This window comes from Molothrus ater, chromosome 3 (assembly GCF_012460135.2).
Source record: "Molothrus ater isolate BHLD 08-10-18 breed brown headed cowbird chromosome 3, BPBGC_Mater_1.1, whole genome shotgun sequence".
Classification (NCBI taxonomy): Eukaryota; Metazoa; Chordata; class Aves; order Passeriformes; family Icteridae; genus Molothrus; species Molothrus ater.
This window is the reverse complement of record NC_050480.2, coordinates 48331803-48403891: the sequence shown is the minus strand read 5'-3', so window position 1 is coordinate 48403891 and position 72089 is coordinate 48331803. Positions and strand designations below refer to the sequence as shown.

The 72089-nt window shown below is 39.2% G+C and overlaps 1 protein-coding gene and 1 long non-coding RNA gene across 6 annotated transcripts; both read right to left on the bottom strand.

Moving 5' to 3' along the window:
- Window positions 1-32636: 32636 nt before the first annotated feature.
- Window positions 32637-67689, bottom strand: EPM2A (EPM2A glucan phosphatase, laforin). Of its 5 annotated transcripts, none has more exons than XM_036380393.1 (4): window positions 67364-67689; window positions 55463-55637; window positions 35052-35293; window positions 32637-33647 (listed from the first exon to the last, which is right to left on the bottom strand). In XM_036380393.1, exons 1-4 carry the CDS (start codon window positions 67623-67625, stop codon window positions 33367-33369), a joined length of 960 nt encoding a protein of 319 aa, XP_036236286.1. In that variant the 5' UTR covers window positions 67626-67689; the 3' UTR covers window positions 32637-33366. The 5 variants fall into 5 exon arrangements, with proteins under 5 accessions (XP_036236286.1, XP_036236282.1, XP_036236283.1 ...); XM_036380389.1 differs by having other exon boundaries at window positions 55463-55798; window positions 67364-67448; XM_036380390.1 differs by lacking the exon at window positions 67364-67689 and adding an exon at window positions 67037-67355.
- Window positions 64396-67010, bottom strand: LOC129046638 (uncharacterized). Its single transcript, XR_008508274.1, has 2 exons — window positions 66095-67010; window positions 64396-64527 (listed from the first exon to the last, which is right to left on the bottom strand). It is a non-coding gene; the product is annotated as an uncharacterized LOC129046638 (long non-coding RNA).
- Window positions 67690-72089: the final 4400 nt, after the last annotated feature.

Genomic DNA, 72089 nt, shown 5'->3' with positions numbered 1-72089 from the left:
AAGGGCAGATGTTTGGTGGTTTTGGATGAATTTGCACGTAAGTGGAGGAGCTGCACTTTCAGGCTGGTGTGACTGTGACAGAGAGGTCTGATTCCATTTCAGAGAGAAACACTGCAGACTTTTGTTGCATTATGAGATAGCTGAATTTCCTAAATATTGGCTAAAAAATGACACTATCAATACCAGCACAATGGATATATTACCCAGCACATTTCTTCATCACAGTTACAAGCAGTCAATGAGATGTAACACTGTTGGATTTCTGCAAGTGTAAAGGACATTAAAAGAGAGACAGCTAATGGACAGAATAATAGAAAGTAACTGCAGAATGATCAAAAATTGATTCATTTTACATTTAAAATCAAAGAACAAATAGGAGTAGGTCTTTAGCTAAAGATTTGGATTTCAGAAAAGCAAATATAGAGAAGTTAAGGAAACTGATTAGCAAAATCTGTTGGACTGAGATGATACAGCAGCTTGACTGTGGAAGGAGAAAGGAATTGATTGCTGCCTAAAGAGCTGAAAGTAAGAGAAATCTTTAACCTCAGCCAAAATAAAATTTATGGAAGTGGATTCCACACACTAAATATCCACCTTTGGAAAGATATTTAAAAATATAATGTACTACCTACTATAAGGACAAAAACAAAAATCTTACAAGACCTAGAATGGCAAAAAAGACAGATATGTAAATAAAGCCAAATTTCACTGGTTAAGACATACAAGGATATAGAACAGTAAATGGCAAAAAGTAACCTGAGCTGGATCCTGTAAGGGGTAAAAATCTGAACCAAAAAAATTGCCATTTGGAAATCTGTAGCAGAAGGAAACAAGGAAAATAAAATTACCTGTGAGTCCTGAAGATTGGGTAACCTGTAGATTATAGATCAGTTAGGTATGATCCCAAAACAAATAAACAATTTACCCAGATTTCCAATAACCAAGGATGCAAAGACAGCAAAGGCAGTATATAGACTGGGAATGGCAATAGGGTAATTAAACTTAGTTCCCAGGAGAAGAGAGAAAATTTAAGGAGGATCACAAATGAGTGTAGGAGGGGAAGAAGTGGGACTAGTCTCCACACCAGAAATAGGTCTTGTACACCATGTAGGTGTGTTTGTGAGCTGCTTTTAGGAAATACTCCAAATCCCCAAATCTGGTACTTTCTACATTGAATCTACTTACAAAAAAAAAAAAAAAAAATAGAAAAAGAGAAGTGGGACATAAGATGAGAAAACTTCTCCACAAGGGATCCAAGCAATTATCTTTCTTTGACTTCAGTAATATGGCTTTGAAGAAAGACCTTTGGAAGGAAAGGAGAACACAGACATGGAGATAAGCACAAAGTGTCTTGCCCATACCCTAATCTCAAAAGGGAATACCTACTACACTTGTCTTCTTGCTGCTCCTGGCTCTGCTCAAGTCCAGCTAACTCAGTGAAAAACCCAAAAACAAGGAGAGCACAGGAAGCTAAAGCATTTAATCATGTAAAATACACATTTTCTATTGTATTTATACCATAAAAACACACACCACAATCAGCTTTTTTTTCTCCATTTCATTAATCATTTTCTGTTCTCCTAAAGAGTATCTTGCTCTTTGGCTAGCTGGCCAGAATTTTTTAACATCTTCTTGTTTCCATTCATTTTTCTTGAACTGATGACAAAACTCTCGACTGACGTATTTTGGAGGAGGGCTTGTCAGGACATTGCCCAGTGATATTTAAACTTCCTGAATTTAGAAATACCTTTCCTAAAGAATTCTAGGGGTATGTCTGTCTCTCTTATATGTGACAAGTGGTAAGACACCTGTCATTGACAAGCACATTCAGGTGTACCTTAGTCACTTCTCCCTGATCAGATTACAGTGGAAGTTTTTAATGGAGACTTTCTTGTCCTAAAGGTCTCTTTTAATGTCCTGTACTCAAACATTTTTCAGCCACATCCATCATCCTTCTCCTGTGCTGGTATACTCATTCTGTTCTGCAAGATGATGCTTCTCAAATCTGTCAATGCTGCAGTCATCCTGTTTGTGTGAAGGTCATTGATGGAAATGAACAGGCTCAGATCTTCTAGGAACATCCAACTACCTCATCTTTAAAGCTGACTGTTTCCTGTGCAGTGAGTTCCTGGGTGTGCTCTAGGTCCCTATAGAAATTTCCATATCTGAAATAGGCTGTGGTACTCAAATCTAAAATGAATAGCAATCGAAAGAGATATGGAGTATCTAAACTCCATTGAAACTATCAGATGAATTGTAGCCTTTATCAGGATTTGTCTCTTTATCTGTTTCCAGCCCACATGAAACATGTCATGTAAACTAATAGTGTTGTCACCATCAGAAGGGGAATGTCATCATAAAATGTGCTGTCACGCCGAAAGGGGAATAAGGAAGATGTTTAAAACAGAGATACCTGGCTGTTTTGTAAAGGAAATCTTCTACCTAAAGAGCAGTACACCTTAGTAAAGGCTGCAGAAATATACCATATGCAGGCAAGCATGTAAAGAATAGGAAGAAATGCAGGGCTTTTCACTATTTTTCTGTTGCTTTTTATGTCCCAGTTTCCTGAAAATATTACTGCTTTCAGGAAAAAAAAAAAAAAAAAAAACAAAAAACCAAAACCACAAGTGCCTGGAGAAGAGTTATGTGCAAGAGTCTCTCTGGCAATATGCCTGGATAGAGGCCTGAGCATCCTGGTCTGACCTTGGCTGACCCTGTTTTAAGCATGTGAACTCCTCTGATGCCTCTTCCGATCTGAATTATCCAATGATTCAGTGAGGCCAAGTTGCCTCTCTGCAGCCCTGTAGCACAAGCAGAAAGGCTGAGCTTGTACAGCAGGGTTGTGCTGGCTGCTCAAGGGCACAAAGTGTCTCAGGCACTCCTGTCTACTTTCCACCTCTCCAGGGAAGGATGCCTAGCAGGTTTTGAAGGAGCTCCATCACAGCCCTGTGAGACCCAACCATAATGCTCTGTGGGGGCCTAAATTACACAGAGTGAGCAGCAAGAGCCATGACACCAAACAAAGCCAACATCCATCACACTCCTGCCCTTTGAGCACAGTGCCCCAGGAAAAGCTACCTTCAGGCTATTCTGACTGCTATGCTGCCCCCTGGCAGGCCAAAATATAGACATGTAAAAGCAACTTGCAGTCATTCTCACTGCAGATGTGTGCTCCCACCCTAGCACAGAAAGGATGATGATGAACATTATACAGCCTGTCTCCTGCCTGAAACTACCTTGCTGGCCCTGCTTTAGAAACCAAGAAAAGAAAAGGAATCAAACCAACTTCAGATCAAAATCTTATTGACCCCTGGCAAACAAACCTGCAAGGACTGCAGCCATCCTTGCCTGCTGCTTTTCTAGGTTGGCTGCAAGTGACCTCATGAGACAATGAAAAGAGGAAACCTGTGCAACTCCCCTCCAGTGAGTAACCCTACATCTGAAGCATCCTCTAAAAATTCACCCTTGGATGATGAAAGAAAGCTGAAGAAATATTATGAATGAATTGAATACACTCAAAAGGTTTAAAAAACCTGTATTCTGAAAGAGACAGTAAATTCTGCCTCGTTCCTTAGAAAGCCTTCAGTGCATGCATTCAACGAGAGCTCTCTTGGCTGTATTTCCAAGAGTTGGGTGGTGTCAAAGATTTAGAAGTCCCAAGGCTGTGTCCAAGGAATCAGGAAAAAAACTAAGACTAAGAACTTTCTGATAACGTCCCTGACTGTCTGTTATGGGATCTGAGTCCTGGTACAGCAAGTGCTTGTTTGCCTTTTGAGGGTGGGCTGAAGCATGAGTGAGAATTTGTTCTCCTGGAGCATGACAAAGAAAAGGGTAACCTGCTTCTTAACTGAACAGGAAAAAAGATTCAAGCCAATTGCTTTTCCAATGTCACCTGGCTTTCACTGAGCTGAAAACTTCCTTAGGAAAATTCTGAGTTTGATTTACTATTTAAATTAAAAATAAAAATAGTACATTTTACTCTTCCTATACCAGAAGGTCCAAACTAAATAATTTGTCTGCATGGCTTCAGCATTAATTTCTTGGGGTTTTTTCAGCTGTTCTGTGCTTTGTGGTTGCTGTTGTCATCTACTTGAGATTCCCATGGTGTCTGGACATACTGCTCAGACTATATATCTGATGGCAGTGATAGCCCTCATTGCTCCAAAATGTTCAGTTTGTGTAATTTCATATGACCTTTGTGATAAAAGTTTCTATTTCACCTTTTAATATTCCCAAAGGTAAATACCAAACACCAAAATACTGGAAATTCCTTCCAGGTAAAAAAATCCATTTTCCCATCATCTCTATTTTTAGTTGGATAAACAGAAAATGAAAATATCTCTTGCTTTGGCACAAAGGCAGGATTGAAATCATGCTCATTTTGAGTTTATTTTATTCTTCTGTGTGAGACACTGTAGAACAACACAGGACTCGACTCTTCAGGTTCTATTCCTCAGTGGGGCTTCTCATTACCCTGTCAAGCAGCACCTCCAGCCCTCAGGACAGCAGGGTTAGCCATGACTGGTGGCAGCTCTTGGGAAGTCTGAAAGCAAACAAGCTGTATAAAAAAGAAGTATCAAGGAAAAAACCCCATAAATAAAAGAAATAGCTTGACACCATGCCAGCAGGCCAGAGCTCATCCCTACCCCTTTTGATTAAACTGTCAATACATATTTTCTGTGGTGTCCCAATGCCATAGTGTTTGTCTAGGGCTCAGTGACACTGGGAGGAAAGGATTTAGCTGTCTGCAAAACAAACACAGAAGCAAAATCACAAAGCTAGAGCAGGTGAGACCAAAGGCACAAACTCTCTTTTTCAATCAATAGCTCCACAGTGCTCACAGACCTGAGCCAGGAGCCCGGCTATAAAACAGATGATGCCTGTGTTACCAACACCCTGGCTACGAGAATCATTCCCCTCTTTTCAACAGAAGGGTAAATCAATCGCACTGATTTCCACAGAGGGTTATTCCTATTTATGCCTCTATTCATCAGGAGCCAGTTGGGCTCTTGATGTGTCCTGGACATCCTCTGTAGCCTGTACCTCTCACTGAGTGTACCATGGCTATTCTCACATGCAGGAGGGTTTTTGTTGTTGGTGAAAAATTACAAGAAATTGAATTATTGGTACACTTCTGACCCTTGGCATACCCCCACACTCTCTCCAGCCAGCAAACACCCTGATTTTGAGGCTGGCATTGGGAGGCACAGCAGTGCTGAGGGCAGTCTCACTATATCACACAGCCATGGGGACCAGGAAAGGGGCTGAAATTGTAGGTCAGGCTGGAGCAGCTGAAGTGGAGCCCAGCCAGAACACAAAGGCTAAAACTAAGCCCATAGGAAATGTCATCAGACCTTTAGTTATTGAAGTTGTGCAGCACCTTGATCCTTTGTTGTTCTGAAAAGCAGACAACACATATGCCTGCAGAAATTATGGATTTACCTCTCTGCACAGTCCAGTTGAATTCACAATAAATTTTAAAACACTGTCATCTCCTCACTACCATTTTCCTCCTACAGCCCCTAATTGTCTCAAGCTAAGAGATTTAGAGAGAGCATTGGGCAATTATATTCTAAATCCAAGCCTTATTTCTTTTTAAAATTTACAGGCTTGACTTAATATAAAAATATTCCCTTTAGGGTTTCTTGGCAGAATTTGAAACATATAAAATTATTTCATAGCTGCAGGAAGGCATGCTTTCTGAGATAATACTGGTTTATGTAAAGAGATTATTCAAATACAGTGGCAGTCTCTTTCAAAATATAGGAAGGTTACATTCAGGAAAGATCATAAGATTGCTTAACAAGAATTTTGGCAGAGTCATGCAGTAAAGACTGTGGCAAGTGGTGATTCTGATTTGGAAGAAATTTAGCTAAGAGGATAAAACTGTGGATGGGAGAAACTCACAGAAAAAAATCTCTGGATGGGGCAAAACCCACAGAAACTCTTGGAGAAAAAGCCTGAGGTGATTGTCGTGGAACCAGAGTTAACCTGGGAAGGCTATGCTCCACTAGTGTCAAACTGGTACAGCACACCATGAGCAGGATTTTAATCTTTAAAGCTCTTCACCAGGCCCACTCTCCTTACTCCACTTAGCAGAGCAGATCTGGGCATTTTTCAGATTCTTCCATTACTTCCAACAAAGAAGTAATGGGTCCATTTTCCCAAAGTTCTTGTTTTGTTGTCAGAAAACTACAGCATTTAAGGTAATGACATGAAGTCTTGTTTAGCAGAAAAGTAGAAAAAGTACAATTTCTCTCAATCGTGTCCTGAAAAGCTACCTTTTGTTTAAGCAGAAGGGACAATGCTTCAAGGGATGAAAGCTCACTAAATCATTCGTGTGCTCTGGCCTGCTCTGCCAATGGCTTTCTAAGTGATGTCTTTTAACTGGCCCAAAGATTTCCTCACCTGCTGACCTGGCAGACATGCAAGCAGATTGGTCTCCCACTCCTGGTTTTGGTGTGCATTATCCTTAAACTAAAGGATGCCTCAGTTTGCAGTTTAGCTGTGATTTTGCAGATGGTAAACAATGTGGATGAGACTGTAGAAAGCATTGCTTTACATCTTGGAGAGAATCATAATGGAAAGGACCAAAATACAGTACAGCAGGCACATCAACATAGTGTTTTTTCTGCAGGACCAGTTTGTCAACCTCTCTACATGAGCAAGTGCTGTTTGTTTAGAGGACATACCCAGAAATATTAGTTTCTGCATCCCTGTTTTAAAAACACTCTTACCTTTCTGCATTTAGCAGCCTCCTGTCCTGATGCTACAGCAAAAACATGCTCTTTCCAAGCTTTTTGAAATGGCTTTATGACACAATGCAGAGTGAGCAAGCATAATGCTGACAGTATATGTGAAAACCAGAAAGGAACAGCAGCAAATAGACTCATCATCATCCTTCAGCACTTTGCTTCCTTTTACTTAAGTGATGCCTTGTACACGTTAAGTATGGAAATGAAGGATTGCAGGTAGTCTGATTCAATTTTATTAAGTATTAAGTACATATTTAGGGCAAGCCCTTGGGATGTTAAAACATCTTTAGACAGAGATCCTCCAATAACTGAAAGCAGATTGATCAAGTCACTAAATGACTGAACTAAAAATTGTATGATTAAAAGGTAAAAGACATGGTCTTATGTCTCATTCTAATGAAATCATAGTACTTCTTGTGGGTGTCTCTATGCAAGCTTTTTTCTTCCTGATCATCTTGGTTTACCACTAAAATGTGACCCCTTCTTTTTATGTATGGGCTTCCAGCATGGGCATCCTCAGCAGCCTTAGTGGTATTCAGTGTTGTTGTCATGTATTCAAAACTAAGCTTGTGCAATTCAGGACATGAAGTGTTTTTGTGGTGCAACATGACTTTTAAATAAGTGATGCAATGTGTAAAAACAAACTTAGCTACACTGTCAAAAATATTTATTACACATTTGTCATTATTTTTAACAGATGTTAAGGTGCCTTTGTATTAATAACTGGGGGTTTAGAATTATGAGAACAGGACATTTAAATGATAAATAGTTGTGTCAGTTTATCTAGTACCTATATTTGCAATCTAAGCTTTCTTCCTGAGGGAATGAGAGGAATACAAATATTTTTGGTATGAACTTCCTCTATAATTTTTCTTTTACTTCTAGACCTTCCTGTTGCTATCATCATCTTCCAAATATAAATAGATACAGCAGTTAATATACCTGGAAGTAAGCAATTAACCTAAGGTGTTTTTTCTTAATTAGAGTTGTAAAGATTATATGTTTTAAAGTTTGATGCTAGTCATCCATATGACCTTAGAAAAGCAGATAACACTCTAATTCTTCATTTCTGTGAAGTCTCTCAGGAAAATGAACTTCATGATTGAGTGCCTAGATCAAAGCTTATCTGAAAGCATCTGAGTTACAAAGATGCTAAGTTCATCCACATCTTCCTTAAATCAGTTTCCACCAAATATCTGGCCCAGCATTCCCCTTTCTTGAAAGTATAGCCAAATGCTTAATTCCTGGAGTGAAAAATATTTCTATAGATTTAAACAGTATCAAGAAATATGACTATCTTGCTGCACTTCTGCTTGTCGGAGGCTGGTGTTGACTTTGGATGGATAATAATGTTGGTCTGCAAAGGAAAGCACAAGATATCTTCCTTGGCATACAGAAGAAACATGTTGAACTTGGAGAGACAACACCAAGGCTTCCATGTGGGGGTCAAATACATCCCAAGGAAGTTAAGGGAGGTGAGTCACCTGGAAATACTCAGGGATGCAGTCTCATTATAAACTGCTAAACACTATAAATCTCAGCAACATCCCTGCTTTATGTTGCCTTCAGGCCCTAATAAAATAGCTTTTCTTCTGCTCACATCCCTCTTCTTATTTACTCTTGCCAATCACTTTCTCAAAAGCAGTAGATTCTCTTTTCTGAGTTGCATGTTGAGCTGTTTACCTACCTACATTTGTTTTTTAAAATGGAGAATTATTATGTTTGAATGGAGTGCAAATTCCCAGGCTGTATGTATATGCTGTATGAAATACCACTGATTACATACAGTGCTCTTTATATAGGCAATAAAACATGAAAACAGTAGGTCTTTTTGGAGTTGTAAGTGTGGGAAGAAAGGGTTAGAATGCCTGATAAGAATTCTCAAAATGCAGCCAAACCACATTTTTATAGGGCTACCTGATGGGAAAGCAACACCAGCAAAGCATTTTCAGCTGGTGTTGAGATATCCAAGTGACTGGTACTGAACATTTCAGAAGGAGAGGTTTTCCTTTTCTGTACTGGAGAACATCAGAATAGACAGATATCCAATACTGAAGTTTCCCTTGGTCACTGTGATCATTATCCAAAGTTGTTTAAGAAAAATATGTGTTCAGGGAACAGATACTTCCTACTAAATTTTAACTCAATCATGCAAGACTGAGGGGGAGCAAAATCCCTTTTGATGATTAAGGACATTGTGGCCTACAGTTCTGCCCCTACCTTGGTAGTGCCTTTTCACACTTCCTATGAGAAGTCGAGGCTCTAACATGGGAATTTAACAGGTTTGGTAAATTATTAAAAAACTTATATTAACTAAGGGATATGGAAAATTTTGCTTTAATCTTTTTAATATTAACTATCAAAAGATTGAAGTAGCTTTTGAGTTTAGGTTGGACTAAAAAGTAACCATTGACTCTCCCTTTAAACACTGTATAAATGCAGAGTTCACTTAGTGCACTATCCCAGCTCTTGCAGTGAAAGGGCAAAAGAGGCAAGAACCTTCCCCTTGCAGCTCTTCCAAACCTCTCTTGCAGAGTTTGTATCCAGGCCTCTGTTTGGGATATAGCTGGTCAAGCAAGACACCAAAGTTTTGCTTTTCTTGATGTGTCACATCCACACAGTAACACAGCCCAGTTTGGAAGGCTCCCCTTTGCAACTCAGTGCTGTTCATTATTCCCTTATTGTCTGCCCATACACAAACTGCAAATAAATAGTGAGACAAAAAGATGAATTCTGGGACAAAAAAAGTGTTTATTTTCCCAGAACTTATGGATTTAATCCTACAGCAAGCTCTGAGGCTACATGATCATTGTTCCCTTGAAACAGCAACACACAGTTCTTCACTCTCTGCCTGATTTATTGCCCACAAATATGAGCCTGTGCACAGGTCTTGTCATCTGATACACTTGTTTTAGTAGTCCATATAATATGAATTGACTACCAGAAAATGCATATTTGTTTCACAGCCAAGATGAAATACAAAATATATTTCCAACTCCACCATTTTCCCCCCTGTTTATTGATATATAAAGCCAAATGCTATTACTCTTACTGAAGTCAGTGGGATTAGTTGGGCTAAGGAATGCTTTCATTTACATGAGGTTACATTGTGCACTTTTGTGACCAGACTAAATTTAAGAGAGAGATTTTAGCAGTAGACAGAGGAAAGCAAGAGGTGAAAGACAAGAGGGGAAAGTGGTGCTGCTGGGTGGCACTGCAGCAGGAGAGAGGGGCAGAAAGCATGAGAGAGCTAGAGACCCTTGGAAACTAGCCTTCAGCTGTCTCCTTGGGCCCCTCATCACTCAGGCTTTAATGATCACCAGTTATTCTGGTCACTTCAGCTACATTTTGCTTCAGTATCCGGGCTGTAAATCAAACATGACAACAGCAATCCATTTTACCTGGTTGTCATGACATCAAATGAAAGATGCATTCAAATAATAAGATGAGCAACCCAAGAAGTCCATAAGGAAAACAACACTTCTCCCTTTAGTCCACCACTTAAGTGGGGTGAAGGGAAAACCAGAAAAATACTTAGACCTTTCCTTTGAAAAACGGAGTCAGAGACAGGAATGCAGGAGAATGTTGTGTATGCCACAGGGAAACTGATCTTCACAGGAACCATCACACCATGGCTGTCAGAAAACACCTAAAAATGTCAGCTGAGGACTGCTCTCAGAACTTGGGAACTAGGCTTGTCTAAAAGTAAACTGGTCAGAGAAGTGAACCACAAGAGAGATCACACCAAGAGAGATCACACTTCGGAGTTACAACTTACTGAAGAGACTACAACAAATACAACAACACAGAGAAAACTGTTTTTAATCCCCAGTGTCAGACTACAACCTGGCACCTGTTGGTCAGAGTCACGGTACAGTCCTGGGGAAATTCTGATCCTCCTCTGGATCTATCAAATGGTGCTGTCCAGAGTCCCCAAGACAAGAACCTTATACATGCTAAGGTTCAGGTGGGAATGCTCAGTACCTCCCCCAGGGCAGGGAGTTTCACAATGGACAATGTAACCCTGAATCATGAATATTTTGGGAGTCCTTGATGTTCTAAGTCATTGCAGCTGCCTGTTCTGCTGGTGCCACCGAGTCCACCACGGCCCATTAGCAGAGGTGACCGCTCAGGCTGGGTGTGACTGTGCTGGTGCTCCCCCACTGGGGGGTTATCACAGCTGAGTTATTTGTGAAGAAAAAGAAACATTAGCCTGCCTTGCAGGGTTTGCCTCTTTCTGTTTATCTCACTTAACATCCAGTTTGTAGCCTGAGGTGCTGGGTGTGCACTGGGCAGCTCCTGCAAAGGACCCATCATTTCCAGTTCCTCAGAAATGGTGTAGAGGGGGGTCCAATACACAGTTTGGTTACAGCCACAGAGTGCTAAACTGGCACCCTACCCCTGTAACCAGGACAAAGTGTCACCCTTTGCACAGACTGGCTCCCAGGGTGTCAGCATAGCCCACCTAGTCAACAGTGCCAAGTGCACATTTAGGTCATGCAGAATCAGAGAGATGAGGAGGGCAAGATGACTTTAACAGGGATACTGATGGTGCTGACACTTGATGTTGCTTGGATTAGACATGAGCTCTCCATGGTGGTGAGCCAGCAACTAGGGAGAGACAAACTGACTGCCATCATAGTTCTTGAGTGTATTAATGCTAAAGAGATCTTTGTTTCAAAAACTTTGGCATGCACAAAAGCAAGAGGAGATAAAAACAACACCAAATCACCTGCTGCTCTGTTCCTCTGAAGGTAAAAGCCAGAAGCTAAAATTTTTAAATCCTTTGCACCAACATCTCATTAGCAAATGTCTCTGAGCCATTGATATGAATAACAATTTTAACTTCAAATACCAAATTACTTTTCTACTGTTTGATTTCTGGATGATGTAAAAGCCTGACAGAGGGAGAGCACCAGGTAACATAGGTGAGCCAAGGTGCTGCTACAGCTCTGAAAACCTGAGGCTGAGATTAAGAAAAGAAAAAGAATAAGCACACATGAAAGTGAGAACACATAGGAAAACAAGAGATGTAGCTTTCAGTTTTAAAGAACACAAGCCTTGTTTCTGGCCCCAGCATTTTTGCTTTCTTTCCTAGGACACACAGAGGTAGCTCTGACACAGGCAAATTTCTCTTAATTCTAGGAGTTGCCTTGTACAAGATTAAAATTTGTAAGAAATCTAAAACTTTAAAAACTATTTGTGCAATATTTGTTCTCTCTTGGGATGTCACTGGGGATAAGATCTGCCTCAGCAATCAAGAAGGATCTGTTCCAAGATATGTTTAAAGACATTGCTGCGTTGGTATTTTTGTGTTGTATTTTTTTTTTGATGTTGTTGTTTGTTTGTTCATGCCAGATATCATTGACAAAATAGCAAATAACAGTAGGAAGCTCCTGCTTGATTTTTGTTTTCTCAGGTTTCCCTGTTAGGAGGGAGACCAGAGGAGACCAGAGGAACCTTTTATCTCCAGGAGCCCTGTGCCCTAGCACCTATGGTTCTAGTGAGTGTAGTTTAGTAACCTAGTGATACAGGACAAGTTATTGTGCTTCTTTGAACAAATGGATAGAGAAAAAGTAGTTGCAAAGTACTTTTACTAATAGAATTATTGCATAGAATAAGGAATTACATGATCCATTAGCAACAAGTAAAAAATTGGATGTAAATATATAGAAAATATGGGTTTCAATATATATACATATTTATATTTAACAAGGAAAGTGTTATAAATGTAGCAGGGAAATTGCACTACTATTTTTCCAATAACAGAATGAAGCTCAGAGCCTACAAGAAGTTTATTTTGTGTAGAGTTTTCATACTGTTAAACATACTGTGAAAATAGAAGAACAATCACATTTCACGGGAAGGGACCAAGACAGCAGGTTGCTTGTGTGTTGACACTAAGTCTCTGTAGTTGGGGCATGCAAATGCTATAAAAATTGCTAAAGTTTTAAATGCCTTTCTGAATGAAAATGAAAAAAGCTACAGAAAATCAAGGTCTACCTGCAAATGTTTCCCATAAGCTTGTTGATAAAAGCCATGTTCTGGCAAAGCTGAAGAAAAATGTTTCTGCCTGGTTTAGGCAATCCATGGAGAATTCAACAAGTGAAACTGAATTTGTATTTACTTGGGGTCCTAAATTAGCACAGAAGCAGCAAGAGAAAATATTTGAATTTCAAATTGTATTTGAAGCACCTAAAATGTCTGGATACCAGGGTGATGGACATAGCTGTCACTCTGGTGAGCTGGGAGAGAGGAAGGACCAGGTCCTTCTCTGCCATTGCACTGGCAAAAGGCAGGGTGATCATTTGTAGGACAGGTACTGGGAGCCAGGGAGCTTGGACAATTAGTTGTCCTTCTCATGAATCTTGGCATAATCCCTCAATGCACCCACAAAGCAATCTGGCTGCAAGGATGCCCAAACTATTAACATTCAGGTAGTCTTTAAAATCTCAGGTTCAACATCAATACCTATTGCATTTTATTTCTACTGAATTTAAGGGGTTTTTTCTGCCTTAGCCTTTCCCTTTTGTGTTTTTCTTTTTTCTATTTTAAACTTAACAAAGACAGGCCAATTATTCATGATACCTGATTAATCCAAGCGTTCACTTGGAAAGATCCTGCTGTAGCCTGATAGAAAAGGTGTGATGAATTAAAAGCCTATCTTTTGCAAATCTTCACAGAATCTGAAACTAGAGAGAAACTTTTTCCAAAGAAATCTTACTTTTTTAATTTGTCTGTTTAACTTTCACCAGTATTTATATAAGTCTCTGGCAACAGAGAGGATGGAAGGTGGTTGATGTCCCTGTGACAGGATGCCCAGATCCATGAGAGCCTTTGGATCTGATACTGCACTGATCAAATTGGCCCCCTCTTGAGGTAAGGGGACAGGATTTTATTTTGTGTTCTATTTTCTTTTTTTCACTTCCCAAATTTTCTGGTGCAAAGAATATAATCTAATCTTTTCACATTCCTGACAAATTTCCTTCTTTCTAGGTGCTCCTATCTGCTCCAGCATGATGTACTTACCTAGGTGAACTTGCAATACCATTTTAATTGTGGTTCCAGTTCAATAAAACCCTCAAGTGTTGAAATGCTTTCCCACACAGCAATACCTTAATGTGCTAATGGCCAGCCACTCATGTTAGAAATGCCTTCACTGAACACTAGTAGCCAAACCAACCAACCCAGAAAAGTAATTTTTGCTAAGGCAATAAATTGCTTTTCACCTTGCTATTAAAATACAGCTAAAAAGCAGTGGTGAAGAATGGTAAAAAAATGACATTTTCCATAGTATTTCAGGAGATTTATGCTGATAAGTTTTAACTCTGAAATTTCAAGTTACCTGAAATTTTTCATTAAAAGTTAGAAGACTGACAGTACTGTCTTTTCACTTGGAATGGCCAAAATCAGAAAATTTTTCTGAAAGGTACTATTTAATTTATTTTCTTCTCTTCTAAAATTCTAGGTATTCTCATTTCTATGCAAAGGACTTCAATTAAAAGTCTATCTTCTTTCCTAATAATAAAAATAAAACTATCAAGAGCACAGAAAAATACAGCCCTGAACCCTCTTGCTCAGTGGTGAGATAGATGTATTTTATTTGCCTAACATTCTCAGCATGAATGGCTGAAGTCATTTAAAGATGATGATCAATGAAATACTGTTATCCACTTGTTGGAGGGAATTAGGACATGGAAATTAGAATTTACCAGATGATAGAATTTACCAGAAATTTAGAATGGGAACAAAAACAAAGCCAGACATATTTCAAGTTTTGTATCTCAAACTCACAAGCTCAGACAGAAAGAAAGGCATTCACAAGGAAATGACTATGCCAAGTCCCATTATCTTGGTTTTACTCTGTGAGACTGAGAAAATCATTTGCTCTCTGTTTCCAGCACACTTCCTCTCTTTCTACATTTCCCTTTCTTCAGTCAGTGTCTCCTACCAGGTGCCACCCACATAACATCCTCCATCTTCTTTGGCAACTTCCTTCAGGAAGTAGAAGCGGCTCACAATAAAATACCAAGTCAAATAGTGCTTAAAGAATTTTGAGCCACAAAGGAGACGAAACAACTCTCATCTCACTTGTGTGAGAGGTGCTTAAGAAATCAATAGCACTCCACCAGAACAAAGTAGGTGCCACTGAAGGAGACACTTGGTGATCCCCCTTTATCCTGCTCTGGCTCTTCATCAGTTAGGAATACAAACCCTGGCCCTTACTCCTCTGCACTCTTCAAGAGGGACACAAATCTAAAGACACTTTTGAGAGACATTATTTGCTCTGTTTCAAAAGAAATGCAGGAAATTAATGTTTTGGGTAGCTATTGTTTGATTTATTAAATAGTTTGATTTTTTTCCTTACACTGAGTTTTTTTGAAGGGTGTAAAAGCATATGCTTTGGTTTGCTCCCTTTTTCAAGCAGAGCAACTGAATTCATTCACAGTCCACTCACTTGAAGCAAAAAGCCTGGTTCTTTTCATAGCTCTTTGTCTTGTTTTACAGCCAATTGTTTGCTTCTGCCAACTTTTAATTGCACAGAAATCTTGACGTCTGTGAGTGTGAAAGGAGGTTTTCCATCATTATGTCTGATGGCTGTTCTGCTCTGTCGGTGATTATTCATTTACCTCCCATGTTTGCAGCTCTTGGCAGCCTCTGCTACAAAACTTGCAGCAGTTTGGTGTTACTTCCTATTTGTCATTCACAGAATCATTTGTTTTCTGTTCTAGGAAAACATCAACATCTTAATGCAATTTATTCTTCTGATTAACGAGAGAAGTAAACCCATACGTTTTTCTAGTTTACACCCATTTTATTCAATAAGCTACAGTTGTAGTTGTTCAAGAATATTTGAATTGAAAGCACACCATGAAATTTTAATCCTCATGTGGAAAAGAAAACATTTTAGCTGATTAGTCTCACTTTTTCCTATCGTCTGCTACAGGAAACAGAGATATTAGGGAAACGAATTTTCAAATAATCAAGTAAGCTTGGCAAAGCAGTATTTTGTTTCCATGTGCTCACTGTGACCCATGAGGAGGCAGCTGGGTTTTATCTGCCATAAGCAGTAGGTCCGTCATTGGGGAATATAAATCCTGATGTCCTCTTTGTGAATCCCAAGACTATGCCCAAAACAGAGACTAAAATTTCCATTTCCTAACAAGTCCATTTAAAAAGTATATTTAGACAAATAGCCTTTTTCTATAAAGGCTTTGGACTTAAATTGTTTCTTAGCTAAGTGTGAAACAGGTCAAAATCAGTCCTGATATTCACTGAGGCAAAGCCATGAGCATCAGTGGACAGATATGTATTTACAGAATATGCATTTGATCCAATCAGTACTGGTAAAAGGCATGAGACTGCATTTTAACTGGGATCCTGACTCTCTGTGAACTTGGATGATGGTTTGAAGCTGTGAGAGGCACCCATCAACCCACCCTTGGTTTTAGCAGACAGCTTTTCACTTAAAAGGAAGGTAATTTTTTTAAGCCTTAAAGACAATGCTTTTTGCTTGAATTTTTAGCAGGAAGAACTTAACTGCCTCTTACTGAATAAGTAATGATTCAATACATCTTAATCAGAGTACACATCCCTCAGAGACTGAAGTTCTTGGGAAATTTCACCTGCAGCCCACTTATAACACCAGTTTGACAAACTTCCACACTTGTTTGGTACTATAAAAAATGCAGATGCATTTCATCATCATCTCACTTGTGCTTTCTCTGAAGGACATGAAGTTACCAGCCCAGACCTTCCTGGTAAAAATAGGTATCAGATGTATAATTTCTCATAGCAGTTGTTATTTACCACCCCTTTTCTTGCATGGTCTGTTATGGTATGGGAATGGGCTTATACTGTCTTCCCACACAACTTACATAGACCTTGGTGTCTTTGACCCCATTTTTCCATGACAACAGAAATACCCATTCAAGTGCAAACTCTACTGCAAAGTTTTTAGAATGAGTGGTTGAAAGATAACTCAGTTTTCAATCTTTTGTTTTGCTGTGGCAGAAGATGTCAGGGTACCATGGATATGGTCACCATCAACTTCTGAGTCCAAAGTGCTGTAAGAGAATCTGAGAGCTCAGTAGCCCAAAACTTTCTCTGAGAAATAGCCAGTTCTGCATAGTGAACAAAAAGTCTTGAGCTTCAGCTGGGGAGAGTAATAGATTTCCTTCTGGGTGAAAATTTTCATCCTGTAAAATGACCCCCAGGGCGAATTCTGTGGGTATCAATAAGAGGCTTAAAAATACCAATTTTACCATGCAAGTGAATAATCTATCACTGGCCTTCCATCAGCTTTACTGCTGTTAGCGTGCCTCATATGGGTCTGGCTGATATGCAGTGTTCCAGTAACTTTGAGTATAGTTTCCTAAAAGGTTAGATAATTTTGTGCAATCATTAACCACCTCTTGCTACTTGGTATGCTGAAATAATAAGGGTAATTGAATACCACTCTTCTGGGTGTATGCTAATTGCCTGCAGGGCTCTGGAAGGATGTTTCATCCCTGTACACCACACAGCATTATTGGATAGGTAATTGGCATTATGGGAGCCTTCCACCTTCCTCAAGAATATCAGTGCAGAAGGCAAAATGTCAAGTTAGATGAACAAAGGCTTTAATTCAGTTTGGCAAGCCCTCTGCTCCTATGGTGCTGTGGTGAGCAGCTGATTGCAGGGTATGCACCTGCCATTGTGTAATGAGGTCCTGAGCATCCCAGGTCACTAATTTTAACCTGAAACACCAGCAAAAGCCCCAAACTTCTCAACATGCTAATTTCTATGGCAAACTCCATTAAAAGTAATGTTCAGTTGTGAATTAAAATTCATTTATGCTTAAATAAGAATCAGAAGTGACTATTCCTGGTTTTATAAACACACCATCCCCTGAATCCCTTTAATCTTCTCTGTGTGCTGCTGAATGTCAGGTAATGGAGGCACAGTGTGAGTTCAATTAGTTTAAAATCTTATCATTGTAATTGGGCAGGATGAGCTGTATTATCTTGCCAAATAGGACTCAACGCTTTGAGGTTATTTACTAATTTTTTATATTCTTCCAAATGCAATTAATTCCATAACAGTTAGAAGTTAATATTAATTAATTAACAGGGTTCCTACATAATTGTATGTGATAGACATGCTCAAATGAGTCCTTTGAGACTGCTGGAAGGTAGAAAGGGGGATTGCTACCATGTATACCAAATCTCCTTGGCAGACTGACTCACCTATAAATGATGCTCAGGGACGATTAGGAAAATGGCCCATGCTAAAGATAACTCTAGACCATGCACTGCCACACACGGTCTCAGCTTAGAGATGCAGCAGATCATTAAATCAGAAAAACTTTGGTGAAATCCGGACTCTTGAAAAGCTGTGTACCTCACTATTTCATCTGCCTTAAACAGCATTTCACTGCCTTCAACAAATTTCTGTCTTCAAACTCTTTTTCACTAGCTAAATATCCTTCCCTAAAATTTCAGCAAACTGGGGCTGAAAATCTCCCATGTAACAAGGTATTTCCTCTGGGGCTGCTCACCAAGGACCCCTGCCCATGCTTGCCAGCATGCTGCTGCTCTGCTTTCTTCCCTTCACCACCAAAATAGCCTCCTCCCAACAGAAGTAGGGACATTGAAGCGTTGCTTCTGGGCTGCTGTGCTGGCTGTCCTGTTTTCTTGCAGACAACAATGTGGAAGCCACATAAAATTATATCACTGACCATCCAGTTGCTGAATTAAAGCACTGTTGCTATTCCACCATTAGAAATGCCACTGTTTATAGCAGCTGTAAACCCTGAATGCCTGTGCTTATCTCAGGTGCTGAACTGCCTTTTTAGCTAGAAGAGGCTGTTGTGATCCTGTCCAGTTTCCTGACTTCGTGTTCATTGTGCATTAGTAGGGTACTACTGTTATGATCAAACTTTCCTGGAGAAGGAATTAATTCCATGCTCCTGACTTGGGCTGTCTAGGGAGCCTGGGCTTCAGCAGGATGAGTATGTGAATGGGGCTCCATCAATAGCCACTGATTTTTTTGCAAGGACATTGAGCACCTTTGAGTTAGAAAGCATGTACTACCTACATAAATTCAGAAAAAACTGGAAATTTGTGGGTTATGATCAATATACTAGCTATAGGGCATGACAGGCAAATCAGATACCTTCCACATGATGCCTGTAATACAAACAGGTTTGAACCAGGTAAGCAATGAAATGAAGTGAAATTTATTGTCAGAAAATTATTTCAGTTGAATATTCATTTTTTAGCTACACTTTTATGTGAAGGTCCCCTGCTGTTTCTGCTGGATTCTGCTTTGCTTCTGTCCTTCACTCTGGGACAGGGTTGTTATAGACAATTAAACACATATCCAATTTGTGCTCCAGAGACTGTGGCAGCTGTACCTCAACAGAGGGCGAAGCCAGAGCAGATGGATAGAAGGTGAGTGCTGTCAGTCCGTCGGGATTGAAGATGCCACAAAAATGCAAAGAGGACCTATAGTTTATAAAAGAAAATAAATGTCCTGACAGCCTGATGAAAGACTAACTCAGAAACCCTAATTCCCCCAAAAGTTAAGATCAGCTAAGATTGATATGGCTGCACTGTCAAGTGCTTCATCCTTTTATCCTTTTTCATCTTTTTTTTTTTTTTTTTTTTTTTTTTAATGAGAAACCAGACCAATCCAATCTGAATGAGGAAAGTCACCTTCCCTGGTGCTCTATTTAATTTTCCTCAAGCAATAGAAATGAAAATGAAAATTCCATTTCAAAAACATGAAAAGAGGAATATTCTCATGAAGGTAGAAAAATACTTCAACAGCCCCACAACAGAAACTTTAAAACTGTCACTCACATCCCTAAAAAATGAAGCCCTACAAAACAGAATGTTCAAACCCATATGTGGGTGCTGCATTTTTTTTCCCTCAAAGACCAATAGAAACTGTAGTGACTTAAAAATTCAATAAATGTATAGCAAGGGAATGCTTGAGAAAGGAAGGAGAGGGAAGACAGAGCTGAATTCAAGTTAATTTGGAAGACACTTTCAGAAAAGAATATGAACACTGTTCTGGAACTCCCAGTTCTGCACAACAGTCAGTAACAAAAGAAGATGCTGATGCATGGATCTGTGGCATTCACATTCTCCAAAAAAATTCCTTCACCCAGGCTTTTTCTCCCGGGAAGCTGAAAGGCAGCGAGAGAGGCCTCAGAGAAAAGGAAAACAATTCTTATCTCATTTGCTTCTCCTGTGTTGTGCTCATGTGAAATGTGTTTGGAGATTGTTTACCCACAGGTGATTGTTTCATTGGATTCTGGTGTGAGTTGTTTTCACCCATTGGCCAATCAGGGCCAAGCTGTATCGGGACTCTGGAAAGAGTCACGAGTTTTCATTATTATCTTTTTAGCATTGAGTAAGTATCTTTTATGTATTCTATAGTATAGTATAGTATTATTTAATATAATATAGCATAATAAAGTAATAAATGAGCCTTCTGAGAACATGGAGTCAGATGCATCATTGCCGCCTTTGATGGAACGCCCTGCACTTACAATATGGATCAACATTTAAACCTGTAATACTTTAAACAAAGTGCTGGTTTTAGCTTTATTCTGTACTTATTGTTGTTCACATTGTATCTGTTTCACATGCACTTGTCCCAATTTCTTATAGACCAGATGTTGCACATCTGAAGCAGTGCCAAGTCCCATGAGATCAATGAAACTTTTCACCTTAACCAGAAAGCAGGATATCAGTTTGTTTTCATGGGTTAATCTTTGTGATCATGAGCAAAGCAATCATCTGTGGCAGGGTAGGTATTTCCCAATCCCAGTGGAAGTAACTCTTCACCTCACCAGTTCTAGCCCAGCCAGAAGCAATGAATTTGGTATCTGCTCCCCTGTTGTCTACTGATCTGCCCTTTGTGTTTATATTACAGCAAAGATTTCCAGTCAGCCAGCTTGACATTTTTCTATGAAATGACAATGAAATGATACAGCTAAAGGGCAGTATGCCAAGGAATGACCAATTCGAGCATGGCAAATATTGACTGAAACAGAATATTTCAGAGTATGAGGTGCTCACTTGGATTTTTCCATAAGCACCTCAAATATAATTAGCATTTGTATTCTCAGAATTTCCACCTACTTTACAGCCATGCCTGCACACCCAGCAGCAAGAGAAACTCATAACACTGTCTGCTCTGTTGCTAGAGAATTGAAAAAATGGAACCTGCCCAAAATAATTAAAAAAAAAAATTGTTTCTACAGGTACATGCTTTTACCCAACTACAGAGAAGTAAAAGAAACAATGGAAATAAATCCTGTGTTGATGAGGTCAGGGATCTGAAATCTCCCAGGAGAGAGGATGAGCAAGGATGGAGGGAGCTGGTTCTCACACCACAAGGTGCCCTGAGGACACGGAGCACTGGCACAGTCTATTGCACTGTCAAGTGAGATCAGCACAAAGGCACTTCTAGACGGCTCTCTCAGGATCCTGCATCCTCCACAGCAAAGTGTTTTCCCTGCAAAGTGTTATTGGAGTTCCCTGAGGTCTCTTGTCAGGATGTCCCCATTAGAGGGTTAATCACAGAAATCATGGGATATATGAGGTAAACTGTAGGGAAGGTTTGTCCTTCCTCCATTTCACAGAAACTTAGAGATATTATCATGTGAAATACTAGGATAAGAGAATGTGTTTTTCCCTTGGAGTATCTTGTGGAGAAGTAGAAGAAAATACAGTTTAAGAAAATTTCCTGTTACAATATGGCTACAAGCAGGGTAAATGCCTGCTTTTTACCAAGTGCAAAAGCATTATCATGCAGGATAGAAGGACAGGCTCATGGCAAAGGCAAATTAATCACCAGAGAACGTGGTATTAAAGGATCTTCTGAGGATTCCTATATTTCCATACATATTTCACGTATGTCTTCCAGTCAGCAAGACATAGAAGAAAATAAAACTCCAAGAAACAGCAATCTCTGTTTGGGCCCATGTGTGAACAGGAGATTTTGATGAGTATGTGAGGGACTTTTCAGTAGTATTCTATAAACATCAGGTGCTGTAAATCTAGACCCTTTTTTGTCCTCTTACTTTTTTGGGCATGATGGGAATATCTTGTCAGAATTGCTAAACTACACACGCCCACACACCTGGATGTTCTCTCATAGTTTCTTCTCCTGGTGTATTTTGTCTCACTTTCAGGTCTCTCATTTCCTTTCCAGCCTGGTTTCTCAGCTACCCTGTTTTTATACAATTTAACAGCAGTTCATCTTTGTGTTTTGCTCTGCCTGCCTGCCCAGATAGGTGGTGGGGCAGTGGGGCTGGCAGGCAGGAGGCCTGGGCTCTCCTCTGCCCTCTGAAACATGCTGCCAGGTGGCTGAGCAGGATTTCAGCACAATGCCCCAAACACATTTTGTGATGACTTTCAAACACTGCTCATATAAAGAGGCTTTTGTGTGGGTTTTTTAAGCATGAGTCTGTCTCTGGTTTTGTGCCCAGCTGCAGGAGCTGGCATTGCTACAAGCTCTGCTGAAGGCTAGTCCCCACATGCCATGCTGCCATGCTGAGCCAGGGCCTCCCTACCATGGCTTTGCTCTGTTTTCCTCCCTTCCCTTCCCCCTGCGGTGCCCCTGGCCAGGATCTGGACTGCCAGAGTCCACAGCACCACTGCAATGGACACCCACCAGCCTGGGCCCAAAGCACCTAAAAATTGTCCATAACTCAGAGGTAGAGGTCAGTCTCTGCTGTAAGGCTGCCCTCAAATCCCATCCTCTGGCACACAGACACGTCCCTGCAGGAGGGCACGACCTGTCTGTGCACGGCAGAGCTCTCCCAGATTGCACTGAGCTCCCACAGCAACCAAAAAGCCATCCCTCACCTTGACACCCACTTTCAGGTCATGATTTTGTATATCCCATTTTTCAGGAATATATTTCCTGAGGGAATTCAGCCTAGTTCAAAATTCCTCCACTGTGGCACAAGCTGTTTGAGAGTGGCAGGTGAAGGCTGTTGGAATGGCACATGTCCTTTCCCTTTCCCTGTCTTTTTCCCCTACACAGCTACCCTTGTTAGAAAATCACCAGTAAACTGGTGTTTTCCATGACTGCTCTCTCTTAGCAGACTGTTTTTCCCTTTAAATTATTTTCAAATGAAGGAAAAGACAACAGGAAAACCAAACTCTTTACATTATAAACCTATAGTATTTGTGCATTCCAAGTACAGCTTTTCCTGGCAGTACAAGGGTGTCTTATATGGGCTAAGAATGAAAAGAAAGGAAACATTTCTCCTTTGGTAAGGCAGCACACAAACTGTCCTCTTCTTTTTTTTTCACTAGAAAATGTTGGAAGTAGTTGAATGAAACAGTGATTGTACATACACACTTTTTTTGTCACTTACAATGAATGGCAGCTGCAGAAGGAGCTGACATCCAAAGACCCCCTTAGATTCTGGGGTGATGATGGTGGTGCCAGCATGGAGCATTTCCAGACCTTGTATACATCAGCTTCCAGGGCTGGGATTTACAACATTGCAGATTCCTTAGTGAGTTAAGGCTTCAGAGCACAAATATCATCTACACAAATATCATTTACATTTAATCTCTTGATGCTGATGTGAACATATGCCTCCACTTCTCTCATTTTTTTCTGAAACACCTGAGATTATGGGGATATTTTTGGCATAACAGATTTCTTCTAAGAATGCTTGCTTTGGAAGTGAGCATAAAATCTGCAAGTTCCTTTACCAACATGTTCTAGGCTAGGCATTAGCATGGTGGAATCAAATCACCCAATTCTCCCCAGCATCATGCCAGAATGCAGGACAGAATTCTAAGTTTCATTGAGCCAGAGGGGGAAGGCACAACAGAGATGCTGATGGTGGGATCTGGAGACCAGGATGCTCATGGTTGACAAGGAGCCTGCTAGTGTCCTTCCTGCTCTCCAGAATGGTTTTGGCTTGTTAAGGCTCTTCAACATAAATTTCCTTCACATGCTATACAGCTCAGCATCTAGGGCCACATCCTGGGAGACACAGTTGTGAAACACTTTGGGCAGAAAAGAGAACTAAGCCTACAGTCCCATTTTCTAGGCCAGTATTTTAAGCCCTGAATAATTGCAATGAGCTCTACAGCTATCACCCCTGTCCTACCAGCCTATGAAACAAGCAGGAGTCAGTAAATTCATTACAAATTAGAGGTGTCTCCTCCAGGGATGATGCTATGCCCCATATCCCAAGCAGGCTGAGGTGTTTATCAGAAGTTCCCCCAAGCTAGGGACAGGCATCAGATTTGCCTCTGACGTCTGATTTTCTCTTCAGTATCTCCAGGTGACTCCTCTGTCAGCATGCAGGTGGCATATAGGGGCTGGGACACCAAACAGTATAGCTTCATCTGGTCCATAAAAGCCCTAAAACTTATGTGGTTTGATGAAGTTTTTAGCTGGTAATTAAAAAAAATACTAAGAAACTTCTTGGTGTCTGCTCTGTAGCTGGGCTATTACAACTGCTGGTCACACGCTCAGAAATAAATCTTTGGGGAAAGGGATAGGGAAAAGGACTTTATGAGGCATTATTCACAAACATGAGGATGCTTTTTCCTCTAAATTGTCCTCCATTATTTCTAGGTCTTTTATCTGTGCATATATGCATCAGAATTTTTACAAATAAAATAAATAATGAGAATTACATTAGCACAAGCACCAGTAGAGCCATACAAGCAATGCTAATGTGATGATTGCTTCCATTTGGTTGTTTAAGTACCTAGAAACAGAATTTGGTGCTCACAGGAGTTTTACATCTTCAGGCTCTGTGAGATGGTCAGATGAGTGTAGGGACTCACTTCCTTCTTTGTGCTGGTGGCCTCTGACCACAGCAGAGAACAAGTGGATATCAAAGGTAAGGAATAGTTAAGAAAATGAAAGCTATGTGGGAATGGCATGCACACTTCATTTAATAACTTAATAAATCACAGGGTTTTTGAGGCAGCAGATAACAAATAGGGACAGGGCAAAAACTTGTCTCAAGGAAAGCAGAGGTTTAGAAGGGACATTTTAAACCTTTACACCTAAATGAAGGTTTGGTGCAGGGAGTTCTGCTTTAAAGCAGAACAGAAATAGTGTAGCTCAGCTCCACAGCAATGCTGTCAGAGCTCCCAAGCTCAGCAAAGCATTTGCAGGTGTGATAGTATTTAGGTTTGGGCTAAGGTTTTGTTAATTCCCAGTGGAGTTCATCACCTGCTTAATATTCTGTTATGTGTGTGCTTAACAGAGCACGTGTTCTCCAATGGAAAAGGTGGAGAACAGATTAATTATGCTCTGACTCTTCCCATGTGAAAACTTTGGGATAGGAAATGCACTGCAAAACAAACAAAATAGTGTGGTTATTCCTCCAGCATGTAGCAGACTCATGGAGTTTCATCCCAGAGGCCGCTGTGAACACTTGAAGCTTATGCACACTGAAGACAGCAGCAGGACTTGAATAGAGATATATTCTAGATTACTGAACAGAGAAATTACATCAGCTCTGGAAATATCCTGAGCTACAGACGCTCAGAGCCTGGGGGCAGCAAAGTGCCTTTGATGTTTGCCCTGGTGTCACCCTGCCCTTGGCTTCTGCTTTCATCCACCATCTGAGTGGGGTGTTGGGCTGGGGCAGCCCTCAGCATCACCTCATGTCACTGCTCTGTGCAGCTGTGCCCTGTGGGAGAACAACTTCATTAGCCTCACTTTAGAGGGACTGATGGAAAAATTCTGCTCAGGTGTAGGATCCAGATTCTTCAGTAGGGATATTTATATCTAATTGCTATGATTTCTGCACATCTCTTGTAGGTGATTCAAAGCCATGCAGAATTCTCACACAGTTTTGTGTTTCCACTGAATAAAAGCATTATGAAGAAACACAGGTGAAAAGAAGCAGCTGTGGCACCAAACTATGTATAGTATTGTTCTGTTTTTTGGCAAGTCTGTAATGAACAGTTATCAAGATAGAGTACAGAAGCCCATGGAGAAAAAAAATTCCACAAGTCAAAGAATTTTCCTCAACACTTCTATGGTATGAGTCATTTCAAATGGGAGGAGTAGCAAGGGCAGAAATTGCACAGAAAAGTACAGGAGTAAATGGGTACAGACTAGAGAAAAATGATGCTCAGACAAAATACAACAGCAATATTGCTGAAAAATGCAGACTCTCACCAAAACACTGCAGAGCTTAGTTGGATTTCCAGCTACTCATGTACACCTCCATCCTTTTAATTTGCAGTCTTGAAAACCCTGATCTTGGGTAGGTTTGCTCTTCATTTTATTTGTGAGCTCCATGGGCTTCTGTACTATTCCAGGGAGGCATGTGGCACATGAACACAGATGTTCAGAAAGGTCTGTCTGTTGGTGTGCACAACAGATAATGTCAGATATTGTTTTCATAAAGAAGTTCCAACACTTATTACCACCCAATGTCTTGAAAAATGAAGTGATTACACTTTGCCACCTTACACATCTTGTTTGAGTCACTGAGCCATGTAACGAGAGTGTCCTTATACTCAAATTCATGGCATTTTCTGGGGCACTTTAGTTGCAACAATGAACCAATTTTTCATTTGTTTCCTCAAACATCACAGTGGAAAATGCAAACAAGCACTTGGGCACCAAGTGTAAAGTATTCAACTTGAAATGACTGTACTGGCACTTAAATTTCCACAAGCTGTGTGTATTTTGTTAGATCGATTTGTATCTAAAGGATGTGTGAGCTGAGCAGAGCCTTTCAGAGCACAGGAGGAGAATCAGCCCAAGTCCACTGCTGAAAAAAGGGAGGAAAGGTACATTGATCTGTATAAGGTATGTTTTCTCTTTGACTTTAACAAGTTTTTCTTACACATTTTTTCTCGTGCCTTGCCAAATGAAAAGCAGGTTCAGCAGGATAACAGCACATTCTGGTAACTACTGCATTTCTCATCAATGTTTGTTTTACAGATGTGGGGCTTTTAACAAAAATTTTAACACAATGAACCTTGGATTTTCATGGCAACACAAAAACATAATGGTTTCAAATATAGTTTTATACTGTCTGTGCTATCCAAGAATATATTTTAATCAGGAATACAGTTATAAGTATATAATATAGACATTTGAGTAAAAAAAGATAACAGTTCTATGTTTAGTAATACCCCAATAAACCAGACATAGAAGCACAGAGATTATTCTATTGATAAAATTTCCATCAATTTCTGATGCAATTCTTTGGAGGGTTTGTGGGTTTTTTTTCTTTTTAAATCAGAGTGCCACCGAAGGATACCTTGAAATTACAGCTATTCAGGAAAGCAGAATAAAACCATGTTTATAGCTAAAATTAAGTTACTGATTTTAGCTCCATAAGCAGAAATACACAAATGGAGAGCTCAGCATTTTCTAAAGTGTACTCAAGTCATGTTCTCAGCAATCAAGAGAGACCTAATCAGATTTTTTGCTCTCAAAAATAATGATCTTGGCAGATTTTGTTAAATAGCTTGCCAGGCTTTGCTGTTCCCAAGGGTGTTGTGTGCTTACGGTGATTGCTGGGTGCTGAGATGTATTTGTGTCTCACTGCTGTGTGCCCTCAGCCCCTGTGTCTGTGTCTGCTAACAGCCTAAGGAGGTATTTCCAGTGCTCTGAAGATGGGAGGCTGTGGCTCTGCTGCCCCCAGGGCACAGGCGCTGCTCACACCTCAGCCCTGAGCCTCTGCCCTGGAGTTCAGCTGCTTCCCAGCCACTCTCGGTTCACACAGCTCTCCCTGTCTCCCCCCCTGCCCTTCCAGCAGCACTTGCTCCCCTCCTTCTTCTCAGGTGACATGAGAGCTCAGGAAGGAAGGTCACCTGGCCACCTCCTCTGCCTTATCCCAGCAGGCTGCTCATTTCTTCAGTTCACACATTTTCCTTCTCCTGTTTCTCCGTCTTCCTCTAGTACAGAGGAAGATAACTGGTGACTAATATATCTAGTTATTGCCTTACAAGACATTTTGCAGTCCTTTGCATGAAAATTTCTGCAAAAATTGAATTTATTTTACCATATAAGGAGAGTAGAAGACTTCAGAAATCAAGAGCAGCACTTTCTGCTTTAGTTGCCCATGGCTGAATAGGTAAATTAGGCTTAATTAAAAAAACTAAGACCAAACAAACAATTGAGATTTTCAGTGGTGGTGAGAATACAATATCATGATTGTTTACATTATTTTTGAAGAGAGAACTTGGATGGAAAGTGCCAGAAGACAACAAAAAAAAAAAAACTACATCAAGTCTGGCTAAAGATGCCAGCATCTGTTTATTCATCCTTGTTCCTTGTTGGTGAGTAAGACATCCCAGGTGGGAAGAAGGCAGATCAGAGTCCTGCTTCTCATTGCTAGACCCTGAGCTGCCTGTGAGTGCCATCAAGCTGCAATAGTCACACATGTGGCAGGACAGTATGTGGGAGTCATGGACAAGTAACTCTCAGTGAAATTTAAGATGGTCATTTAGACCACATTAACATGGAGTCCCAAAGTACCTGAAACACTGTCTGATCAAGTGCTCACAGCACCCCCACAGCCACTGTGACTGGAGGCACTGGGAACAGCACTTCTCCATTTAGCTACATGTTAAGAAACAGAATAACTCAAGTAGAGAGATTAAATAATCCATTTCACCTGTAGTTTGGCTGGTGCCAGGGCCACTGCTGCTAGCGAGGATTTCCCACTCTGGCTCTCTGGCTATAAGCACAGGTGTTTCAGGGTGGGAGACATCTGAGAGGCTTGCCTGTTTCAGCAAGACACATGTGAAGAGAAAGACTCCATCAAGATGTGGTTTTGTTTAGACTTCCACCTGGAGCTATAATTTAAGCATGCTTTAGGTGGTGCCCTTCCCATTAGCTCTTCCAAAGCACAGCCACACGGTTCCTATTTCTGAACCACACATCTCTACACAAAGGATTTATGTGACTGCCAAACCACAGGCACCAGTAACCATCTTTGTGCTCATAAAGCTTCACCAGTTTGAGTGCACTGCATGAGTTAATTGCCCAGGAGAAGGTACCCAAATGGTCTGTGTTCTTGAAAGCTTACCCTTCCATGTTTCTTTTTTTTTATACAGCTAAATATTGCAAACTGCATTTTAAGCCTAAACACAGTCTTTATTTCTTAACCTCTGTGTTTATGCATTTTATTGAATTTTTGAAGATTGGATTAATTTTCAGCATCTGATTTGTTGCAGTGACTTTGGGCTGGCTGCCCAACTTAACCATGGCTGCTAGTCTTGGATGATGGCCTGACCATTAATTATTTCCCTGCTGAAACTGAATTACCACAAAATAAATTTTGTTATAATGACATTAAGTAAAGGCCACAGAAACCTGTCCAGCATTAGAAATGTATTCTTGGAAGCTTTTTTTATGCTTTTTCTTCACATTATCTAAATCAAGAATGAGATATCATTTAATATTTTACCAGTTTATGAATAAACAGGCCTTTTATTTTCCTTGCTGTAAATATAACAGCATCAGCGATGAAGTAATTATCAAATCACAGACATTATCCTGCAATCTTTATAAATTCAATCTCCCAAATAAGACAAAACCTTTAAGCACAAAAAGATTGAATCGTGTCAGGTTAAGTTAGTTAACATCTTTAGTTTACACGATATAGCAGTTGTTACTTCATAAGACAAGTCTCAGTATGTAAAAAGGGTTTGATAAAATACTCATTACTCATTCTTACAAACATGGAAGTTTTTTAGCCACAAAATTAAAAAGTAAACTATTTAGGACTCTGATGAAAGACCTTGAGGTGAAAGGAAGAGCAAATATGTCTAATTAAGAATGAGCACCCCATAGGTTGACTGTTAGCAAAACTGAAGTGCCAACAATATGTATTTTGGTTACTTGTATCAAAATCCTGCAATTATCCTAATATATGGTAATGTCATTGCCTTTGAAAATACTGCTTTCCTGTAATAATTTAAGAAGCAGATCAATTATGAAATCACATGGTTTGGTCTTGCTGTTGGTGATGTCATTCTGTTGCTGAAAGACATAAAAATTGTTAATTCCTTTCTACTTCTACCATTCCCAGTCTGCTCCATTAGAGCAGCCCATTACCCTTTACATTAGATTCAAATGGAAAATAAACCACAGGTTTTTTTCCTGCAGAATACTTTTTAAGAAATATCTGCAGAGGTGATTTACCACTGAGAATATAAACAGAGTTGGAGACATTCAGCTATCTTTTGCTGCATTAATCCAATTCCATTTTAGCTAACAGCAGCCTGATGTTCATTATCCTTCCAGAAGGTAATTCTTGCTTGCCAAATATATGCTTTTTCCAGTAGTTATTATGCTTCTAAGTATTTTCTCATTGTTTTCTGCTGCACAATATATTTTTTTTAAGAATAATTTTTTTGGTAACTTCATCATTGGTTTGAAACATCTCACTGCAATTTAATTATGAAGAATAAGAGGAGTAACACGCTAATACACTTAGAGCAAATGTCTTTGGCTACTTTAGATTTTTTTTTCCTCAGTTACAGACCAGTAAATTCAGTGGGTTTTATAGATTAGAGCTCAAAAAGGCCATCATGATAGGTAATGGAATAACTCTGACATTTTGCATTCTTGTTTTAAATAGGGATGTTTATTACCTGATCCAGCACAATCTACAGCCTTTTTCCTTTCCTTTACCCACGTGGGCTTGACTGGCAGTCTCAAATTTTAGTTTCACTCCAGAACAGAGAGACTGTTTTGCACATGATTTTGTGCAGCACATACAGCTCAGCTGCCAGGTTTGAGACTTTTCAGCCATGGAGAACATCCTGGTATCACACCTGCAGCCAGAGCTTTTTTGTGCTTGCTGCTGTACTGGGAGGGAAAATCATAAACTTACAACATAAACAAAGGGATATCAAAGCTCAAAGTGCAAAACAGCAAGTAAGGAGTAACAGTGAAAGGAAGGTTTTCAATAGTCACACCAGACACACCAGTTCCCTTTCATCAGCTTGCCTCACCAATCTAAAAATATCCTGCAGAAGATTGTCACTAGTACTTTTGTGATGTCCAAAGGAAAAATATTCACAAAACTATACCCCTCAAAGCCAAACCCATCCCTCAAGGAGCTGTGCTTGTTACAAAATCACTTGTAAGAGAATTGCTTAGCTCCTTCATGTGCATAACCCTGGGAAAGAATATATACTATTGTTTGGCCTTATAATGACACTGAGACACTCTAACTACCTGGAGTTATAAATGTTTCCAATTCAAGCAGCAAATCCTTTAATTTCATGGAGGTAAAAACATGGCTCTAGCAGGGCAGAGAATACTGATGCTCACAGCATCATAGCTGTTTTCCCCAACTGATGCTCTTCTGTGATGAGTTATCAAAACATTTTAACCTGGTTCCCATTATTATGGGCTTCTTGGGCCCCCTCCAAAATAATCATTACTGTCTATCTGATTCTAATTCTTTTTATAGGAGCTCTTTTTCTCTAAATTTTGTAGTGCTGTAGGACTAAAGTAGCAGGGAAATATACAAGTACATAAACAAGAGCCTGTCTTGACCCTTTCATCCAAATTACATCAAGAGGTTAGCCTGTGGAAAGAGCTAATGATCCAATCAGCATAAGAACACATTACAAATTTGAAGTCCAATACATTATCTCTAGATACAGATTTATTATGTAATTATACATTTGAAGAAATTGAATATTCTTATAGGTTTGATTTTTCTGTTGCTGTTGTCTCTTGCAATGATTCCTTTAGCATTTAAGTTCCTAGTTGCATTCCACAGAAAAGGTTTTGAATGAATGTTGCTTGACAGAGAGGTCTTCATTGACAAATGCAGGAAGGTAGCAACAAGGGGAAAAAAAGGATGCTACAAATAGGAGCAAAGGGACTGCAAACCCCTGGGATCCTCCTGGGATCTCTTTGCATTGTTTGTTAGTGTGATGTTGGCAAGTTGCTTTCACGCAGTTCATGAGCTAATGAAATCTCTATGATGTGTGCTCCCAAGCAGTTCAGCAGAAAAGCAAACTGAAGTGGCAATAAGCAATGAATCAACAACCCCTTGCTGAATTGACAGTAAACAATGAATTAACAGCCTGCTAGGGCATCCTTGAATCTGTGACTCCTGTGTCTTATGGATTCCTGCCCTACAAATGAAACATCAGTCTGCTTCCATTGCCAATATAATCAGAATTAGGAAGTAGCCAATAGAGAGTGGCTGTACTTAGTCATATACTTACCTGTTTGTGCCATGATATGCACTGCTCAGTCCCAAGAGCCTTAAAACTATATATATATCCATATATATATATATATACATTACATGTGGAACAAGAATGAAATCTGCAAGTATTTGCCCCAGCATGTATTACAAGTTGCATCTGGAGGAAAGGGCTTCTGTCAGGGATGCTTGGAAACACATTTTAAGCTTGCGGTTTCAAATAAATCTCAGCAGAAATGTAGAACTTAAGCAACTTGTACTCTCTGTTTCTCAGGCCATTTTCCTTCTCTCAGTGCTTGATTTTAAGGAGAATATGGTCACAAAAGCTCATCAATTTTACTTTAAACTCAGTCAAAATGAGCTAACTCCTGGGCACGCAGCGGTAGCTCTGCACATTTTCCTGTGACCCCAACAGCCAGACAGGAGCACTCACACACTCCCTCTTCTCTCTGCTCTGGGCTAGGAGAAGAAACACCTCTTTTAGTCTTTGAAGGTACCAGAGGTGCCATATGGTCCACACACCTTTGCTGCGCTGTTTTTTGAGATTTCCTGTCAAACCGACACAGTGCAAGACAAGACATGGGCTGTCACCATTAAAGTGGCTGGTTCCACTTCTATATAGAAATATGGGTTATGACTCTTTTTGCTATTTGTGAAATTGAGAGACAAAGACACATGACAAAATGGGCTGCTGGAATAGTCATTTTGTCTTTATTTTCTCATCCATTTTCTAAACAGGCAGTGTTATTTAAAAAAAACAGAAATGAAGTCATGGTCAAAACCACACATATAATAACTTAAATAAACATTTTTCTTTTCAAGATGATTGAAGCATAGGATAAATAAAATATATTATTTTGGACATTCTCCATAAACAGCTCATATCCAATAGTTTCTCCATTAAGTATTCAGAAAATCAATATTTATTACTTAAACTACTCTGTCACTGACTGCATCTTTAGAGGAACAAGTTGGAAAAAATGAGATTTCACTGAAGAATAAACCGATAGAAATTATGATGATGATCTGCTCCATCCTAACCTGAATCTTAATCCAGTCAATCTTTGTAATTTTTTCTTCTCACTTTTTATTGCCAACTCTGTTTCACCTCACATCTTGTTAAGCGTCTACCCTAAAACCTCAGTTCCTATAGGCAAGTAGTTAAAAGAAAATCTTGTTTCCCTTTGCAGTTTCCAGGTCTCATAATTGCACCAAAAGGCTTGAAAACAGGAAACATGTCAGCTTAAAGAAAGCAAATAAAAAACTCTAAGGCACTTTTTTAAACAAAATTCTCATCACTTTTACAAGAAGCTTTTAATCTGAAGAGGTGAGGTGGGTGCCTGAGTCACAGAAATTTTTAAGTCCTTGAGGTTCAAATGTAAGGATTCCTCTTCACCTTCCTTTTCTTCTGCTGCTTTTCTATTCATGTATTTGATATGAGGAACGAAGATGCCCAAATTTCTGGTAGAAATCTTCTTCAGCACGATTCAGAGCTTCCTCGTCTATGTAGACAGCTGGTCTCCGGGAAGCCAAGAAGTACTGCACCTTCCTCAGGCTCCATCCCACCACGTACCTCAGCCAGCCACTGACAGCAGCTGTAGACCTGCCCACACCAGCATTGCAATGGACATAGACAGTGTGTCCGTTCTGCAGCAGCCCGTGCAGCAGGCAGACAGCTTGTGGCAACATCTGGATTCTTCCTAAGGTTAAAAACAAGGCACATTCATTTGCACTGGACAAAGTCAGTTCATGGCTGAGAATCCCTGCACAGCCTGATGAATTGTGAAATATAATGGCAGACCTGACATACTGCACTTTTTTCTTTCTTTTCTCAAATGACTTTCTAGGCTAACTTGTTTTTTCCTTGCAATATAGAATCAGATCACACAAAACTGTAAAATGCCCCAAGTCATTTCTAAATATACATTCTGATAACATCAGATGTGTGTGGCACATTCATTTTCAAAGGAACTGAGACAAGGAAGCATATTATAGAGAACAGCACAACTTACATAGCATTAAAGTTAGCGAGCCAAAAATGATTTTTTTTTTAATGCCAGAAGTTTGTGAGGTACCTATAGACTGCTGATTTCCAAAGCATTTTAATGAAGGCCGTCAATTCAGTAAGTGAGGGAGGGAGAGCAGAACAACATTTTACTGTACAACTTAAAACTGTTGTGATTTCACTGTGCACTAAGCATGCAGTCAAACAACACAGAATAGGCTTCTCACTCTCAAAGGGATGAACACACCATATTTTCTGACACTTTTCTTCTGGCTATCCTGGGAAACAGAGCTGCAAGCAGCAGAGCCCAACTGCTCCTCGTGGCACATATGAGCACTGACATTAAGCCCTTTCAGATCCCTGTTTTAAGGTCTCCTGTCTTCCCTGATGTCCTGTTGCTGATATGACAGTTACCTATTTGGGCGGTGTTATTTCCCTGTGTTGAAAGCAGTCGCTTCTGCTGGCAGGCTGCTCACATGAAAACACGCTCACTTTCTAACCTTCTGGTTGGAAACAAGACTTTGAACTGAGCATTCCAAGCAAGGACTTAAAAGTACTAGTAACTGACATTACAGCTCAGGTGCTATGAGTATTTTCAATTAATTGCAACTATTATACAAATGTTGCTATGGAGTTTCATCAGACTGGGATACTACAGTTAAAGAAAAAGTGGGTTTTGGGAAGGGAGCAGCAGACACACAGCACTGTCTCTCCCTTTTTAGTCAGCAAAGGTGGCAAGCTGCCCTGCTCTGCAAACTTGCAGTCTTCCACCTACACAGCATATTTTCATTATATAGGCTGAACTCAAGCAGAAAGTAAAAACAGTCAAGCAGTTATTGATGTCAGATGGCTTTAAACACAAACACAAATAATACTGCCAGACACAAAGTACTTCAGATGGCCTCTCTGCCTACAAGAAAATATGAATAATTTGTTAAAGAAAGCACAAAAAGAAACTATACCTCGTGTTCCAGCTATATTTTCATGCAAAATGTGCACAGATCTCCTCTCCCCTCCCCCAGCTGTCATGACAGTGACAGATTATTAACTCTAAGTGTTTGTTGCTATTAATTTACTGCAAGAGCGACATGAGCATTACCTTCAGTGCTCATGTCTGCAGTTGGCAGCCAGACATAGGCAAGACCTTCTTCCTTATACAGTTTCATGAGGATTTCGGGGCTCATGGGTTCTGGGTAGCGGTTGCAGCCCCAGGAATTTTGAACAATGTCAGATTCAGTCTGGAAGTTCATCACAGCTGTAACACCCAGCTCATGCTTCAGCTTGATGGTCACGTGCTCCAGCTGCCGAGGGCAACTTCCCAGCCAGATGTTTGGCAGAATCCTAGCATTGAGAAAAGAGTGGGGTTGATTACAGTATCTTAAGGAAACTGCCAAGTTCAGCAGTGTTCCTGTTCCAAACCTGCTTGACATCATCACACAAACACTGCTAAGCACAGACTTTTCATGTCAGGCAGTAAGAAACTTCTTGTTTCATTACAACTTATTTTGTTACAGTTGAGTTGGTGATGTCTGACACTGGGGATCAAGCTCCTAGACTACACCAAAGAGCCAGACGTACTGAGAAAAAATTTCAGAGCACAGTTATAGCACAGGTCTCCAATGCATCATTAATCACTAAGCTTGAAGTAGAAGCTTACTAACATCAGGAATTCAAATGAAAAACCTCTGAAGATTCACGCAATTTGCACACACACAAGAAAAAAAAACCCAACAAACAAAAAAACCCAAACAAACAAAAAAATCCCACCAAAAACAACAACAAAACAGCCTAAAGAATTCACATTATCTAAATCTGCATTTCTTAGTAATAAGTCAAACTGAAAGAAGTAATCCAACTCTTCAGCTACCACTATAATGAGGGAAGTAGGGAAAAAAGCATTTTGAACAGCCCTTCTGTGATGAAACTTGAAAATTAATGAGTCATTTTCTTCTAATTTTTCTCTGATCTCTTGGAGGCTAGTGGGAATCAAATACAGAATTACAACACATGTATAGCTTCCCTCAAGGGATGAAGGACCAGAAATTTTTCAGGAAAACAAGGTTTATGTAAGATGGGAAAGTAGCAGAAATATGGTTGTTTATCTAAATCAAACTTCAAGACTTCTATGGTTGTCCCATTGCTAATTATCATAAAACTATTGTATATTTCAACAGATGTTGACATTATAAACTGAATATTTAGAAACTTGTTTTCAAATGAGCAGTTTTAATATGCATATGCAATTAAACTGATGGCATCTACAATGGATTATTCAGATGCTCAAATTATTAGTGATATACTTTCATTTCTTTATGCTTCCATTGACTTCAATTTTGAACATGTAATCTACAAGCTAAACAAAATATCCCTGCATTTAGCATAAAACTTTGCAAACCTTATTAACTGCAACAAATCTGTAGCTCTACTAACTACAAACCTAGCAAACACTATTAAATGCAAATCTACAACAAAAGCAAGATCCTCAAAAATAAAACGTCTGCCATGCATGCCTTATGTTCTTTCCCAATTTTAACCTCAGCAACAAATAAGGAAATTTTTTGTGTTTTTTTCAGGAGCCTATAAACCACTCTTAAATCATCAGGTAGCTATTTCCATTTTACTGTTCACAGTAATAGGTACTAGCATTTAATTAAGATCTGTAATTGACTGTCATTATTAATTCCTGCTATATTAGTACTGCAATATTATCAAAAATAAAAATTCAGATCCAAGAAGAACTAATTACTATTGTTTCCTGTTTGTAATTATTGTTATTGCTATAACAATAACTGTTATTATTGTTTCCATGGTGAGTTGCCTACTAGCCACAAAAACACAGCCTTTGGCCTTAACAGCCACTGTTTCAATGGGACAAAACACTTGATCTCAATATGTGGTAACTGAGACCAATTTAAACAAATATATTACATAGCAAATAACCATTTCAACCATGTTCCAATAGTGAGATCACGTGAAAAGATTTGACTTAGCTTTTGTTTCACATACATTTTCAAGAATTGCCCAAAATCCAACATAACCAGCTCAAGCATTCCCACTGATCAGAGGTGAAGCTCCACTGCAACAACTCCTTCACTGCCTCCCTTCCCACATGCCAGCCCACAGCAACCCCCATCCCAACCTGAGCGAGTGACTGCCACAGGAACCTGACACCATGATTAGGGCATTTCAAGGTGCTGAGTGTGAGCTACAGGGCTCTAACAGATGCTGACAAATGGCTGGAGATGAGCAATGGCCACAAAACTCCATTCCTGGGACAGAGAAATGGCAATATCACTAATAACTTGTGACAATATGAGGATATTATTTCAAGAGCAAGAACATTAGTACCCTTCCTTCAAAGGCTTTCCTGGAGACTCATACATATGTAATTCACTTGATACTTTGTGAAACATCTAATGCACTAAATTACCTTGATGGGAGGAAAAAACGTGTGTTTTTTAGGATTTGATTAAATTAAAAGTGACTAAAGCATTCCTGAGATAAATAAAATTCTGAGTAGTACTCTTGCTTACTGGTAAACCAATGCTATATCATTTTTTCCCTAATGATTTTCTAATGGATGAACATCACAGCTGTGCTATCTGCAAGACCCCTGCGATACAGACCATTTGTTTATTTTGTTCTGCAGCCTAACAGGTCTTGTACATGACAAGACCTCCTGTATTGCAGAACACTAATTGCATTTGCTGAACAATCTGAAGAATTTACCAAATTTTTATCATTGTCTTTCCCCACAATTAACTAAACTAATGGAGGCATTCAGAAAATGACCTAAGAGATGTATTTAGGACAGGCAATTCTTGTGAATTTATTTTATGATCAGTCCTAAATTTTAGCCTTTGAGAGGATCAAGATGTGGCCTTGACTTTGGTCTACAAGCCCCTTATCTACCCACCTACAATAAACTGTCATTCTTGGTCTTATTGGCTAAGGCTTAACCACCCTTTTACCATGCAGAAAACAATACTGCAGAGCTTTCCTATCAGCCAATTTATGTAAAACTTCTAGGATAATCCTACTGCACAGTACCTATATTCCTATTTGGCTTTATCTAGTTCAAACCTTACCTTTTTCTGACATCAGAAGGAAGTAATAAAGGGGTTGGTGCATGTGTGAGTACAGAGACTAATGGAGAGTTTAGCAGCTATATTTTATGTAGAGATTTTTTTCATAGCCCTACTGAGGGTTTCATTATGCTGAGGATCAGGAAAACATACATACTGAACCAAGCAAGAATATGGTAATTTCATTTTTACATCTCTTTCCTTAATGATATAACTTTTAGTTATATGATGATATAACTTTTAATTATATCATTAGGTTAATCATTAATGTCCTTCTTTAAGTTGCCATTAAATTTCAGTAGGTAGCTAGACTTTAGCCACAAGACCATTTGGCATGGGAAAGAAAGTTCTTTTATGTTCCCCTCTAAACTGTCAAGTTACAGTGCTCTGAGCTCTCTGACAGCCACTGCTTTCCAGCTCACATGTGGGTGTATTCCAGCAGCAGATTATGTGATCCCTAAGCACATCGAAAAATATTAGGAAATTATTAGTGATCAATAGACCTTTAATCTTTTCAGCTGAACCCCTTTGGTGTTCCCAAAATATCAAAACAGGATGGTGTTTTAGCAAAATTCTGCTTGAAACTTTGCTTTCATATAAAAATGGCACTTTGTCATTGTACATCTTTACGCTCTGCATCAAGGATAATAAACCATGTTTGGCTCCAGAAGACATGGTCAATTCAGAGACAGTTTATCAATGAAGAAATCACCGAGAGTGATTTATACATCAACACTATTTAGTGATCTTCTGAGATTAAGACTTGAAGATTGTCTATAAGCCCTTTTTTATAGGTAATTTCTGTCAGCTACTTTCAGCCTGCCCTACCTACACTTCAGTTCCCCACCAGCAGTATGGATACAATATTTACCTACCTTAAAGGGACTTTTAGGGGTCCAATGGATGAATTAATGTGAGAAGCTTGAGGTTGTGGTAACAAGGACTAAATGTTAAGGAAATGTTATTCAGTTTATTTTTACAGAATCCAGACTGAAGGCTGACATATTTAAATCCTGCTTTTTGACTTATAAACTGAGAAAACCAACAATTATTTATCATTACCCCTGAGTAAATATGGAACACGCTGCAAACACTTGTACACTTCTTTTCCAGCACAGGTAAATTATTTTTAATGATGTAGACATATATTGTGTTTGTTGGCTTCCCCTCAGGACCCTGCACAGTCTGGATTACAATGACAATTCAGAGTGAATTGTATATAACATTGTTATATTATATACAACAATTCAGAGTGAATACATCTAAAATACCAAATGCATTCCATTTAATCAATGTGTTTGCAAATGTTCTTCCCCATCCCTAAGGAGAAAATGAGTCTGAGGCAGTGAAAAATTAGCATTGGGAATTTTTTTTAATGGTGCAGACTAATTTTCAGGCTGGTTCACAAAGCATCACACACCATACCTCTCAGACTTAGTACAGTACCAAACCAGGCCAGCAACTGTATTTGTAGGGATGTGATTTCCAGGGAAGGTGACCTGACCTAGGGGAAGACAGCAGGCTACTGCATCAGGCAGTCAGCTCTTCCTCCATGACACCAGTGTCTACTCTGCCTCTTCAGCAACTCCAGTTTTACTTTTGCTAATAATGCTTTGAGACAAACAGATCCTAAATTGAAATTTCCTTAAAATGCTGAGTTGCAAGTTGGGATGACTTAGGTACTGCATCCAGATCTGAGCAATCATCATTGTGCCAGGAGAAGGCATCTTAGAATGCACCCTAAAATTAATCAACCCTCTAAGAGTTACAGTTCTTATAGAAAAGGATAGGATTTGGCACTTTAGGAACACATTTCATAAGAATATCTATCAAGTACTGACAGGTGTCCTTTTATCCTGATAGTTGCCAGCTTTAATCAAAAGAGAGAACTTTGCAAAACTAAGAAAAAATAGCAGGGTATTTGTCATTGGTTATTGGCAACAATGATCTATCAATGATTCCATTTGTTTATACCAGTGATATTTTTGACCAAGGTCCAGTCTATTATTTTAAATGAAAAGTGATGGATTGAATCATCCCTCAGTGCCAGGTGAAGGGGTAGCCTGTGTTAAAGCTTGCACTCCACTTTTCTACACCAGACTTCCTTAGATCCCATTAAGCATCTGATGACAGTGAGATAAGTACTAAAATACACATGTAACAAAACAAAGCCATTTAGCTGAAACAACAAACAAAATAATGATTAAATTGACTCTGTCCTCCTCAAGACTCTTATTTCCTAGTAAGGTATAGTGTGCAACCTCAGCTACATGGAACTTGCAGTAAAACTTCTGCATTCCCAGAAGAGCAACATATATAATTCAGTGAATTTACCCCCAGAATTTTGTGTTGCTTCTAGGCATACGGAGTGGTGTTTTTGCACCAATGTATTGCTATTACCCTGGTACCACTACAAGCAAGCAGCCCAAAGGGAATATAGGCCTGAAGTACAACTCTGTTACAGACGATTTTTGCAGCACTTGAACTGCTAGAGTCTGTTTTCAATTAAACTGCATTCCTATTTCCTCCCCTGATGGCATTGCAGTAGGAACTCATTCAGAATTTCTATAAGGTGGATTTTTAATCAAAAATTATGATCTGTCTGAACCAAAAGCTTCATAGAAATTTTCAACTTTCAGCCAAATTTAAACTAGTTCAGAGACCAGATGTCTGTTCCCTGTCTCACATGACACAAAAAAGAGATTTCCAGAAGTATTGCTTTGGGCACATTTAAAGTGAGAATAAAGGAAACCCTCAGCTATAGCTGAGATGCTCTTTCATCTTTTCTGTATTCTCTGCCCTGTGACAAGGCACATCACTTTAAATGGCAATACCACTGGATTATGATGACCCAGAACTATCATCCTCTATGTGCTCCTTCTTTTGCCTGTGGCATACTTCTAACAACATATAGCAGCTTATTCATAGGTCTGTGTGTGCCTTCCCTGAAGTACCAAATTAGACATCTCTCTTCCAAGCCTTCCTTGTTCTTTTCTCTGAACCTGTGTCAGTGAGCACTTCCTAGAAATCAGATGAGGTTCCTGTACTTTTGTCAGAGCAATCTGGAAACACTACTTAGATTGCTGTCTAATGCCCTGAAATGCATTCATAGACAGAGAAGAATTTTCAAATTACCAAATTCTGTTCTCCATTGGAAGATCTGAGCATGTCAAATTTTCTTTGATATGTAGAAAACACACTGATTACTATCCTCACCTCTGAAAAAAATTTACAGACACACCCTCTTGTCTCCACAATGGACACAAAGAACAGATTATTTCCTTCCACTCTGTAATACCCTTTTACTTCTCTCTAAGTTACTAACACACTTCCACACAGCTTTGCATTCTTCACACATACACGCAAACACACACACACACACTTGTCAAATATTCAAAGCATCTGATCACTCTTGTTTGCCTTTGGACTCTCTCTCTTTTTGAATGCTATGCCCAGTACTGAAAAGAGTTCATTTCTGAGAAGAGCCAAAGATTACTTACTTCTTGTGCTTCAAAGGCTTTATCCCTCTTTCAAGTTCCCTGACAGTTCTTCTACAGCATGTCATTGCTGACCTATATTCAACATGGGATTCCTTTTTCAGGTTAAGACCTTTCCAAACAGATGAACCTACTCAACAAGGAGAGACCAAAGTTTGCCCAAACCATTATTAGTTTCAATTGCCAGTGGTATCAAATTAAACTAAATGAATATGCAGCAGAAGAGCAGATGAGATTCACAGTTGATGAATGCATCTCTGAAGTATGTCTTGGAATAAATAATCTCACATGCATATCACTGTGTGTTAAGCTAACTATAATCAAATAGAATGGGAAACAATACCTACTTGTAGTGACACTTGGTGAAAGCATAGCTTTATAAAGAGATCAAAGTGGAAATATGAGCCTGTACCAAGAAGTGAACTGAAGGTAATTAAAAAATGTATAGTAATGGTCTAAAAATCACTGGTCCTACTCTATGCACTCAAACTTTGAACTTTTTACTAATATTTTGTTGTATCAAGAAAGATACAGAAAAATGAAAATATTAAAAATCAATTCAGTAGATTCCAGCAATTTCTTGTGAAAATGCTTTCAAATGAGGGCAGACTAAGGATTTAGCATTCTTAGGAGGGAATTTAACAACTGTTTAAAGATCATATGTATGAAAAGGGCAAACCAACTGGCTTTATCTAAATAAAAGACATAAAGAATATCAAATTCCATATAGCTTCACCTATAAAGTAACTACCAAGATATGAGAAAAATGGCAACATTTTTAAATAATTTTTTAATCTTGTGTCTTCCTCCAAAATATGGACAGCATGGACAGGTACCAAAACAGAGGAGTCCCTTGTTTGTCTTGCACAGGAATTCTGGTTTTACTATAGTCTGCTTAAACAAAGGACAGAAAGATCTCTCAGCAAAATGCCTCCTTGCCAATGAAATAATAATGTAGGACTGGGAGGTTATGACACTGACATTTCATTGCATATTGCATAGGGTACAACGGTAAATGGTGTGATCTTAATCCCTTCTCCTGTTGATTTACTGATAAAGTCTCCTTGCAGAAGACAAACTGATGGACCTTTCTTGATGAGAGGCCTGACTTAAGCAGGATTGACTAGGAACAGTCAGACACACTTCATTTCCCAGCACAGAGTCAAGAAGTAGCAGCCAGAGCAGGAGAGCAAGGTTTGATGATGCTATGGTCTGACTCCAAGATAGAATAAACAGGCTTAATAAGACCACTCTTATCAAGAAAGATGGAATAAATGGCCATAACCTTAGCAGAAGACACCAAAGAAAAGCACTGATTCATGATAAAACTATATCCCACTGAAATGACACAGCTGCAGACCTTGTAGAAACTACTTATATTCTTGAACAAAAAATTGCTCTTACCTAAATGTCAAATGTAGAAGGAGCACAAGTCATTGCTTATAAATTTGTTCTGCTTTACCACTGAAAGAGTGCAGTTTATTGTAAAGTTAAGATTTCTACCTCAGGGCTTTAAATGAGGAGAATTAAAGAGGCTACAGTGTAGTTCCAAGGTGGTTTTTTTACTTCTCCTTCTTATTTGGAACTCTGATGAAAAGCAATTAAGGTCTGGCAAATTTTCTACTTAGATGTAATTTGAACTACTTATCTAGCCTCTCACATGGGAGCAGACTTGGAATGTAGAAAGAAACACCTGCTTTTATCACTTTAGAACAACACTTTGTCAGCTTAGCAATATGCAAAATTTCTCAAGCCCTTGAATTCTGAGTCTTATGTTTAATAGTATCTTACTTATTCCATGTTCACAAATCTGTGGCATAAAACTACCTCATTTACTGATTTGCCAAGCAAATAAGTCATTGAGGTTTGACCTCAAGCTGACAATGTGCTAAAAGTAAAGCAGGTAAGAATAATATCAAACCTGTAACTGGAATACAGTATTACCCAGACATTCAGCTACAAAGTGGTTCCAGTGTTGCACTGCCCTCAGGTTCTGCTGTCTTAGGAAAGGATTTCCATAGCATCAGCTTGATGGTGCAAAAGGGTTTGATTGTGCTCCCTTTACCCACCAAACTGCTCTTACAGCAGGCACCACGGTGCCTTGAGGTTTTGAGACACTGAGCAAATGTGCCCATCCTAAGCACAGCCCAGCTCTTCTCATTCACAACCTTCTGGTGCATTCCATGTGTGCTTCAGGATTGTCCTGGCTTTGAAGTCACCAGGGGTACAGGATAAAAAGATTCACATGAGAAGAATTAAAGTCACATAAGACTTTAGTCTACACATCCACAAAATTTTCTCTTTATGGCCCATTTTCCTCTTCAACAGCAATCCCAAACACTCCCTTGCAAGGAACATATGAGCTTTATTAGAAGAAACTCCCAAAAAACATCTCATAACAAGAGATGCAGAGATTGAGAGCATTCCTAACATCCTATACCCTGCCAAAGCAGGGAACTTATTTGATGAAAACACGTAGACAACTGGGAAATAAATCACATCCCACACTGCAAAAATGACAATAGTATTTGGATAAGTAGTAGCACTATGCTTGAAAGTCACAAAATAATCCTTCTGTTGCATTCAGTACTCATAGACCATCATCAGGAAAAATGGGATGAAGGAAGAGAAACACCTGGAGAGCCCAGCAGAGAGTGCCAGAACAATCAGAGTTCTAGAAGACAAGTTTTCCCAGCAAAGACTGAAAGATCCAAAGACTAATATCAGAATGAATATAGTGAGATATTCCAAAGTCAACCACTCTGATTCTGGGAAAAAAGGAGTTTCCAAGCATATATTAAAGCGCCATAGAGGGGTAGAATACTAATTTGTTCTCCAAGTCTTCTGTGGAGAGAACAAGAAGAAATTAACTTGAATTGCACTAGGAAGACTTAAATTGACATTAGTAAAGCTTTTTAATGGTTGGAATAGTGAGGTAATTGGATGGGAGAGTAACTGGCCTATAGAGTCTCATCACTAAGATGAGATCATATTTTAGATCAGGCTGGATAAACTTGAAATGATTTAAATGTAATTGAGATTAAGTTGGGGCAAGGAAATGAACTGGATACTTTCTGAGGTCTCTTTGAGCCTAAGATCTATGATACTATAATCATAAACTTTAATTTCCATTTCTGGAAGCACTACCTATATTCATTTATCAAGTTCCATCTTGAAATAATTTAGGTTCCTTGTCCTTCCTGCCCTATTTGAAAGGTCATGCCAGAATTCAGACATCATTCCTTTGATGACAGAAACCTTGTTCTAATTTACACTCTAAATTCATTCAGAAGCAATTAATATCCATTTGATCTTAAAGAAGGTTCAATTTCAATAATTCTTCTTCCTCCTTTGTAGCAATTCCTGAACGTCTTTTACAAATAGTAATAGATCCTCTTTCTTAGTCTTCATTAAACTATGCTGTCTATCCCAGGAGTAGTCAAACTATGGTAGCAGAATTCCTTTCAAACCAATTTATTTCGTTTCAACTCCAGTGGCATAAAAGTTGCACATCCTGTGGAAACCACTCTCATTCATTGCATATTTGTTCTCCAGACACAATAATAGATTAAATTTCTCGAATTTTGTCTCTAAACTAAGCTCACATACTCCTGTAAGTTCAGTGGAATTGCTGTTATCAACCTTGCAGTACATTCAAACCTATACAGTGAAAAGACCCACAGCATAAACTCTTCTCCCTTCTTCACTTCATTCCATTAGAAAGCTTAAAGCAAATTATTTATCTCTTATACTTTTTTATAATCTATTTTGTCTCTAGTCTAGATATGATCTAAAGTAATGTGGTCACACAAAACTTTACCCACACAGCCAGAACTGAAATGTGGAAGATTAAATGTTATTCTCCGTGTATTCAAAGTGAAATATTTTATGTCACATTTTTCTATGTATTTCTACTGTGAAGATAAGAAAGTAATGATTCACAAGCACGCCAATGCCTTGTAGGACAGGGTGTCCAGATCTAGCCTTACAGGACTTTGCCAGAATTTATTTTCAAACTTACAAGTTTCAATGGATGCCTAAGGAGCACACTGTATGCAGCAGAAAGCAAAATTTGCTTTTGTAAGGAACGACTCTTCTTGCACTTTCATTTTATAAACATTCTCTGAAAGCAGACAGTGTGCCAATTACAGAAATACAGCCTGAGAAGGGAATCAGGTTCCAAGGCTTGTACTGAACAACCTGGAAGAAAGGACTCCTCCATTGGCTTGTGAGCATTAATGCCCAAATGCTCCAATTAAAGAATTTTGTCTGATGCAGCCATAGTTGCCAATGGTTACTTCCTACATATGTCTCCGTTAGATTGCCAGCATTCCCACTTGTTTTGAATTAGAACGAATACCCGGAAACACAAGAACAACAGGCTGCTAAACTCAGCCAGACAGCAATAAACCATGAATGTCTTGGCATTAGGAACGAGAATTTCTAACATCAATGCTTAGCAATGGGAATGATGCCACTGCTGGCACCTGTAAGTTAAATCATTTCAACAAAATTGACTCAAACTGCTACAACTGAACTTTAGGTTAATGGCCAAGAAGATTTGGGAATTATTAATAAAAATATATTTTGTGTTCTTTCAGAGTTTACCTATTAGCAGCTGCTTAGTAATCTAGAGTGGGAAAACAATAAAAGATAAATCCAGTTTTCAAAATGTAGCATTTCAGATCAATGGAAATACATTGCAATGCTTCAGAAACAAGTGCATATTAATGAAAATTGCATAATTGCAAAGCACAGATTATTGCTAGGTGGCCTTGTGATCCACATGGCACCATATGCACATGTACAAAATAATGGAATCTCTCAGAACTCCAACAGCCAGAGAAAGATGTACATTTATCCCTGGTGGTACCATCTGCAAGCAGCCTTGATGAGTTCTGTATCTGTGTTCATTCCAGAATTTATCCAGAATTTCTAAACACACATCAGTTCATTTACTTGAATTTTAAAGAGGGACAGATATGAACTTGAACAGCAAAGGCTGGGGGAAACATCTTAGAAATATGGAGAAAAATGGGATTAACCTCACCACATCAGTTACATAAACATCTAAAATAAGGTGTTCTCACAGGAAAGTCAAATCGGAGGAATAACATGTGTATAGTGCTACCACAAAAAATTGTCAGAAAACTTCATTTTAGATAATGTACCTGGTTTCTAGATTCTAAACATAAGATTAATAACCCTGGTGGATGAGTAGCCAACATCAAATATTGAGGCTGGGATGGTAATGGAGCTACTAAGATGTTCCAGAAGAACCTATGTGTATCTTTTTAACACAAAACTACAAAGTATAGTGGAATGTCTTGAAGAAGTCTTGGATGACAAAATGGGAAAAAATCATGAGAGTTAAATTTATGAACAATCAATGCTGCAGTTTTTATTGGAGCGCAAAGACTGACATGAACTACCAAGGGTTCTCTATTTTTTGAAAATGTCTCTTTCTTTTCCTTTCAGACTTCTTTCTTTTCCTAGCAGTATCATTGAGCCTGTTTGGAAATTGAAATTTCCAAGCATTTGAACAAATATTCTAAAGTGACCTACTGTTACTAAAGTTTGTTTAAATGTGTTTACATTATCAGCTGAAGCTTGACTTTGTACATTTGTTAAACATACTGGATAGCCTTATTACCAAGACTAAAGATATATTTGAGAAGCTTTTTCCCTTTTATCTCACCAGATTGAAGCAACTCATTGTTATAAGGAAGCTGAGAAATTCAGTCTTCTGCAGTGAAAGCAGTATCTAACATTCTTTAGGACTGGTCTGCACACAGCCAACCCTCCAAGCTGGCAGCTGGACCACAGAAAGAAGGAGCATTAGAGAAATTATTTTGTTAGGGAAGCTGCATATCCTCCTTATCAGATCATCATGGCAAAATGAAGGCACTGGATAGAACTGTTCTGAAGTGCTTTAAAAAGGCAGTCCTGGAGAAGTTACTTAAACCAAAAAATAATAATTAAAAAAGAAAAGGCTCCAGAAGCCCACCAACATCAATCCCCTTGTAGTAGTGCCCAGCATCCAGCCCTGAACTGAATGATAGTCACAGAGAGCCTCATTGCTGACCCACAGCTGATGGATGGGAGGGAAGAGGAGGGAAGGAAAGGGGAGAAAGGGAGAAAGTAAGCAACCACCTATTCAAATATTATTTTTTATATATTCCACATTTTCTTGTGTCTGTATTAAAACTGAAATGCATATTTTGCCTTTATACTTTTCTTGATGCTTAAAATAATATATTCTATTACTAGATTTTTCACATCAAAGAAAAAAGACATTTCATTTAAACTTATAAACCATGCTGTCTACTGAACCAATAAAGAAATACACATTTCTTAAAGCTTGGCAATGTCTATGACATTTGACTCAATTTTTATCACAGTTCATGGGAGGACACACATTAAACTTCTGAACAACAGCAGGGATTATGTACCTGACTCCTGAAATTAAATTTCCCAAAGTACAAGCATTAAAGGAGGGAGCAAGAGATTTTCAGCTCAGCCTCTTAATATGTTCCCTGGGAAGACAAATGTAGTTCATTTCTTTGTTGGTTTTTTTTTTTCCCTTACAGAGAGAAAATTATATATGGGAAAATACAGCAACCATTTGATAATCTCTATTTACTCTTGAGAAATAAAATACTTATGTTTCTGAGACACCCTTCAAAGGAACTAGAGCTATATTCCAGTTTCCTTTCTAATAAAAAAATTTTATCCTTTAAGTAGGACTCTTCATATTTTCACACGGAGGTTCATTTTTTAAATTATCTTGTAAATATCTGGAGCATTTAAGCATTAAAACTTGCATTTATATCTCTCAGCATTTACAAAAATTATTCAAGATAACTTCATAACTTGATAGCTACAGCTTGCTACTGTTTCAAATGAAGTACCTTTAATGTTTTTCCCATTTCATTTAAAATAACTATGCAGTTGTTTATTTCAGATTTTTTTGACTTTCAGATCACCTCTTTCAGAAATATAGTATACGCTGAGCAGGTAAGTAAACACCAAACCATCTGGTAGTAATAAAACATCTGATGGTATCACTTTCCACATTTGGGGAGTAACAACTCAATTGTTCTGAGGCTTTTTTTCTGTAAGAGTCAGCTCAGGGTGGCTGGGCCAATCTGCCCTAGGAGCTGTGCCTGCAAAAAAATCACAGGAAGGTGAGGCAGAGTGGGTTTACTGTGCAAACACACATCTCTGGTTCAACAGATTCATCAGGTGTAACTTACAGAGTTGTGTTAGTGAAGTTTTTCCAACAACAACCAGAAATCTGAATTTACTCCCTCCTGGTAAGCAAAATACCAATCAGGATGTGTACACAATTTCTGCTTTTCAGAAAGAGTTCTGCTATCTCTGGATAAAATGCATTAAGAAATGCCAGCAATTACCAGCACCTAATAAATGGATGTAAAAGCTAGGAGGAAATAAATATCTGCAAGACAACTGGAACATCATCTTCAGTGAGAGAGTGATGCTGCCCCTTCCTTGTCATCCCAGCTGTGAGCTAAATTGCCCAGGATTTCACAATCTCAGTCAATTTCATTCACAGCCAGCAACACCAGCAAATTGCTTTCCAATGGAGACAGAACTTTACTCCCTCACTGACAACCTGAATTTCAAAGAGTAAAGAGGCAGGAAAAAGGGCTGAAAATCTCCAGAATAAATACGAACAAGCAGCAGGGAGACACAGTAAAACACACAGAGAAATTAGAAGCAACAATAGTTTCTGCTCCCTAACAGTGATACCCCACATAAAATTCATACTTACTGGACTATCAACATTTTTCTGTTATATCCCACAGAGAAAAACAGAACTACGTTTACTCTCCAGCTTTTTCCATGGAGGCTTCCCAATCTTCCTTCTGTTTTTTTCTCCCAGAATGACACAGAATTTTAAGTTTTTCTTAAGAAGTAAGGAAATCATTTTGTGCAGAGGCACACCTATGAAAAGATCCATTTTAAAGATCAACAGGTTTTAAGTAAATATTACCTATTACCAGCCAATTGATTAAAGGCCTCATCTTCTCATCAACAGCCAGACTGTGCTTGCTGCCATTTTACTAACGAAATACTCATTCCAGAAAATCATCTTTTTAAATAAAAAATTCTCAAACACCCAATGCCAAAACCACATAAGAATGGCAGAATGGTAAAGAAAACTACAGGAAAAAACCTCCAGAAAAAACTCACAAGACTAACCAGGCACCATGCTAAGATTTTCTTTAGCTTATTCACATAGGGAGTGTACTGTTCATCGGACATTACTTCAACTTCATCCCAAAGCCTAGACAAAAATTTGTGTCCCTCAGTCAATGAAGAAAGCAACAAACCTGGCAGCCTGCTGGCTAATAGCCATTCATCAGGTTTGACAGACCAGTCACGGGAGGTGGAAGTAATACTGGGGCTTCAAATGCTTGGTGACAGTCATGTAAAAATCTTTCATCTAGAAGCTCGGTGACTTTTTTTTCTCCTGGAAAAATCACCTTTTCTAAAAGTAGATTTCCCTTGCTACCATGGCACTCACAAGAAATGCAATTAGAAATGAGTGACATCCAGGAGTTTCCATGTCAAGCTCCTTTTGGGTGCTCAGGCAGTAGGTCACAGCAAGAGAACCAGAGCTGTGCTGGCAACAGCTATTTGCTAATGCTCAAAAAATCAAAATAATTGAAAAGAGAGTTCCTGCCATCTAGTTCATCCACAGTATTTCACCTCATGGCATGTGATTGCATTGCTGGCACATCCTAACTCTATTTCTGTTCACAGTTCACAAGACTGAGATTTGTAGCTAACTCAATAATAGCCTGGCTTGAGCTATCCCAGCTGAGTGCCATCCTGCCTAAGCAAGATCACAAAACTTAGAAAAAGAGAATAATTTTTTCCTGGTTTTACATTATTATGTAGGGCACAGTGTGGGGAGTTCACGAAAGGAGAAGCTTTTTGTTTGCATGGACAACAAATGAGGAAGAAAAATGCATTTGTTAGCCAACACAGAGATCACCCAAATTACATACATGAAAACAAATAAGGACTAAAAATGGATCAAATTCTAGCCTCATAATTTGTCTTCTCACTGCTGGTCCTGTTGCCTTACACTCCCTCTTCATTTTCAAGAACTTAAATAAAAAATTGCTTGAGTGTCACTTCTTACACTGATTTGAAATCCATTTTCTTCACAACACAGGCTAGTAAAAGCATTTCCCAGCTCCAGCTGGGGGTGATGTAGAAAAAATGAAGACACACAAAGACAAAAAATAGAATTACCCTTTGAACCATTCTATAAAAGGTGATTCCCATTGGTAAGGAAACAATGGTTCCAATTCATATTAGTGTCAGACTATAGCTCAGTACAATAAAACAATTCAAAGCAGTAGTCAGATACCATAGTTTATGGGATAAACATATCAAAAAATGTGCCTTCGAATATTTTCATTACTTAATGTACAAAATGAGCAGATAACTTCACAGTTAGAACTCCAAGTACTGAAATCAAAGGGTGAACTCTTATTGATGTTAAGTCCTTTTGATCGGGACTATTTTACTAGAATACAATCAATGAATTTTGTTCCAGAGCTCATTATTTCTTATTTTTTTCTCTAATATCACAAGTATTCTTTAGGCACAGGGGACAGTTAGCTCTCAGCCTTTAATGTTAATTATGGTAATCTCTGTAGACATCATCACCTTTTCTCTTAATTAATGATGTAGGCATAAAATATCAGTGCAGCTTTCTATTATGGTAGCACATGTCACTGCACTCTAGGGGGTTTTTGTGACAGCTTACTATTTGAAGCCTTTTTTACAATTCAGTAATAAAAAATAGCTAAGAATTATATTTAAAACAGAAAGGCATTTTATTTTGTGAATGAGTTACAACCAGTAAAAAGAGGAATTCAAGACTAAAAAAAAAAAGTGCTCTCTCTTGTATCTTTTTCAAAGGCAATTCCAATTTCATACTGAACCAAATATACTCAACCAAGTTCTTTTTTACCACCTAATTAAAGATGCATATCAATCAAGTAAATGCTCATTTTTCCCATAGAAAGAAATTCTGTGCTCCATCAGCAAAATACTGCTCTAGCGCCTCCAAAAGGTAAAAAAGAAGCATTTCCATTTTGCCCTGGATCATTCTTCATTCACTTACCTATCCACATTAACATTTACAATGAAGCAGGGACACACATCTTATGTGACTCTCCTGATCATTTGCATTCAACACCTAACTTAGGTTATAACCTATATTACTGGCAGTGTTGTAGGAAACTGTCTCACCAACAAGCCACAAAGCATTTGTACATACTACATCATAAATTGTGTTTCATTTGCAACCATTGAGAAACAAAAATAGTATTTCCAAGCATGGGAGTAAATTTTATTTTATCGTTACCTTAATTTTGTCTTAGGGAAAAAAACCATTGATGATAGCAGCACATTTGTCAAATTCCCAATCACTCCATAAACATGAAATATTAGTATTTAATAGCATATATGTATGTGTATATATTTGAAATGCAAAAAAGGTACTAAAGAAACCCATGCCTCAAAAAAATGTTGTCAGGACCCATGGCTACTCTCATGTAGTGGCTCCCCTGACTGTGGATTGCTAATTGGATATTTTCTGCCAAAATGTTTAACAGCCATACAATACCACAGTTAAAGAGGTTGTTGTCTGAGGAATTCACTTACACATTCCAGTTTATCTGCATTTTACATGCAAAGCATGTAAAAATTATTTTTCTTTGTCAGATTTAAGAAGTATGACTCACAAAAAGCACACACCTAAAATTAGTCTAGAAACAGGAAACTAACTAGATGGCTTTTCCTATCAGAGATATTAATTTCCATAGCACCTAATTCTGTCATCAAGCATCATTGTCTTCAACATATTATTTAAGGATTTTGTAATTTCAGGTGTAATTCCCTCTCTTGCTCTTATGTAATGCCTTTCTTCCGAGAAATGCAGATGTTTTTATATAAATAATAAGGTATACTACATCTACAAATTAGGAACTTCTGCCGTTCACAGATGGAACTGAAACAGAGATAATATGGCCCAGATTCACAAATTTTCTGAAGTCATCTACTCTCAGAAAATATTACAATAATTCTAATTTACTTTGGAAAATTACTTCATCCTAAGTGAACTCTTCATCCTAAGTGAACTCTCCTACAATCTGAAGCCATCTTATTGCAGTAATATCTAACACAAAAGAGAAACTGATTGTTTTGGTTTGGCTTTTTTTTTTTTTCCTGAATCAGATTTTGGTTAAAGGTGTCATTACATCTCCAAAGTGAATATTAATGCCATAAAGGTATCAGTCATGACTCCTAGCTGTGGGAAAGCTCCATTTCACATTTACAAGAAATTAGTTCAACTCCTGCTGTGCTAAAAAACCACATTATATATTCTCCTACCTGAATGACCAACACAAAATGAGTTCTCTAAATATAAGTTTAAATGTAATTTCACTAAATTATGAGAGATGCATCTACATCAAATAAGAAAAATCTGATTCCTCAGAGCACTGTTGTCAGCCTCTGCATAGTGCAAAATTGGTTTTGGCTCCAGCCAGAGGCAGGCTCTTCTCATCCTGCTGCAACCCAGTTAAAGCAGAAGCTCATGTTTTATGAAGAAGCAAGATGGCAACAAAGCTCAGAGCAATTGTTTCTAATTGTGATTCAACAGAGGATAAATAAAATCAGTCACAAGGCTCATGTGGGAACCTCCTTTGACAGAGGAAAACCTTCTTTTCTCATTAATTCACGCATGGCGGCCCTGTTAAGTGGAGCAACATAGAGGATGGGCTCACATTAAAAGTTATCATTCATAAATCACTTCTTTCCAGACTCCACCACTGTGAAGATCATACAAGGGGTGACAGGACTCAGAATTTGTGGTCATAATGCTCCTTGCAGCACTGCTGCCTTTAGTACAGCATGGAAAAAGGTAATCTTAGCTGGAAAACCATGATCTGATCATACTCTGATGAGAGTCAGAAAAATCAGAAGGATTGACTTTTTGCTTCAGTTTGAGTTTGGTTTTGCTTTGGGGAGAATGGGGGGTATATGGGTATTTAAAAAAATTTGTATTAATCTTCATAGTACTCTTCTGAATTAATAAATCCATTGCAAAATAAAGGCATTTTCATCAACTCACTTCAGCTGCTCTGCCAACAACAACAAAAAAATCTAAAATAGATTTTTATTTTTGGGCTGCTTTGTTATAACCAGCAGAATGGTGAATCTGCCCCCAACTGTTAGTAATTAAAAAAACATTTAAGGCTGCATATCTTCAAAGTATTAGAAATAATTATGTGACAGGACTTTACAGAGTACGCTTGCTTAATATAGCTCAAAGAAATGAGATAAGAGTTACTAAGATGTACATATAAGGTTGCCTTTCAATGAAGGTATGTGTGTGAGAGAAGGGAATGAAGGAGAAGACCTTCATCTGCAAAAGACTACACAGCCCAGAAAATTTTCTTCAGATATCCTCTAGCAGAATCTGCAGCTCTTTACCTAATCTTTGAAACACATAGTCATGTAGATAAGGCAGCATTAAATGGATCACTGCTGCCTCTGGAAAGGAAGATAAGTTAGCCTTTGGTACTTAGATATTCACTTTCTGACAGCTGTTCTTCTTTCTCAAGAAATGTCTCTGCCAAGCAAAGATTACTTGGGATTGACAAGTCTGTGCTTTGGAATAAACAAGTTCTTTACTCTGATAGGATGTTGGAAACAGATGTTTAAGATCCACATAACACTTTAGACTATCAGGCATTCTATATAACTTGAGGGGGTCTCAGGGAAAAGGTCCCTCTAATACCTACATGTGCCTGACAGTGTTTATGAATCCCTTCTATTCCAAAAGATACCAAGGGGAAGAAATCTTTCCCTCTTACACTGTAAGTCTAATGAGGAAAAGACAATTCTCCTTCCTACTCTGTGAGAGGGTGGAGATAAAGAGCACAAAGAGGAGACACCATGGTGAGGTTGGTGTAGCTGTTGAAGTGGTCTGGAGAAATTCACACAAAACAATGCTACGGCCTAATGAAAGTACAAGGTGGTTTGATTTCTTAAAAAAAAGAATACACATCCCTTTGGGATAACTAACTGTTCTGTAATGCATGTGGCATATTAGGACTGCCAGCATTCACACAACTATTATCAAAACTCCTGCTGTATCAATTGGCTGGAGATAGGGAAAAAAGCTACATAGGGTCCCAAATTCCTCAGTGCACTTTGCTAACATCCAGTGCTCACCCTGTTGCTCCAAATACAGCCTGTGCTTCATCTGCAGCCCTAAAGGCTGGGTGCCCTCCTCAACCTTTACTGTCTCCTTATGCAAGCAGGATGCTTCACCAGTGGGACAGTGGACTCAAGTGAGCACTATGGAATACAAACATTTTAAGGTTTGTCTAAGTTTTAATATTTTGTTAAATACATGCCCAGAAGCAGATGTCATCAAAAGTTGCTGTCATTAATTGCAGTGGCTGCCACACAAGAGTGACAACATGTCACCAGTAAACTCTAGTGCTGGATTATATTATTTTTGTTTCTCAGGACAAGTTCTTCAGTAAAAATATCCCAAACCAAACACATAAGATACATGCAATTTTACACATGTATATAGACAAGCATTTGAAACTGATTATCCAGAAATTGGCACAAAACTTTTTCAGATGTGATGCAATGTAACAGACACATACAGGGTACAGGTATCCTTGAATTTAGGATCTGCTAAACTGACATTTAATTGCAAAGACATGATGAATCTTTGTTAAAGTTTACTGTTACATACATACAAACACTCCTTACTTCAAATGCAGTTTTCAGATATGCCAGTTCAGATTTTTTGTTTCTGTAACATTTGACACCAGCCAAGATCTGCACATTTCTTTTACCTGGAGTAATGGATAGCTTGATGTCCTGCAATATTGAAATAGAAATCGGTTGTGTGTTTCATCTCATCAGTATGTCCAGAGACTTCAATCCAGTGTGCTATTGGGAGGCAGTAAACTCCATCTACTATGTTGCTCTGGTTGTAAACACAACTTCGATCATGATGGGGCCCACTGCCTAGAACAGAAGAAAGGACAGGTGCAGGTTGTGTGTCTGGATAATCTTCAAAAAAACCCAGAACTGTAGGGAGACTTGAACTGAGCATTCAAGGCCAGGAGTGGCATTTCCTGCTTCTTCAAACTGCATTATTAGCAACTGAAGTAGTGGCAACAGAAGCACTGCAACAAAGCAAATATTTAGCATTAAAATAAAATTTTGTAGATTATTTTAAAAATATATTTTAATTTATTGGTTATTTTAAAACCCCCACAATATTAAAAACTCCTAAATCACTTACAATGTAAGAATAATTAATTTCATTTAAGTTCCTCATTTGATGTCTCACAGTATGTGACCTCAGTGTTTAATACTCTTGCTCAGTGACCTCTCCCAAGGGTATCAATCTTGCTGTGTCTCACACATGCCATGGCAGCCTGACCTTGGTTCAGGCTGACTTCTAAGAAAGTTGCGCAGATATGGGAAAGACCTCAGAGAAAGTTCAGAGGACAGCCATGCATGCTCAGAAAGGAAAAACCACCAAAAAAGGTAGGACTGGTGACACAGGATTTGTTACCAGCTTAAGGATTCAAGAGGAAAAATATCAAGGTGGAAAGGCATCAAAGCCCAAAGAAGGTGGCAGCAATGTAGAAACAGCAATGTAGAAACAAGGCAGACTTGTTTAAAGGGGGAAAGATTTCCTCTTCCACCTCATTCACAGCTGCGTGGCCAGCAAAGACTCATCAGATTCCTGTTGCAGACCAGACACATTTGGATATCTAGCCAAGGAGTTCATTAAACCTTCTCTGTCTTTTATGTTTGTGGACCAATAGACACTCACTCTGTTATCTTCAAATGCATGTCTTACTTCGAGAGTCTGTTCATACCTAGTAGAAGCTGCGCAAAGTGACCCATGAGTCACAATTGCAGTGGTGAATGACCACAACTACCTTAAACGCCTAGTTTAAAGCAAGATTTTTTTTTCTTATGATTTTCCACCAATATTTATTACCTCTTCTTCTTCTACAGCAATAGTGTGAGCTTTAGTCAGAAAACATGTTTTTAATCCCAGTTGCTTACCAGAGTAAGCAACTTGAATTGAAATGGGTCGCATCATCAATCAAAGGTTATCTAGCCTCCAAAAATACAGTACATGTACATTCTCCCCCCAGCACCATCTTTACATACTTATTGTAATACTAATTGCCATGTAGGAATAATTATCGTGCAGATCAGAAGTGACTTAGTCTATGGCTTGCTTAAGCCTGTTACACTTATACATTATTAATGATGTTAAAACATTTCTGAGAAAAATTATGCCCAAAGGAATATCTTCAATTTCCCATTGCACGTAAATGCATGACCAATTTTCAATCACTACAGTTAGGGAAATTTGCTAGAGCAACAGCATTTTGGGAGATGTATTAATACAATGATTAGAGAGTAAGAATAACATTTAAGAGGAAAGCTCAAACCATCTCCTTATTTCCAGATGACATGCAGGCCATTTTATCATAATTGTGAAATATTATTATTTACCAAAATGAAAAATAAAATATGAGGCGGAAAACTATTTTCTCTTTCACATTGCTGAGCAATCATGCATCACATAGTTTTTGATTATTTTGATTATAAATAAGGTAAGCAAGATCAGTCAAGTTTCAGAAGCTACAAATCTCACCACTAAATTTTTATTTCACATTTCTGATTGTTTATATATTCTTACCACTTTTAACCAATACAAGAAGACAACAGCATACATCAACAAATACAACAGTGTAACAAAATTTATGGATGCTTATGACATTTAATTAATGACTTCATGCATGCAGCCACAAACAGCACACCTTGCCTTCCCCATTCTAGTCTCCAACAACTGTTTGTAGCCATGCACATCACTGTGGCCATGTCCTGCCATCTCAAGGCTGTGTCTGATCCTGACCCCCACACGCCCACAGGCCCATGTCCTGCCCCAGCCTCAGCCTGTCCCCAGGGAGATGCCTGATGCTCAGGGCTGGGGCTGCCCTCATTCTCCTGGCTGCCTGCTCCTGACTGCCAGTCCCATGGGGTGTCCCTGCAGTCCCCAGGGAGCTGCCAGCCCTCACTGTGCCCTGGCAGTTTTGAACCATGGCTTTTTTGCTACTCCCAGCCCTGTGTTTCCTTGTACACAGGTACCCACCATGTGCTTCTTACTGCCCCATTTCCAATTGCTGCTGCTTGAGGTGAATGCACTTCTGCCACCTGCCAGTTTTACAGTTCATCATCCTTCTCCTTCTCCAGCTTTAATTCTTGTCCCTTTTTTGCTTTCCTTCCTTCTCTATGACCTTCCTCCTCCCTGCCTTTTTAAGTGCTGCAACCTCCTTGCCTTGTAACCTTACCACCTTCACCATCATTAATTCCCCTAAATAGCCTAAAACCACATATGGAAACAGGGGCCAAGAGTAAGTTGCCACGAGATGTTTATTTTATTTGTTCCCTCAAACAGGTTTGGTCAAATCTCATTCTGAAACACTTTCTACTGTAATAAATATTTATCACAGTTGATTTTTGTGCACCACTGAGCCTCAGCCTTCCCACTGTGGCCTACAGACAAACCTGAATCTCAAAAGGTATGGTTCTGATTTGCCTTTAATAATCAGGTAAACAGTAGCAGCTTGCATTCATATCAGATTTCATGGGAAATGCCTAGTTCTTTACTACTCCTTATGTTAGATACTGATCTATGAATTAAACAACTTTCCTACTGAAGTAAGACATCTGTGCAACAGAATGTATATCAACATATTTTCAACATATACATATATATTCACACGTGATTTAGCTTCATACAGGAAGGAAAGACTGCTGCCATCTTCAATAAATACTAATTGGGGGAACAGTATGATCAAAGTGGACTGTCTTCAGAAAGACTTCTTAAGGGAATTATGGAAATCTGCAATTACCAAAAAAGATCAGGTTTCACTACGCAGGTAATATCCACATGATTACACAAGTGCTTCTCACCAGAGTTTGCTTCAATATGCATTTAACAAGGAAGTTTCAAAATGAGAAAAAATTATTTTCTCAGTCCACATCATGTTTCTGCTAGCACAATCTGTCTCAGGAATTTCACCGTATTTTGGATGCCATAAGACAACAACGCAATTTTTATACTATTTCAACTTTTCTGTTTCTAGGGACAATAGTAAGGCCTAGAACATCAAATGTTCCATTCATCTTTGAAAAAAAGGAAAAGAAACAGAAATGTCCTTTGAGAAAGGGCTCACACAACAGCAAACACATGGTTTTACAGCTAAACCCATTTCTACATCAGTATTTTTCTTCATCTTGTTTTTATTCGTATTACAAGTGGAAAAACACAGGTTTAATTATTTATCATTGGGAAGCAATGATAAATACACAGTCATCTGAAAACATGTAAAATTCAACCATAAAAAGAGGTAAGTTAAATATTTGAATAGTACTGATCTTCCCATTAATTGATCATGTTGGCTTTCCTAATTAAAGAAGAAAAGCATTTTGGTAGAGTTTATTAGAATATACAGGTCCTAGTTTAACTTCTAGGATAGCATTTTATTTCCTTTAATAAGGTCCATTTTTTTTAATTTAAAACCCATCTTTGTGAGTCTTCACAGCAAAAGTGCTCATCTGAAAGAGAAAGATTAAAATAAGTTTCTAGGCATTAAATTATAAAGTTTTTAATTGCTTTTGCACTGGTTGATCTGTACTGCAGATGGTTTTGTGCAGAATCCACTGACATAGGGAATTGCCAGAGAGCAAAGCAACCAAGTAGCCCCACTTACAGCTCAAGCCTCAGAGAGGGGTGCTTGAAAATCAGCAGGACTGCAGTTTATGGCTCCTTGTTTAATGCATATGAAGGATGATCAAAGGAGCATAAGATGTGGCAGTACAAATAACTAAACAAAAGAATAAAACCAACGATCTCCATATAACTGATAAATGGCACTGGTAAAAGGAGGAGACCTGAATGAAGCAAAGGAAAACTTTGGTTTTGATCTTCCTTGGGCAGGGAAGTTGGGCCAGACAACCCACTGTGGTCCTTTGCAACCTGATTAATTCTGTGATTCTGTGAAAACCAGAAGCAGGTATAGGAAGTGACACAAGATGTGCAAAGATCTAGGACTGAAAAAAGGTAAGCAGAGACTAGAAGAGGATGTTCTGAAATTCAATCTAATGAGCCACAACCATCAAACACAAAAGCCTGCAGTTACTATTTTATTACAGCTGTACTGCAGGCATGAAAGAAGTATAATTCAACAGTCTGCCAACAGCACAGACCCATCTTGACACAGAAAAGAACTGCACACAGATTGCACAGAGTGGAGAAATTACCAGCTTGATCTTAAAAGATAAACAAAATATGGGTCAATGAAATTTCTTATCACCATTAAAGAGTGGTGAACAAAAAACACATCAATAAATGAAAAAGATGAGATTGCCTCTCCCACCGTCTCTGCAGAGCTCTTTGCTGCAAATCTCTGCTCAGCCACTGCTCTCCCATTTACCAGCTTGTTGCACACCTTGCTCCAAGATTAAATTTTTTCTATTCTGTGTTATGTAAGGGAAGGTATGCAGGAACTACAGGGCACAACTGCAGCCATAAAGGTACTGTGTATCGCATCCCTGCCTTAGCCTGACCCTAAAACACAGATATGCAACTTCCAAACCTCCAAACCCAAGTAAGGTAAGGGTGTTTCTCAGTTCACTGCTACCTCTTTAAAAACCACAGGGCTACCTAGATAACCTTAGAGAAACATATTAACTAACTAACCAACCCAAACGACAAGCAGCCAGGCAATTTTGAGATCACCTACTTACAAATCAGTCAGAGGACAGACTAACTCCTATAATCTTTGTCGTAAGTTTTGCATGAACCAGCACACTTTCAGTGTCAATTCAAAATTTTAACTAGGTCTAAATACTTTAAGTAATTCCATTTGTATCAAATTAGGTCCTTTAACAAGGTAAATGAGTATCTTAAGTTCATGCTTAGAAATTCGCCTGGAAGAGTTTAATATTATAAGCACTCTGGGGGCAGATAAACAGGGAGGCGTCAAGGAATAAAAGACTTTTATAAAAAAAATAGTAGTAGAACAGAAAGTAAAGAAAACATTTTTTAAAAAAATCTCAAAAATAAAGCATTTAAAAAAATAAGTTTTTCTAGCTTCCTTACCTTTTATACCAAAATTACAATGAAGAAAAGTCTCAAATTGTATTTTGGATACAAGTTTCAGTTATCTGAATGTGCTACTGCAGTCTTGTTATCACACATCACTCAAACTGAACTTCCTTCAGTACACTCACAATATTCAAATTTACTTACCCTTCACACCAGATTCTGTCACAAAAGTCTCCCTGCTGCCTGTGAACAAAATTCAATCTCTGATGTTTTGAAATAGGATCTGTCTCAATCTTGCCAAGACTGAATTGCTATTGATTGTTAAAAACCAGAGGTGGGGGCGGTTCCCCTCATTGAAACTGAGCGAGGTCAAGTTTTTGAGAGTTGAAGTCGGCCACAGGCTCTGGAGTCCCACCTTCCTCAAGTCTCAGCAAAGCCCTCAGCAGCAGCCCTTTGTTTTAACAGCTCTGACAAGTATCTCCAGTTCTGTATGCCATGTACGAAGCCTTACCCTTATGCCTAAGAAAAGCATACTTTGATTTTTAATGCTATTTTTTTCTGCTGTCAGCAAACCATCTTCCCCTTAGATTCTGTAAGTGGCAGATGAATTTATTGTATTATTTAAATACCTAGTATTAATGTAAGACAAAATTGTTAATTTGTCACACCTAGTTAAGTAACTCCTTCTTAACTGGTCTGATTTTCAGAAATGTTTCCTTGCATTTGCAAGCCAAGAAGGGATACCCAAAAAGAAGAAAACCAGGTGCACCATGCATCACATGTTTATATTCTATCAGACTTAAAGCAGACTTTTCAATTTCCCTTTTGGTAGAGCTGCTATATAAAACCATGGAAACAAGTTCTAATTCTATTAAAATCCAGGCTGAATTTAAGACTTTTTAGTCTATTTATTTATCCTAAGAAAATTATTTGATGGAATTCCATTTTGAAATTATGCCTGAATTAAAACTAAATGGTTTATAAGAAAGCCATTCTCAACACTTAATGCTATTCATCACCAAGGTTTTTCTTTCTTTTTCTTTTTTTCATCAGATATACGAAAATCAGAATTTTCAAAGGCAACTGTCAAAAATATGTTTTCTTTCTCTCTGTAGTTCTGCTCAGACCCAGGTGTTTTTCAGTGGGAACTTCTATTGTAGTAAGAGATTTTAACCAAATGCCAGACTTAATAATGAAGTCAGAGAAAAGCAACTAAAAGCAAATCTTTCTCATGTATAAGACAGTTTCTTTTCTGACAGATGGTAGAAATAGCACTACAGGAAATACAGATGAGAGAATAATGGCTGATAGCAACAAAATGTATAATCTAATACTATCTTCCCATTTGCTTTGACACTGTTTACTGTACTGTCTACTACTGATTGCTACTTTCTGTCATACCAGAAGCATAGGCAGGAAATGAGCTGCATCAAAATAGCAACCACAGCAATACTTTAAACGAAAGATCATCCCAGTTACTTATCACTTCCCATTCTTGCCATTCAAAATAAGTTGCTGAGCCCTACTGCATGCTACCACCACTTGGAAGTGAGGGACAGGAAAAATGGTAAATACAGGATTTGCATGAACAATGCATTTATTGTAAATTTGCTATTATAACCGCAAAGGCTTTAATTAGACTCTCACAGAAATCAGAACTGGACCCTGATTATCTCTGTGGGTAGGAAAATATACATGCCTGCCAAACCAGAGAGTATGTATTCGCAAGCAGATGTATTTATTTTTATTCTTGTAATTTTGCAGTTTCATATTGGCCACTCTGCGTTGTTTTACTGATGTCTGGTTGTCTGCCCAGTATAAGCTGGTTAATGCTGATAAGCAGACAGAAAGTAATGAGAATCTTGATGCCATTTAATTATACAAAAATGCATGCTATGTTTAAGTCTTGAGGGGGTTGAAGAACAAAACACAAGGAGTTACTGCACTTTGTAACCAAAGTTTTCCTCCATTCCTTAAGGAAGTATTGGGTTGAAGAATTCAAAGTTATCCACTCGTTAAGTTTTGTCACATCTGAAAGGTGCTAAGGTATCTAGCACGGTCCAGAAAGCAACAGCCTTGCAGGAATAAAATGCCTATGATGCACAATTATTCAACTATCACATAGCTTGTGCTTTATGTCCATTTCTAGTCACCACCTACTTCAGAACTGGGATTGGGAAAATAAGTAAAATTTGGGATTATTTTCAAAAGCAGAACAATTACACTAAATACTAATGCAACATGCAAGTAGCCGCAAGACGCTGGGCAGCCGCTGGCTATACACAGGGAATATGGCACCACCCAGTGGGAAGAGCACCACATGAAACATCTGCACTAAAAGAGCCATGAAGAAATGTAACTCTTCAGGGTTCACTGGGGTTTTTTTGTTGGGCTTCGTTTTGTTTGTTTCTTTTAATAATGGAATTGCTTTTGGAGGAAAAAAAAAGAAAAGAAACCATGGATCTCAGTTACAGAAACATTGTATCCAACTGTACTTCTAGAATGGCCTCAAAAGAATTTTTATTTTGCATATCCTGCTATGGCTTAGTCCCAAGCATTTTTCATTCTGTTACAATCTCTCCACTACAAATGACAACTAGATCTTACCTTCCCATAAAGCCTTAGAAGAATCCCCTCCTTTTAATTAAGAAGTTACACCTTTTTTATTCAAAGAGCTGAGGCCAAAAGTCAGATTGCTTTAAGTTTCAACACACTTTAAAAATGAAATTTTAATGTGCTTAATTATCACCAATGTTTTCAATCAATCAGGTGTTCAACCTTTGAAACATATTATTAGAAATTACTTCTGATATTTTCACTGATTGTATTACAATGATGTGAAAACCTTTATTACTCCATAAATTTACTCATCTTTTGGTTTGTTACAAATAGGCTCACAGAAGCGTGAACTGAAAATGTTGTAAGGCCAACATACCACAGGCTGAACAACGTACTTGTTTCCAAAATGCACTGTATTGTATCATTTGTTTTGTTTTGCAAACAAGACACCTCCTTTTCTCTCCTTCTCCCAAAACTAGAGATGGGGTTTTTTTGGAAAATTAAGGCTCTGCTCACCTGAACAAATTACTAGAATATAGGCTGACCCTGCTTTGGAGCTTTCACTGGTCATACTGTATCTGGCAAGCTTTGAGCAAGCTCCTTCTACACCAAATTAAGAGTTACATGAAAATCACAGAATAGCAGAATGGTTTGGGCTGGAAGTGGCCTTCAAGAGCATCCAGTTCCAAGCTTCCCACCTCTTCCCCAGGCAGAGACAAGTTTCAGTAGACCAGGTTGCTCAAGGCCCCTTCCAACCTGGCCTTCAACCCTTCAAGGAAGGGGCATCCACAGCTTCTCTGGGCAACAAAGGATCAATACTACAACACAAGCTTATGTAGGTTCTACAAGCTTATGTAGGTTTTGTATAAAATTTATTTTTCCCCTTCCCAGAAATACAACATATCAGCTGACTGTATTCCATCATCTCCAAATACAGTTTGGGGCATACCTCCAGTAAATTCCCTGTCCTTTTATGCAGCATGTTTCTTGATTAGCACCTACAGTTTATTTAGATGAAAGTAAGGGCATAAAGGTACAGATGAGTGTTTGATCATAAACTCACAAAAACAAACTCAAGCGTAAGTTTCATCTTGTATTTATTTAGCTTTGACAGTATGCACAAATACTTTTAGTTTCCAAGCTGAGAGATGTGAAGTCCAGTTCTGAAGAATCAACATCAAAAACAAAGTACACAGACAGACACAGGTGCAGCTGGGAGTAAAAAAGGTACATACATTAATTTAGGCTTTTTTCTAAACCTATTCCCAGATTCTAAAGCTCAGCACAACCAACCTCTTTCCACAGATACCTCAGCATATCACAAACCCTCCTGGATAGGAGGCTTCAGCTTTCACAGTAGGTAAGCAAGTACCAACCCTGAAGAAACCCTACACAGCTCATGTGACCTGAGCCAGAAACACTCAATGGCTTTAAGTGACAGGTCCTGGGTGCAGACCAGTAACATCTCCCTGGGACAGCAGGGTCAAGTCTCTGATCCTTCAGGAGCACAGGGGAGTCTCATCTCCCACTTCATCCTCCTAGGGAGGGGGATTGTTCCCTCAAGGCACATGCAGCAACCCAGCAAATCCTGCACAGGCCAAGCCTTGCCTGAAAGCTTCCTACCAAAAGCCACAGAGCACTGGTCTGTGACTTTGACTCCTCTAGCTCACAGAAATAACTACCCCCACTTTTCTCTTTCAGTCTTCTCACTGTATTGGAATGGCTGCAATTTGTACTCAAAATACATGATACAGTAGGTATCATACTATCTTAAAAACAATATGCACTGCCAGTGGAATTCTCACACATATACATGTCTTAAGAAAAAAGCTGAAGTAATTTTCTTAAATACAGCACATGATTTCAACATCCCATATATGTAAACATCTGACATCCATAACTAGACTGATATCCATGGACTACAGTTTCTCTGGTTACAGATGGATGCCTCTACTCATAAACTTAGAGCAAGTATCATTCTGCACTTTCCTCTATCCCTCATAAACATGTCTTCAAAATTGCAGATGTTCTGCAAGTGCTAAGTGTTTCCCAAAGCCCATTTTAATTCTAAACATGCAGAATACTAAAGAGACAACGCACAGCATTTGTTTAGCACAAAAAAACCCTGATCTTTTCTTTGAGAAGGGAGTTGTCTTTTCAAGTTGTGATTTTTACAATAATAAACAGATGACAGCCAAACTGTCATTGATCAACAGTTATAAAAAACCAAAAAAACGAAAAAACATTAAAACAAATTAGATTAAAAAGAACTGCAAGATTGCTTAGTTATTGGATAAGAAAACATCCTTAGGCTCTCTTCATGTAATACATCATGAACAATAAATTTACAAGTTTAAGCAAATTTGTGCCTTCCTGTAAATATCAACTGAGGAAAAAATTGTTGATATGAATGACTAATTAAAAAACTCTTCTGCATTTAGATGATATGCCCACTTGCTTTCTATCATTCCTGCAAGGCTGAAACTGAGCTCAAACTCCTGAGCATTCACAATGACAAGAACAAAATGCCAGCCAGGTTAATCCTAAAACTGTAAATCTGCCAAAACACAGTATGTTTACTACTCTGACTACATTTCCTAAACGTGCTCCCTAGAACAGACAGTAATTTGAGCTACCACTACTCCCAAACCAGAAAATAACCATCAACCTTACAAGTGCTGACTCTCTGTAGTTATTCTCCATTATTTCTATAAAATTCTAATTATTTCTAATTCTACTATTATTTCTATAATTGCAGGGTGGGGACTGCTTTATATACCAGTATCATTGTCATATTATGTACAACTTGGCACCTTCAAAGAGACCCAATTCTGCTTCCTTGGACAGATGTAAAGATTTTTATTCCATAAATTCACTTTTCCTGCAATTCTGGAAAAGAAAAACATGGTTAAAACAGGCAGAATATACTATTTGTTTTTAGCTGCTAAACAAAACAATTACTATTGCATGATGTACATAGTCCTTTATGATGTAAACTTCTGTGAATGTAGCATTAACACAAAGTCTTTTCTTAGCATAAAGAAGAACAAACAAATGCAACAGTTATGACAACATGCATGTTTTAGTCTACATGACAGAAAGGCAGTTCAAAAGTGTGGTATGTATTCTTAAAACGGGTGAAGAGCAACTGCTCTACAACGTGTTATTTTGGTACATGGATTATTATGCTATGAGTTAAAAAATGCCCTCACAAATTACCAAGCAAGCTGTCTTCCTTTCACTAGGTCAGATCATTCCTCAGGAGGTATATTTAGAGTTTTATTTGACTCAACAGACGATTGTCTGAGGAGTGTTCTCTTGTATTTAAGATACTTCAATGTACTAGAACAGCACATAGAAACTGACTAATTATTCAACATTTAAAAACACACAGCAGGAGGAAACCACGCTGCAAGTACTACTGAAATAGCAAGAAGACTGGAAAAGCTGTAATTGAACTTCACCCTGTGTTTTTCTTTAAGAAATCACACTAGTAAAATTTATGAGCCTGAAAATGCCATCATGACATTTCACCCTAGCAAAATAAAATAACCCACACCATAGTGCATACTAGGAGATCCAAATTTCTTTACTTCTGGGGAAAGAAAAAAAACAAAAACCAACAAAAAAACAAACAAACAAAAAAACCCAAAACATCATGACAATGGATGCCTAAAGTAAGGGGAGGAAAATGAAACTCTTTCAAATAACTTTTACCAACCTAGAATGGCAGCCTCCTTCTGCATTCACCCGCCTCCATCACACGGTTAAAAACCATTTTTGTTTGCGAGAACCCGCGTCACGCCACGGCAGCCTGGGCGGCTCTACCTGCAAGCACAGCTCCGGCCACCGCCGTGCCCCAGAGCACCGGCAGTTCGGGCTCAGGCACGGCCCGGCCGGGACAGCCCCCGGCGGCGCCAGGGGCGGGCAGCAGCCAGAGCAAGAGCCAGAGCCAACCCTCGGGAGAGCCTCGCACCGCCCCTCCGGGCAGGCCGGCACGTCCTTGCGGCCGGGCATGCGAGGGACGGCGCGGGGTCCCCTCCGTTACCTTCCCAGAGGAAGTGGCCGCCCTCCCGCCGCAGGAACTTGTACCAGAAGGGGCTGGCGGCGTCCTCGTCCGGCAGCGCCACCTCCGCCAGCCACAGAGCGGGCTCCTGGGCGGGCAGCGGGGCGCTCGGCCGCGCCCGCCTCATGGGCACGGCGCGCCGCGGGTCCCACTCGCCCAGCTCCGGCCGCGACCCGGCCACCAGCAGCTCCGCGCCGCCCTCCGTCACCCGGGCGGGCAGCACCACGCCGAAGCGGAACAGCATTTTACTGCCGCACAAAGAGCGGGCTTTATCGAGGAGCTCTGCTATCGCTGCGGCACGGCCCGCAGCAGAGCCTGCCGCTGGGAGGCCGCCTCGGGCCCGCCCTTCCGCCGGGGCTGGGGGCCGGACACCAGCCCTGCCCCTGCCACCGGCCCTGCCCCTGCCCGGGCCCTGCCCCGGACACCGGCCCTGCCCCGGACACCGGCCTGCCCCTGTCCCTGTCCCTGCCCCGGGCACTGCCCCGGACACCGGCCCTGCCCCTGTCCCTGTCCCGGGCACTGCCCCGGACACCGGCCCTGCCCCGGACACCGGCCCTGCCCCTGTCTCTGTCCCTGCCCCGGACACCGGCCCTGCCCCGGACACCGGCCCTGCCCCTTCCCTGCCCCGGACACCGCCCCGGACACCGGCCCTGCCCCTTGCGGGTCCCGAGCGGCGGCTCCGTCGGTCGGGGCTGTTCTCGGTGCGGTTGTTCCCAGCGCTCGGCTGCCGCCCGCACGTAGCCGAGGGAGCTTCCCCTCCGACAGTAGCGGCTGGGAGTTCAAACAACGCCGACCCTCGATCGCCTCCTGAAGCGGGGAGGGAAAATCCTCTCCGCAGCTAAACGCTGGCTCTCCTGGTTGCCAAAGGCTACGCGTCACGTATGGTGACTTTAACAAGGATTATTGCTGCGTTAAAGGAAGCCATTGCAATTACTCCCAAGAGCCCAGGCTTAATTTAGCGCAGCAAAAACATCATTGAAAATTGCCATATTTGCAGCTACAAACAAGGACTGGCTGCAAATAAAGCTTTAGTGTTCATGATGTTTATGTCTTCCCCGCTGACAGCCAGCCAGTCGTGGTGAGAAAAGAAATGTGAAATGCTGAGGGGGGTTAGAAAGCTTTTAAAAGAAATCTGGAGTTCGCTGAACGCGTTCTGTTTACAGCCAGAAGGGGAAAATTTGGCAACTCCTACGTGTAGCAATACTCAGGACTTAAAAAGACTGAGGAAGAGGATGCAATCCAACCATTTAATGGGCGGTCCCTGCTTGAATACACCCATTTCAGAAGCTTTTAAGGACAGAAACAGAGTGGTAACTTTATTTAGGTCAAGTTCTGGGAACAGGATGAAGGCCTTTCAATGAGTCAAAAGAAATCCTGCTTCAGTCCTGCCTGTTTGTTTCCTTTATTCAGGGGTGATGACACTGAAGTGTATGTGCTGCCAAATTTATTTTTAAGAGTGCTTTAGCCAATTTTCACTGATACTCACTGAATTTGGGTGATATTCTACCAGAATATCTTTTCCAGACATTACCAAAGCAAATGAAATTCTCGCTGTCCTTCATTTCCGCTGGCTTTACTGTAGCACTGCTGCTTTTGTGGAACAGTGCAGTACATTTTAATTTTTTTTCTCAACCTCACAGTCAAGCTACCCATACCCTGTCTCATAATTGTCTTTCAAATATCTATCTCTTTACCATACATCTTCATTTTAACATTATAGACGAGACAGAATGTAACAACTTTGGAGTTTTATCCTAAAGCTCAAGCATGACAGGAGTCCTCAAACCACCCCAGCACATTCTGTCTGCATAAAACCATATGCTTCTGCTCATTCCAGTCACAGTCTCAGCTTAAAAACTGCAGGATCCAATAGGACATCTGACTGGCAGTTTAGTTCCTGGCTGTTGTCTAAGTCCAAGCGTAAAGAAACCAGCAATATCCATCTTTGGACAAATTTGAACTGCTTGATGCCTGTAAATATTGAGTCCTCATCTTAGACCCATAGGCCTTGTGGAACAATAAAAAATTGTTCTGTAGACTCTGATGTGCCAAGTAGTTTCTTTAAAAATAATTCAGTCCATTTCTTCTCCAGGATCAGGCTTAATACATTTTGTGCCACTCAATATTGTGTGCTAGATTAAGGTTAAAGATGACAGAAAGTGGCCAGCTTGATTTCTTGTGATTTCCTCAAAAGCCCTAGTGCAAATTAGGGTTAGGTTGAGAGATCAACAGGAAGGGCTGAAAACCTGGATCTACTGACGGATCCTGCAAGACTAAGATAAAAACAGAAATGCAGACTGGCTTAGGATGTCCCATGTCTGGGTATAGTGGGAACAGAAGAGCAGTTTATATTGGTGAAATTGCAGGCTGAATGGGGGCTGTGGACAGGATAAAATTTATAAGCATTAGATCTGAAACTGAGGAGCTAAAGGTACTGTAAGGTTTGTTTTTAAGGTCAATAAACAAAGGCAAATATATGTTTTTTTCCCCCTGTTAGATTTGCATAGTCTATGATTTGTCATCTTCTAAACTGGAATTTCAGCTGGAGTAAAGGCAGGGAAGGTGGGGAGGAGTTCCATTTACTGTTAGTGTTTGGGATTGAAGGAGTTGAAGTGCTTCCACAGCTGAGCCATTGCCATAACCCTAAATTTAGTTTTAAGTGTCACCCTAAGCCTCTTAAGGAATTAACAATAGTTTCCTTTGCCAAAATGCCCTGTTATTCTAGTCCTGCCTGGCCAGTGCTCTTCCCCTACAGTCCTCAACACTATTCTGAAACCTAAAAGCTTTCTCTATAATCCAGTCATCTTTTACAACCACAAATTAAACATGACTATTTCCTTTTTTTTTTCCCCACTATAGTAAGTCCTCATTCCAACTTGGCAAGCCTTACAGTTCCCATTAAAAAGCTTTGGCTACAAGGGCAAAACACTAATAGTCAAGTTGTTTTTAACTGTCACAAAAACTACTGTCAGTTGTTGATTCCTGTGGGAACAAACTCCCATCTTAGTGGTCTGTCTGCATTGTAATAATAAACGCTGTGCATCTGTGCCCCTCACAGCTGTTTAGGATCTCTCAGTATACTTCGAGAAGCTACTTGCTGAGTGGAAGCCTCGACTGACCTCAAATCGAACAGTGAACTAGCAACACAGTGAGGCTTAGTGCCAAGTTTATTTTAAAGCCTTCAGTTTATTGTTTCTGCTACCATCCCAGGCATTTGCTAAAGTTGTTTCTAACTGGCAAAAAGGGAAGAATTGTATGAAAAAAAAAAGCCAGCTTATTTTTGCACAGCATTAGTGTGCAAGAAAGGACTTGAGAGATCATAGTTTCTGCAAGAATCAGTCGCTTTGTGGATTTCACCTAAATTGTACCAATACCTAGTAGCCTTATGTAATTTCTAGCTAATTATTTGGTTTATTATCCAAAATTTGTGCAGGTGGTGGGGATCTCACAGGAGAACTCACTGAGGCTGTGTACCAACTTAACATCAACCAACCATTAGTTATTCATTCAGGTTTCTGCCTAATGGCTGTATCTGAAAGGATTCTAGGGAAAAGTCTGCATGTCCAGAAATTGGAGCTGTGACTTTATTTGCAGACATGTAAAACACATTTAAAGGCATTTTCATTTGCTGTGCACTAAAATTTTGCAGAATCACAGTTCTAACATTCTGCAGAATTCTAATTTCTTACAGTGTCTCTTTCAGGGATAAAATTGTCCTGGTATTTTTGTGAACCCAAGAGTTTTAAACCATTTGTTCCAGCCCAAGAAAACTTGGGCAAAGTATTGCTGGCTGAAATTTTAGTAGACAGTAGCTGAGAAGTTTGACAGTATAGAGCAGTACAAAATTCAGCTTTCCAAGTGCAAAGTCAGATTTTTCTTCACAATTTTCTTATTTGAAAAGTGTCTACTAGGTATAGAGAGAGCACAGAGTTATCTGATCTATGTGAACACAACTAAAATGACAGTTGAACTTATTAATTCCACATTGGGGTAGCCTGTGTCTGCAGTATACGTGTTCTTTAGTGATTCCAAACTTTTACCCCATAGCCCAGTTTGCAGCTTGGAACAGCTTTATCTGTTACTGCTGTACAGTGATCTCAGATGATAATATTTCCAAGTAGGGAAATCTGTAGTGAGGAGAGAGAGTTTGAATAACAAAAACAAAACACAAATACAGAAAGATCTGGTTGGAGAAGGGAGGGAGTGTCCCTGATTGCAAGTTGTGGATGATGTTTAGATTAGCAGTGCTCCTTCCTAGACTTGCCTTTCTTCCCTTTTTAGGTTATTTTCTTTCTTGTAAAGATACAGAGAAAGTGTTATTGCAATTCCCAAATGTTTCTGCTAATTATAGAAAAGAGAAAGGCAGCATGTGGTACACAGTCTTGTTTGTAAAAAGGCAAACATTTATATTATGTGATAAGCTGATTTAGATGTATTAGTGATTTGGGTAAAATGTTCATTCCTGTAAAATTTAGACAGCCTGTATTTCTTCAAAGAGATTGAGCTAAATATAAAAGAAACCCTATTCTAGTGCAAATAATTTAAGACCATGTTTTAAATGAAAATTGATTATGTTGATTAATCTAAACTAATCAATCTATGGACCCAGACCTTCTAATGGAATTCTAACTGTCCCTCTCATATTAATTCTGATAGAACTATGAACTAACACTCTCACCAATACTTCTGATTTGGCAATACAGCAGCT

Bases quoted from the DNA above. Each gene is read 5' to 3' on its own strand.
- EPM2A (XM_036380393.1), bottom strand. From the start codon at position 67,625: ATGCTGTTCCGCTTCGGCGTGGTGCTGCCCGCCCGGGTGACGGAGGGC. The intron at 55,638-67,363 runs GTAACGGAGGGG...CTTCTGTTCTAG, and splicing joins CGGCCACTTCCTCTGGGAAG to GCAGTGGGCCCCATCATGAT. The intron at 35,294-55,462 runs GTAAAAGAAATG...TCTCAATGCTAG, and splicing joins CAAGCTATCCATTACTCCAG to GATTCTGCCAAACATCTGGC.